We start from the raw sequence: 72,089 nt of genomic DNA on the forward strand, positions 1-72,089 counted from the left end.
AGGATGATATTTTCTAGTTCCAACCATTTGTCTAAGAATTTCATGAATTCATTGTTTTTAATGGCTGAGTAGTATTCCATTGTGTAAATATACCACATTTTCTATATCCATTCCTCCATTGAGGGACATCTGTGTTCTTTCCAGCTTCTGGCTATTATAAATAGGGCTGATATGAACATAGTGGAGCGTGTGTCCTTATTACATGCTGGGGAATCCTCTAGGTATATGCCCAGGAGAGGTATAGCAGGGTCCTCCAGAAGTGTCATGCCCAGTTTTCTGAGGAATCGTCAGACTGATTTCCACAGTGGTTGTACCATCTTGTAATCCCACCAGCAGTAGAGGGGTGTTCCTCTTTCTCCACATCCTTGCCAACACCTGCTGTCTCCTGAGTTTTTAATCTTACCCATTCTGACTGGTGTGAGGTGAAATCTCAGGGTTTATAGACCAATTTATGGTCTGTTGCTTTTTGAAAGTGCTCCAAATACAGACTTGTTGTATATTTTCATGTCTGTAGAGAAGAATGGAGATATCATTCCTAAATCCCTACATTTATCATGAAGATACTATTTTGTCCTCAGACCAGAGAGTAGTTTTAGTCCTTCCGATAAAGAAGTATTAAAACTGAGATGATCAGCTACTCCCAAATACAGACTAATTCATATATATATGTGTGTGTGTGTGTGTATATATATATATATATGTATATTATTATAAGCTAATAAAATTTGTTTTTAATTATTGAAATGCATTTCAAAAATGAGATACTAGTGAACAATAAGCATGTGAAAAGGAACTTAAAATCATAATACAACAGGGAACTGTGAACTAAACTCATAATATGCCAATGGATGGAACTAGAAAAAAAATATTTCAAATGAGGTAACCCAGATCCAGAAAGACAAACATGTTATATACTCACTTATAAGTGGATATCACTCATAGAGTATAGGAAAACCATGCTACAATGCACAGACCCAATGAAGCCAAGTAACAAGAAGGGTTCAAGGGAGCATGCTTGTATCTCACTATGAAGGGGAAACACACATCAGGGGTAGATGAAGGGAGGGAACTGGATGGGAGAGAGGTTGGGAAGGGGAAAAGGAGAGATAAAGTATGAGAATGATAGAGGGGAAAAAGAACTGGATTCAGTATGGTGGGTTATCCCTGAGACAACCTGGAAACCTAGGACAATAGATATTCTCAGCAATTTATGAGTGTGACCCTAGCTAAGATTCCTACACATAGAGTATATGGAATTGGAAATGGCAACATACTCTAACCAGGCAAAACTTCCAACAGAGTGTTGGGGTCAACCACACAACCTTCAACCCACAAACTTTCCTGCCTACAAGATATGGAAGTATAAAGATTGAACAGAGACCGGGGAAACACCCAAGCAATGACTGCCCCAACATGATACTCTTCCCTTATAAGGGAGTCCACCCTTGATGCTATTAATGATATTCTGCTATTCTTGCAGACAGGAATGTACCATAACTGTCATCTGTTGAAGACCTAGCAGATGATGGAAACAAATGCAGAGACCACAGCCCGCATTAGGCATAGCTGGGGGAATCCTGTGGAAGATGGGGAGGAAGGATTGAAGGGGCCAGAGAAGTGAAGCAGACCAGAAGAAAACATACAGAATTGATTAACTTGGGACGATAGGGGATCTCTGAGAACGAGCCACCAGCCAGAGAGGATGTGTCCAATGGACCTAGGCCCTATGCTCTTATGCAACTGGTGTGCAGCTTGGTCTTCATGTGGAAACTCTAACAATAGAAATAGAGGCTGAATCTGACTCTGTTTCCTGCCTTTTGATCCCTTTCCCAAGGTCTGCCTTGGTTAGCCTCAATAGAAGAAGATGCACTTAGTCCTACTGCAACTTGATATGCCAAGATGGGATGATATCCATGAGAGGCTACCACTTCTCAGGAAAAGAGGAGATGTGAGATGCAGGAACTGGGAGGAGAAGAAGGAGGGGAAGCTGTAATAGGGACGTAAAATAAATAAAAAATTAATAAATAAAATATAAAGTCTGAATTAAAAAAGTCTGGAGATTCTAAATGTTAGCATAGGTGAAGAAACCTCCAAACATTCTTAATGTTACTATCAAATGGTATAGCTATATATTAAAACATTTTAAGCAATCTCATAGTATGCACATATACATATAAACACACATATGCACACACACACACACACACACACACACACACACACACACACATACTTTGTTACCCATTACTGTAGCTACTCTAGAAGCAGGGAACCTAGGAGAATGGGACCAATAAATGGGATGGACTAAGGTCTCATGAAACAGCCAACTTTATTCAAAGTATCAGACAATTTGTACTCTGAGGGTTAAGAAGAGTCACATTGATAAAATGTACAGTCACTAGGGCAAGCTACATGTGGTGAACTAGCCACATGTGAGAAAAACATGTTTTTTTTCATAGATAAATATAAACAAATAACAATACCCCGTTATAATGAGTAATCTGAAGTAAACTCAGTTCTATCCACTACACCTGGGAGAAGTATGAAATCACATTCTAAGAAAAAATCATTTTAAAGAAACTGAGGTCACAAGATTCCTGTTTTGTTTTCTTATTCTTTTCACAAGCACTCAGATGCCATTCTTGAACCATGTTCTGACAGACTACCGAGGAGCCACTCAACTCAGATAAACTTGTATTCATATGTGCATATAGAATGTAGTGAGCCTAAAATTGTTCATTACATCTCAGGCTAGAAGAATAAATATGTGACAACTGAATGGAAACAAATTATGCTATGTTCATTTAATGAAGTGCAATTCAGTAGCAAAAAAAGGAATTGATAATTGAGGTATGTATCAATTTTTGTATCTAAAACTAAACAATAAATATATAATTGACTGATAGATGTAAAAGTTGAATGTTTATAATTTCATTTATATTGAGTTCTGGAAGTAAAACTGACATGATGACAAAAAAAAGAATGTCACAAGAATTGGGGTGCTTGATTATTTGGCAGAAAAAGAAAAAGGAAATCTGTGTAGATAGATAGGTCTTATATATTGATGTTGGATGTAGTTATATGACAATATATATTTGACAAAGGCATCAAGTTGTACATTCAAAATTTGTACTATTTATTACATAAATTTTTAACCTAATTCTATTAATTCTATTTAGAACACTTGGCTCATAAATTAACAAATATCAACTAAATTGAAATGGAGAGTAACAAGATCAAGGTTGTATGAAAATCATAAAAGTATGTACACTATTACCTAAATTAATTTCTTTTATCTTCATTTTAGTAAAATTATAATTTTATAATTAAATTTTACAATTAAATTTTACATAGAGTCCTGTTGACAATAGTGGATTATCACCTTAAAATTCTGATATTTGAATCATTTTTATCAACATAGAAAAATAAGATAAAATTTTCTTGAACGCATATTTTTAAAGTTATTTTTTCTTCTAAAGAAAATTAATTTTAATCCATTTTATTAATTAATGAATATTAATATAATTACTGAACACAAAACAATGAAAAGTTATTTGAATAAAGGCATAAGTTTAGTGAAAAATACTTTGTTTTCACATTAGCACACAAATATTGGGCTTCATAAAATAGACATATGTGTATCTTCTCATTCATCCCCTTTCCTCTGTGCTCTGCTCCATGTCCTCTTCCCCCATTTCTTTTCCTAGTCTCCCAATTTGTTTTCTTGCTAGATATGTTCTCTATTTCCCACTTACCTTAACATCAATTCCTTCTTTCTCATGGGACCCTTTGGTTTTCTTATGTGCAAATCCACAAAAATGTGTATAAGAATGCATGTGAATATGTACACAGGCAGACAGACAGACACAAACAGAAAACACAGACATACAATTTTGGCATATATGAGGAAACATGCAATATTTCTTTTTCTGATCCTGGCTTATTTAGATTAGCATAATGATTTCCATCTGTACCCAGAGTAAAAAGATTAGAAAAATATCTTTTTTCTTCCCTAACCAATTCTATAGCTTTAATCTCCAGTGTGGGTGGAAGATGTTCTGAATCTCAAACATTAGAGTCTATCTAGCCTGTGTTTTTTTTAATGTATATGTCCTTTAGATTTCTTTTCTTTCTTTCTTTCTTTCTTTCTTTCTTTCTTTCTTTCTTTCTTTCTTTCTTTCTTTCTTTCTTTCTTTCTTTCTTTCTTTCTTTTTTTTGGGGGGGGGGAGATGAGGGTTTATTTTGTTTATACTTCGATGGCACAAGGTCATCATTGGGAAAGTAAAAGCAGGAACTAAAGGGAGGAACTTGGAAGCAGACAACACAGAAGGATGCTACTTATTGGCTTGTTCCTAGACTTAATTTTAGCTACTGTTTTTAACAGCCCAGGCCCACGTGAGTAAGGATGTCACTGCCCACAGTGGGCTGGGCACTCCTACATCAATTAGTATTTAAGGAAATGCCCTGCTGAAATGGTCACAGCCTATCTGATGAAGGCAGTTCTTTTTTTTTTTTAATTTGGTATATTTTTTATTTACATTTCAAATGATTTCCCCTTTTCTGGCCCCCCACTCCCCGAAAGTCACATAAGCCTCCTTCCCTCCCCCTGTTTTCCCACCCATCCCAAGCATTTGTCTCTAAAATGCTTCAAGCTGGCAGTCCTCCTGCCAGTATAAGGATGATAATTGAATCTTTTCCATACCCTCTGTTCTGTTTCATTCTTATCCATGATCTCACACATTGCTAACTGATTTTCCTAAATGATGTTAAATTTCTATTCAAAAGCTTTCCATGGATTTCTATCAAGTACAGAATTCATCCAAATTTGTCAGCCTTCCATTTAAGAATCTGTGAAAGCTATCTTAATATTTCTTTTACAAACTTCACTTTTTTCTATTTTTGAAAAATATTAAATAAAAGAAAATAAACCATTGAATAAGTTTTACTTGTAATCCTCTTACACACATTCCTGTCTTCCCAATTCTAGAATTTCCAGGATAGGTTAATGTTCTCTGTCACTTTCAATGTTATTATTCATTCCAGATTTGCTTCAAATCTCACTTTTGTATTAAAACATTCTTTTGAAAACTACTTCAGGAATATTTTTTTCTCTTCCATGAGTCTTTAAAAATGCACTGCCCTGGCCTGTAAATTTATTGTTCATGAAGTTTTGACATGTTTTTCTACATAACAGGGACTATCTTTTATACACCTTTGTGCCTGAGAACACACCTTGTACATAATATATAATTATGCAGAACTTCTTGGAAACATGCTTAACTGATAATGTAGTTTTCTGCATATCCATCATTATGAGGTGTTTCTGCATCCTAAAACATTTATACATACATACATACATACATATACTTACATATATAATACATATATCATATATAGATATCTGTGTGTGTTTTTGTTGACACATCTGAAATGAATGTTTTCAAATTCTACATGCAGTTTTCAATGACTGATAATAAAAGCTTATAATAAGAAAAAGTACAGTGCAAGAAACCAAGTAAAACATGTGTTGTTGTGAGTATGTCCAGTGAAAGAAGCCATGGGGAGTTGAAGGAATATTGTCAGAGGTTTTCTTTGTGAGTTCATTTTACTTTAATTGCCTTTCTGAGCAGCATCTAAGTTTACAGTGGGAGATAAAAGCATGGAAAAAATAGAATAGTGTTATGACTATTTTTATAGCCACCCTTTATTGGTTATTCACAATAAAAACTACAGCATATTCAGGGTGTATTAATAAAAACTGGAGACTATAAAAAGCTATTAAATCAGAATGTACATTATGTTCACTGAGAACAATACAGGATTGAGGTACCATTTTTACCTCCCCAATAAAGCACAGTCTTCAAAATTGGGAAATTAAAAATCAAACATCAGGGCTAGAGAGATGGCTCAGTGGTTAAGAGCACTGACTGCTTTGCCAGAGGTCCTGAGTTCAATTCCCAGCAACCACGTGGTAGCTCACAACCATCTGTAATGGGATCCGATGCCCTCTTCTGGTGTGTCTGAAGACAGCTGCAGTGTACTCATATAAATAAAAAAAATATAATTTTTAAAAAAAATCAAACATCAGGTAAAACTCCATATCATCAATTTCATATGATGAAGGCAGACCCTGGAAATAATGCCATTCCCTTTATGCCTTTACAATGCTAATGCACATGGCACTTTCTAAAAGGTCAGAATTCATAGGAGCTGTCTGTCATATATGTTTGTGGCCAAAGGAATTCAAAGATTTGTTTTAAAGATACTAGTTACTTTCTTCCAATATGTATCATCAAGAGATTTGTTTCTCTATAAAGAGAATAATAAAGAACACATAAAAACCACAATTGTAAGGCATCTGAAAGAAATTCAACAAGTTTCCTTGAGTCAAAATAAAGCAAGGCTAGCTTCATTTGCATTTTACATCAACTTACTTGTGTGGGTTTCTCAAAGAGAGTTCAAAAATGCCCAGGTCTTTTTATTTTTTTTAATATTTTTATTTTCTATATTCTTTGTTTACATTCCAAATGATTTCCCCTTTCCCGGATCCCCCCTCCCCATATGTCCCATAAAGCTTCTTCTCTCCATCCCTTCTCCAATCACCTCCCTCCTTTTTCTCTGTCCTTATATTCCCTTCCCATGCTAGATCAATTCTTTCCAGGATCAGGACCCTCTCCATACTTCTTCATGGGAGTCATTTGTTATGCGATTTGTGCCTTAGGTATTCAGGGCTTCTGGGCTAATTAATATCCACTTATCAGAGATTGCATTCCATGTGTATTCTTTTGTGATTGGGTTACCTCATTTAGGATGATATTTTTCAGATCAAACCATTTGCCTAAAATTTTTTTTGAATTCATTGTTTCTAATTGCTGAGTAGTATTCCATTGTGTAAATATACCACATTTTCTGTATCCATTCCTCCTTTGAGGGGCATCTGAGTTCTTTCCAGCTTCTGTCTATTATAAATAAGGCTGCTATGAACATAATGGAGCATGTGTCTTTATTGCATGCCGGGGAATCCTTTGGGTATATGCCCAGGAGAGGTATAGCAGGGTCCTCCGGAATTGTCATGTCTAGTTTTCTGAGGAACCGCCAGACTGATTTCCAAAGTGGTTGTACCATCTTACAGCCCCAGCAGCAGTGGAGGAGTGTTCCTCTTTCTCCACATCCTCGCCAACACCTGCTGTCTCCTGAGTTTTTGACCTTAGCCATTCTGACTGGTGTAAGGTGAAATCTCAGGGTTGTTTTGATTTGCATTTCCCTAATGACTAATGATGTTGAGCACTTCTTAAGGTGCCACCTGAATTTCTTCAGGTGAAAATTCTTTGTTTAGATCTGTACCCCATTTTTTAATAGGGTTATTTGGTTCGCCCAGGGCTTTTTAAATTGCATTCTTTTGAAAACAAATAGACAATTATGTTCCTGTCTTTTGTCCTGGCAAACAGTTTCCAAGTAGGCAAATGATAAGTCTCAATTATTCCTCTAAGACAGCAATGATCAAACCCAGAAGTTCATTCTGAGAAACTGACAGGCAGAAATAAGAGAGTGCTTTTTTCCTCTAACCAAGTCAACAATACTGCCTTTCTGGAGACATTCCAAAGGCCTCGTGTCTGGAATCTAGCTTTCCTAACCAAGGATATGAACCTATTTTAAACTCAAAAGTGAAATCAAATTAACATCATTTGCCTTGACATATTTGTGAACCTTTGAAGCTCTTACCTGATTTAGTGAGGAAAGGGAATTTGGAAGTGTATAAAAATGTACTCAAGGCTTTCCGTGCAATGTACAGGCACTTTCAAAGTTGCCTTAGATTTACTCTTGATACGCTGTAATAGACTATAAAACGTTCCCAGGTAAAGAGTTCTGGGATGGAAATGAATTCATTTAAAATGCCATAATGCTGGTCTAGTTGACTGGAAAGCTGGGGAAAAGGCATGGAAATGGTCAGTCTTTTATGAGGAACCTTGGATTTAACCAGAGGGAAATTTAAAAGTCAACATCAAACAATTAAAAGACCTAGAGTGGCAGTGGAGACTTCCAGACTTGAGCAAAATTACCCCACAGACCATACAGACAATCCACTTGATGAGAGCATATTAAGCTAAGTGTTTATGGTTTGTGGCAAGTTTCTTGAATATATCTTTAAAAACTGTGTCATCTGTCATCCTCTCCACATTTGGGAAACTATTAGAAGAAATATATATATATATATATATATATATATATATATATATATATTCATAAACATAAATATATATGAAGATATATATCTTCACACACACACATATATACACACACATACACACACAAACATATATATATATATATATATATATATATATATATATATATATATATATATATATATATATATGAACAATTGTAAAACCAGAAGAAGGAGCTGTATTTCTAAGAAAATGGGTCACAGACTCAAAGGATCACTGTAATTTCTGTGTCATTGTCTAGAATAAAAAACAGTGTAAGAATTCAAAGATACTATATCAAGAAATACAGAAAAGGTACAAAGGTCAACCATATAGTCTTTACTGCAGACACTAATTACCATCATCTGTTTTATAATGATAGTCTTCATTGCAAACATCTTTCAAGGTAACATTAGTGATATAATAATAATTTTATTCTTTTCATTATCAAGCTAAAAGTGAGTAAACTGAGATCACAGAACAAAGAAAGTGTCATATTTAGGATTCCAATAAAAAATATGATCCTTATGCTAATATTCACAACCATTATAAAGAATGGATCTTAGAGGAAGAGGATTGCAACCCCATAGGAAGAACACTGTCTGTTGGCCGAACCACCCAGTCTTCTCAGGGACTAGACCACCAGCCAAGGAGTATATTGGGAAGAATCAGTGGCTCCAGATACATATGTAGTGGAGATGGCCTTGTCTGACACCAAGGAGAGGGGAGGCCCTTGTTCCTATAAAGGTTTGATGACCTAGTGTAGGGGAATGCTGGAATGGTAGGACATGAGAGGGTGGGCAGGTGTGGGAGCACCCTCATAGAGGTAAAGGAGAGGGGGAAAAGGGAATATGTGGGATGGGGGGGTTGTGGAGAGGTAACTGGGAAGTGGTATATCATTTGAAATGCAAATGAATGGAATGATTAAAAAAATGAATGCCTCCTTATAAAATGTTAACTCATTTTTATCTGCATCCAATCCTCAATTGGAAATTTTGCCCATATTTTTAGTAGCTGTAGAATCTAAAATGAGAACTAGAAACAAAAGTACAGCTATGACAATTACCTCAAAATTAAAAAGTGTAATTCAAAAGAGTGTGTCTCTAGCTGAAGAAAAGTCCAGTGTTTTTGTCCACAAGGATGATAGCCCTTTTAATCTGCAAAATTGAAATCTTAACATATTTCCATCTGAGAACATGCAGTGAGCCTTTTCTTTTTAAAAATTTTCAATTGTATATTCCCACACTAGTGTTTTTTGAATGAGCCATTCTTAAAGAGTGGCAGTTATCCACATAAGACTAGGCCATTTCTTTTGTGAATAGCATTTCTGATTCTGCTATTGTACAGATCACTGGTAAAACAGTCAAAGTAATGAGGAAAAAAAACAGAAACAAACAAAAACAAAGAAAAACTCATCTGTGTCTCAAACTGGAACTTCAAACTTCTAAAATATTGAAACATTCTACATATATACCAGAATGCTTAATATTTGCAAATTCAAGAAGAAATTGATAGCTTGGCTCTTTATGTGAGAGTATGCATGACTATATGTTATTAAATGTCTGCATGCCTATTTCTTCTAAGATCTTAGCCTCAGCCTGTTTGATCCTAACCATTTTCTCCAAATAAGACTTTATTGTTATAATAATAATCATGATAATTGATAATAATAATAACAACAGCAATAGCAATACTACTACCACTATTTTATAAATGAGAAAATTCTTTAACTCAGAGCCTTTTGTTTTGGTTGGGTGGTTTCTGGAAGGTTGTACATCAATCTTTTTTTTTTTCTTAATTAAACAACAGAAATAATGAGGAGCTAGGAGAGCTTTTGAATGCACCTTAATGCCATGGCAGACCTTCATAAGTTGTAGATAAAAAAAATCAAACCTGTCACAAATTTGTAAGATTTTAGGCCAAAAGCTTTCAGTTTGTTTGCTTACTTAATTCTTAGGTTTCTGCTTTGTCAAAGGTAGATCAGGAGCAAGTTTCTGTTGTGTGATCTGTGTCAGGTCAAAAAAGAAACAAAAGGACAATGGTGCCTTTATCATGCCAAAGTGCATGTTGGCCTCCAGGCTCTCTCAGCATGGCAAATCCTAGTATCCTAGTCCATCCTAGTATCCTGGCTCTTCTAACTCTGTCCTCTACCCTAATCTTCTCCAGCTTTAGGGCTTCCCTCTCTCACCTTCTAATTTCTATTATAACCCCACTGAATCAGCCATGTTTTCTCTTTATCCTCTTGGATATCCTTCAACTCATGGTCCTCCTCTTTTCTTTGTTCCTCTAGTCTCTCAGTCTATTCTGCTGGCTCTACTTAGTGTACTACCTTCTTTCCCTGCTCTGGACTCTTATGCCTCTGGCTGTACTCTCCCTCACAACTATAATACAAATTTCTCTCAACCATACCTTGGAGTGGTCATGTTGTCACTTGATATAATCTGGTAAGCATTTACTAATTGAGTTAATAAAATAAAATGACTTCTATTCAACTAGGCATAAATAGTACAGAACTAAAATTACATTTCTTTTTTTTTTCTTTTTTTTCTTTTTCTTTTTTTATTGATATATTTTTATTTACATTTCAAATGATTTCCCCTTTTCTTACTAGAAATGTTATTAACAATAATATAAAACACCATTTAGAGATTGCTTGCTAATGAGTCAATGTAATGAATTTTACATAAATTTATAAATATTATGACATACATTTATTTACTTTAAGTATGTTGATTGTTGACAAGGGTTAAGGAACTTCAGAAGGAGCAGATTTAGAATTACAAGCCAGGTTGCTGTGACTGAAAACCTTTGGATATTTTATAACAAGCAGGGAGAAATATTTAGTCAATAAATGCCCCCAAATTTTATTAATACTACAATAAAAGTATGTGCATTGGGGCATGAAAATGGTCATTTAAAAGGACTTTGTATGGTTGGAGTGATTCTAAGAAAGACAGTACTATTTCTTTGTAAGACATTCTTATTGGGATCAAATCAATAGACATTATCCAACTGAACTAAGAAACTGAAATTGATATCTCAGGAAAGGTTCATCTTTGGAGTCATCTAAGAGGCAAGCTTTCTAAAGAAAACAGCAGATACAATTTCCAGGAGCAATGTTATGATATGGATGGATGAGAGAGATGTCTGCACTGTAAAATGGTAGAAAATGCACTGTAAACTGACTATATAAATATTAAGTACCTGAAATGTGGCTACTAGAAGTAGAAATATTCAATAAGCATAAAACAGGCATAAAAGACTTAGAAGACAACAAGAATGCAAAATATTTCAGTAATAACTGATCTTGATTATATGGCAATATTATGTTCTAGGCACTAGTATAAATATATTTTGCAAATATATTTAACCATTATGCATTCCCTTTAATATGATTACTAAGAAATTTAAAACTACACACATGTAATTACAGTTTATATTTCTATTAAAAATGCTGAGTTGGTTGCTACTTCTGACCTATTAAGTAAACCAAATGTAATTTAAATTTACAACTGAAATATTAATTCAAAAGGAACATATCTAGAGGAGAAGACATCAAATGCATTCTCCCTTTTTTGTTCATTAGTTAGCAAGTCATCATCGTTCTTTAATCATCACTATATTAAAAGTAAACACAGTATTCCATTGGGTTTTAATAATTCTTATAGATTCTTAGGGCAACGTATCATCAGTAAATGTTGAGTGAATGATTATTAAAACCGGAACTTAGATACTGAGTCTGACTGAAATTGTGCCATTGGATATTGGTAGCAGGAAAATCAGAGAAGTTCAAAGCCATTCACAGATATGTGGGTTTGAATCTCCATTTATAAAATTTGAGAGAGAGAGAGAGAGAGAGAGAGAGAGAGAGAGAGAGAGAGAGAGAGAGAGAAGAGCAAGCGAGAGGTAGAAAGGTAGAAAGGAAGAAAGAGAGAGCGCCGATTTTTAAACTTTAGCTCTATGGAGAATTGCCTAAAAAGTTACATCACTTGTTTTCTCATTTACTAATATTAATATTACAAATATATTTTATAGCTAATTTGAAGATGAATTTTTTAACCCTGTCCTGGCATGCTTCTATGTTTTATTTTTTGTTAACTGTGATTGTTATGCTGATCTGTTTAAAAACTGATTGAAAAACACACAATGTTTGTATTTACTCAGTAGTTTGGAACATCCATTTTGTTTGTGGGTATTTTCTTTATATTTAGTTTTACATACCAGAAGAGAACATTGGAACACATGATTCTAAATTTATATATGGTTTTGAAATACCACAGGAATGCTAGGAATTGAACTCAGGATCTCAGTATGAACAGACAGTGCATTTTTTCCTACTGAGCAATCTCTCTCCAGTGTCAGGATCATCCATTTTGTGTACAGCAAGTCACATATGACTACCTACACCATAGCATAAAGCTATATACTTTGAAAGCCTGAGCAAAAGTAATTTATGGAAGAAAGTCTTTATTAGAACCCCTAATGACTAAGACAGCATGACAGCAGAGAGGTCAAACTGGAAGTTGAGAAACCGGATCTTAAATTGCCAAAAACAAAACTGAGAAAGTCCACTATAACAGGATACCACAAACTGAGAGATTCACCTAACTGGCATATATTTTCTCAGAGGTTTGGATGAAAGGAGTACAAGAAAAATTCCAAAATGTCAGTTTCTGATGCCACCATTTGTCCTGGCTTGCCTATGGTTGCCTTTTCAATTGTACCCTTATATGGCACCTTAGATTCTTTTCTTATTGTTATATCTGTTATGATAATAAAATTTGCAGCTTGCTGCGGGGTATATTTGGTGGTCCTAAGGATACATCTGAGAAATTACATCATGTAACAGATCTGATATAAAAGAGGTTTCTTGGGAGAAGTGTGGGGTTGGTACCCTCGGGAAGAGTTAGAGGAAGACAAGCAGAGTTATGAGGGCAGAACGAAAGGAGAGAGACAGAGACAGAGACAGAGACAGAGAGACAGACAGAGAGAGACAGAGAGAGAGACAGAGAGAGAGAGAGAGCAATGAAGAGAAGAGAGTGCAGAGAGGGTGCTGGGTGACTGGTTGTCCTTTAATGTGCAGCACATAGGCACCTGGCAGCAGTGGCAGGTAATGAAATAAGCAGTTGCTAGGTCACTGGTCTTCCAAAGACCTAGCAAGGCAGGTCTTTGGAATTGCCTTCGTACTAACAATAAAATCATATTATGACAAAAGCAACTGAAAACAGAAAGTTTATTTTATTTAATTTTATCTCATATTTCAAGGCACACTCTATTTTGGAGAGGAAGTCAAGGCAGCAGGAGCTTGGAGAGGCTGGTCATATTGTAACTACAGTCAGAAGAACAGGGAAACAAATGCATGCATGCTCTCCAGCCCCCTTTCTTATATGATGCAAGGAACAATCTTTTCCAATTTTAGGCAGGTATTCCCATCACAATCAATTCAAATAAGAGGATTCTTCACAGACATGCTCAGACTCCTATCTCCCAAATGCTTCTAAAATGTCCTTTTGATAACGGAAACTTACCATCTTACTTGAATTGCTCTCTCTCTCTCTCTCTCTCTCTCTCTCTCTCTCTCTCTCTCTCTCTGTGTGTGTGTGTGCTTTGCGTGTATGTGCATGTGTATATTTGTGCTGAGAGAGGAGGAGTTGAGTGAGAGAGGGAGAGGGAAGTAGAGGAAGAGAGGAAGAGAAGGAAAGACAGAGACAAAAACAGAAAGACAGAGGCAAAAACAGAAAGACAGAACAGAGATACAGAGACAAGGACCATCACTAATTTGCTGTGTTTCTCCATCTTCTAATCAGGATACCATTCTAACAGACTGAAAAGCTAATATCCAATATAATAATAGTGGCCTGGATAGGAGTTTCATGGCTCTTATGGCATGTCTTTTGCTAAAATAATGAAATATTGCTTCCTCAGTGACCTGTTCTTTTATTAATCTATGTAAGAAAAAAACTTTGGGTACTAAATCTATTTTTGTTGTATAATAGTTTCTTTTGTACTAAAGTGTTAAAATAAGATAAAATTTTCTTAGAGAATGAGCATTATAACAGTAGACATTTTGACATAAATAATGCATAAAAGCCTCAATAATTTAAAAAGAAATCTATACAGATGATGTTATAAGAATTATGATGACTTGACATTATGAAAAGAAGTTCAATGAAACTCCATATGGACCACTCTACAAAATTAAAGTATGTCAATATAGCACATCACTGAGATAATGAAGGAAACAAACAAATGAAATCCAAATAATATACCAAGTGTTCGACTTAATTATATTTTTAACTGGGCCTTCTGAGGATGTAATTTAAAGAACTTTTAAAAAGTGCCATACATGCATTTCTGTTGAAAATAGAACTTCTAATCATTTAAAACAAATGCAGATGTAGTCAAGATTGTTCCCACCAGCACTATCATATTTATTTGATAAGTGCTCTAATATTTAAGGCATTATATGTCATGGTTTATGGGACATTTTCTATGACCCACAAATAATGTACCATGGCACAGTCAATTCAGGGTTTTATTCATTTTAAAAATCAAATTGGATCAAAGCACATTAATTCTGATGGATTGCCAACAAGCCATCATTAAGATAGTCTAAAATACTAAATTGACCATGTCATGGCCAATTGAGTCAGTTTGCAGAGACCTGAACACAGGGAGGGCACAGCCTCTGATCTTCAGGTAATTACCTTCAAAATCACTAAAACATTATTGTTATAATACCAAATCAAATTGATGAAACATAATTGCACTTCATATTTCTGGCTCTAGTTAACTGCTCTATGAAAGCATGTAAAGCACTGTAATATCTCATAAAGAGCAGCCAGAAGTATCTAAGTGTTGAAGATCCAAACCAAAATGAGTTGCTTTCGATATCTGAGCTCAGTAAATGATCCTCAGAATTTATTTGCTTCCAAAAATAGTTTTGACTAAGAGTCTGGGAAGCTTGAAAAGAGAAATTATTCACTCAATAGATCTATTGAAAGTGCTTACTATATACAACATACTATACAATTAATAAGAGATGCCCACTTTCCATAACACAGGCAAAAGAACGATCCATGGGGAACAATGTCTAGGTAATTGTGAGAGAGGTTTTAGGTAAAAAGGTGGAGGACCTTTTACCTCAGATTTACTTTGTTCTCTGGATTGTTCTTGGATGTGATTTCACACCTCCTCTAATAATCATTTACATTCAATTTATAAGATATGTTTCTTTGTCTCAGGTGTCAGAGTATAGCTATAGAATCCAATCTAGTCAGTGTATCCTGAATCACCATATATCCTTCCACCTTGTTTTTGTGATTTCCCAGATATAATCTATAGTATGTGCCAAGCAATTGTGTTAAAATTGGTGTGTCCCTTCTGGGAAAGGACTGCTCTGTTAATGTTTGGTATGTGCTTACTAGTATTTATTTACATGTTTTTCTCATCATGTTTTTCTGAATTCAAGCAACCTTCCTTGGATAATTGCTTTCTTTGATACTTTCATGTATAAAATTGCAGTAAAACTGAAGTAAGGTTGTCTACAGCATCAGACTGTAGACATTCTTTCAGGTCTTAGATCCCAGGTCCAGTAGACAAGATCTGTATGGGATGGCTAAAGTCAAGATCTACTTATAAACTCAAGAGATCCTTCAAGATAACTGACTTTTCCTCCCTCTCTCAGCCACTATCTATTGTGAATGACTCCTCAGGGATGGGACTTTGTGACCACATCCATGCTTCTTGTTTGGATTTTGTCTTACTTGAGCTTATTTTACTCTTGTGCATGCTATAACAAATGCTATGAGTTTGTATATGCAACTTCTTCACTGTGTATAGGAAACAATTTATATTTTTCCACCAACACCAGTTCTTAAAAGTTTTTCATTTTCATTGTGCAATGATCCTTAGGCCATGGAGGTTGGCTGTGATATTGTGCTCTATTCTGGGTTGAACATTCTATGATCTTTTATTCTCTGCAATTTGAACAGTTGATGGTGTCTGCATTAATCACTATCTTTTGAAGAAACAAGCTTCTCTAATGAGGGCTGAAAGATGCACTAATGCAGTGGTTCTTAACCTTCCTAATGCTACAACTCTTTAATATGTTCCTCAGGTTGCGGTGACCGCCAACCGTAAAATTATTTTTGTTGTTAACACATAACTGTAATTTTGCTACTGTTGTAAATAATAATGTAAACATCTGTGTTACAGATGGTCTTAGATGTCCCCTGTGAAAGAATCTTTTCTGCCAAAGCGGTTGTGACCCACAGGTTGAGAACTGCTGCACTAATCTGTTAGTATAGCTGTAAGTCATTAGGAATCAGGTTTATACTATCACCATTTAGCAGACAAAATTAGATCCCTGTTGGGTAAATGAGCTATGTAGCCACAGGTTCTTGGCCTGGATAATGGTGCAAGTTTCTGGTTTCTACTTATGGAGTGGACATTAAGTTCAATCTGAAAGTGACTAGTCATCCCCTGGATATTTGTGCTACTCTTATACTAATGTACCCATTGCAAAGCTGGTCATCATTGAAGTTTCCCAAGTTCACAGTTGGGAAAAACTTTCACCTCTGGTAGCTTAATATAAATTTCCAACACTATGAAAGGTAGCCAATAAAAATGAAGCTGCTAGGTGAGTACCACTTTGGTGTCTCTTATGTTTTCTGTCACAGGTCCATCATCTCCTCAGGAATAATTTCTTAATGTCAAGTTTAGGGGAGTAAACAAAAACATTGGCAGTAACCCGCAATGTCTGGAGGCCTATGGAAACTTACTGGCTGACAACTCTGAAAGAGACAACCCATTGTTGGCACTGAATGTTTTATTTTGTTAACCTGTCATGTCCAGCAAAAGCTTTTTCTTCCAATACAGGATTTCTCATTTTAACTTTTTTTTAACTTGTACATGTATATATTTTTAAGAAATTTTTAAAGCAGTAGGTCTCTAGGAGTCTGTTCCAAAGTGTTTAGTGTTAGTTATCCCTCCTATATTCCCTCATTTGCTTTCCCATCCTCTACCCTAAGTTGACCCTTTCTGATGCATTTATCTCCCTTTAGTTCTTTATACCAATGTGTATACTTCCTGTCTCTTGAAAAAGCCATTCTTTCCATAGCACTACACTATGTAATTTGCCTAAATGGGCATTCTTAATTAAATACACATATCTGAAGATTCACAGCAAACATCCACAAGTTAGAGAAAAGATAAATACATTCATTTTCCTGTGTTGAATCTGCCTCATTTAGAATGACGATTTTCAGTTCCAGCAATTTACCTGAGAATTTCATTTTTTTGATAGCTGATTAATATTACACTGTGTAAATGAACCTTGTTTTTTATTATCCATTCTTTATTAGATGGCTGTCTAAGCTGTTTCCATTTCCTAATTATATACAGGTCTTTTATAAGTGCCTTGATTTTTTTCATTTATTTTACTTTATCTAAAGACCAGTATAATCTGAATTCTTCCCATTTCACAGTACTACTAGGTAAATAATGAAAATAAGAAATGCTTTATGATTAGTGATTCATCAGTAAATAAAATTATATGAATCTTAAATCAAAGAAGCAACTACTCTTCATATCTTGATATACATTCTCTAAGTAATTTTAAAAATAACTTTCACTTAGGGTTTTATGATTTCTTCAACTCTTTTTAGAAACTATAATCATGTGAGAATATTCTTCATCTCAATATTTTCAGAATTTTAATTCTTTTCATAATTGGGAAGCATGAACCTGATACAACTAATTTACTTAAGTATATATTGGTGAACATTCATATCATTAGACTGTGTTTACAATTTCAATAATATTGTAAGGAATAATTTTTACATAAATCAGTGTTCCACAGAATAAATTCTTGAAAGTAGAATGCTTGCTTACATGCTATAAACCCTTTCAGAAAATATCTATTCTCAAAATTGCCCTACAAATGGTATCAACTACATGGACACTACTACTCTGCTCAGCACTACTGAAAACAAAACAAACAAAAATAAAACTACATCTAAATCAATCAAGTGGGTATATAGAAAAATATATAGTACCTGATAGCTTTAATAGTTATTATGAATTATCTTTTATTGCTAGTACTTATTATTCTGCCTAATTATTCCTGATTTTTATCTTAACTATAAGAATTTTATCTATGTTAATTTGTTTCTTTTTTGTTCCTAATCTGCCATTTGCCTTTTGAAGTGATGATTCCTTTGAGATTTGAGTGGTCAAATGTCTGCAATATTTTACTTAATTTATTATGCCATTATTTCCAAGTTTTTAAAAATTATCTATCCAGTATGAATTGGCATATTCATTTTCTTCAGTTGTTTTCTCCTTGAATTTCTTTTTATACAGTAGATGGCAAAGAAGAAAGTCTCAGTATATTGGGCATAAGCTCCTTGGTTTTTGTGGAGCGCATTGCCTAGTCAAAAATTGCTATTGGTAAATAATCACTACATTGAAATTTACTTATCTGTATAGAAGTGGTATATGTTAGACACTGTGGTAGTTTGATTCCCTAGGAAAATAGGACACCAATAGGACGAGCGTCTTTGTTAAAGTAGGTATGATCTTGTTGGAGGAAGCGTCACTGGGATTGGGCTTTGTGGTTTCAGATGTTTATGTCAGGCCAATGTCTTACCATTTCTTTCTGCTGCCAGATTTAGAACTATCAGCTACTTCTCCAGCAAAATGTCTGCTTCCACCATGCTTCCCACCATGAGAAAATGGAATAAAACTTTCAACTCTATGTGAGCCCCAACATGTTCATGCTGTCTCTTCACTGTAGAGGATGTTTTTTTTAATCAAGCAACATAGCTGTTCTGACAAGAGATCACATCCAAAGACCTTCTAGATTTTGTGATCCTGTGATTCAGCTGGAATCACACACCTTTAATCCCTCTATCTGGAATTCAGATAAACACTTAGTGCGTACCTTTAATCCCTAATAATGATGACAAAGTTAGATTGTAGGAGGAGGTAGCCATGTTTGAAAGTGACATCAAATTGAGGGGCAGACAAATAACAAATTAGATAAAGATTTGACAGAATGAGTCAGAGATAGTATATGCTTAATTCACAGGAGAACAGCACAGGGAAGAAAGACTACTTAAGAGGAATGAGAGAGAGCAGTGGGGCATATGGAAGTTTTACCTAGACAGTTTTTCAGAGACAGCTTGCAGAGAAAACAAGCTAGACACAGGGAAAGACAGAATGAGTCAGAGAATGAGAAGGAGCAAGATTAGAACATATTGCCAAAGTTATGAGGCTATGCAGAGCAAATCTGGCAGAAACTGAGAAAAACTGGATTGTCAGTCATTCTGAAAGACTACATTATATGGAGGGTAGAAGCTTCCAGGCCTAAGCCTATGAATAATTATATCAGAGAAAGAAATGATCTAAGCTTAGCCCAAGCTATGTATTTACACACCTTGTGTACAGCTCTCATCTCATCCTTTTATCAGAGGAAATAAAAGGCATTTACACTTCACAGCAATGGAAACCATAACTAAGACATTAGTTGGTAGCATAGACCTGGTTATTTCTGTGATAGGCCTATCCACAATTTTATTAGGAGGAATGTGGACCTTTAGTCTTTGGGATAGGAAAGCAGTTAAATGTTATAAGTGTGACTTAATGAACCATACTAGTAGGAACATGGAAGACAATGGTACTGAGGATAATATGAAAATTGGGGACCCAGTTCAAAAGGTTTCCAAGAAGAAGAAGAATCTTAGTAATGTGGCCTAGATGCTGTTGTGATATTTTCATGAAGATTATGACTGCTTTGTACCCTTCCAGGAAAAAAAAATCTGCCTGATTTTAGATGGAAGTGTTTTGGATTAGTCGTATTTACAAATGAGATTTCAAACGCTTTCTTGTATAGACTATATCTTGTGGTTATTACTGACTATACTTATGCTTATGGAGATCTATAATGAAAAGAAATAAGCTGAGAAAGGAATGTTACAAAATGTAGAGTTTGAGAATAAAGGGGTCACCGGAAGTAGAATAAGATAAGTTATATCTTCAAAGAGATAAAGAAAACTCTGATGTTAAATGGAGCAATGAGAAGAGTTACCTAAGGGCAAGATCCTATTCAGCTAAGTTTTCATTTTGCATTAAGGAATCATAGAAAAGTGTAGTGGCAGGTGAAATGACACACACCTTTTATCCCCGATCTCTTGAAGCAAAGGCAGGTGGATGTCTGAGTTTGACACCAGCCTGATCTACAGATCCAGTTTCTGAACAGCCAAGCCAAGACAGTAAAGGGAACCACTGTAAACAGAAAGCTGGTGAAGATGTAACTGAACAAGAGGGCTACATTCTACCTCTAGAAAGCAGCAGAACTTGGCAGCTTCAGCCACATGGTTTGGGCTTTAAGGTCAAAGATAGAAGAAAGGGTTATAGAATCTCCCTTTGTGACCAAGAAAAGCTACCAAGGGCAGGCATATCCTAGAGAGATCATTGTGTGAAGCTGTGAAGACCAAGCATGGATTGCCTTAAAGACTCCAAGATGTTAAGAGATGCCAGAGTTGTCATATACTTGCAGGAATAAGCTACTAACATGGAGTGGAACGATGCTAAGAGAAAGAAGTGTGTTGTAGTCAACAAGGCTGGAAGGAGATGGAGTTCTGAAGAGTGTTTTGACATCAGACATGAAGACAGAGTTTGGAGTTTGCCCACACAGTGTTTAATTGTGATTTGTTCCAGTATTTCCTCACTATGCTCTCTTTTGGAACTCTAATGTGTATCCTGTGCCATTGTATATTGGAGGTAAATGATCTTATCTTTGATTTTGATTTTACAGTGGGTTGCAGTTAAGAGATTACATTAATCTCAGATTTTGAACTCTCTTTACACTTATTAAGTAAACCATTATAGACTGTGGGGACTTTTCCAGTTCGGCTAAATGCATTTTGCCTTATGATATGACTATAAGCTTAAGGGGTAAGGGAACAGAATGTGATGGTTTGAAAAAAAGTGTCCAACATAGGTCCATAGGGAGTGGCCTCAGTAGATGTGGCTTTGTTGGAGTAGGAGTGGTCTAGCTAGAAGTAATGTGTCATTGGGGTCAGTCTTTTTGATTTTATATATTCAAGCCAGGCCAACTCTTGATGTATCTTCCTCCTCCTGTGGAACCAGATGTAGAACTCTGAGCTATCTCTCCAGTACCATGTCTACCCTTGTGGCTACCATTTTTCCTGCCACGACACTAATACACTAAACTTATAAACTGTATGGAAGCCCCAATTAAATGTTTTCTTTTGTTTGTGGTATGACCTCATGATTCTTCCATTTTCAAAAAAACTGTTGAAAAGAATGTATGTGAGTTTCAGTCCCATAATGAGTTTAAATCTGTTTTTTGTTTTTTTTTTTTTTTTTTTTGGTCTCTGAAATACTGCAAAAAGGTTAAGTTTAATTTTGTAGAGTAATTATTTTTAAACTCTTAGAGGCAAGTATATGCATTCAGTAAAGAACTTGTATTTGGGTTATAAATATATAATTTTGGATAACTCATATTTTTATGCTGTTTTCATCCCTACATTCAATTTTAGTATATGTGCTGCCAAAGCAAGCACCATCCCTACATTCAAATTCAGTGACTAGGTATCTATAGCAGTAGATATTCTCTTTTTCTTACAGCACATATAATATATAGATTAATAAAATATATAGAATCCATATCCAGATTCAAAGAAGTGCAATCTTTTTTTATCTATGGATTTTTATTTTTCACATTTTTTATTGAATATATTCTTCACTTACTTTTCAAACGTTATACCATTTCTCAGTTCCCCCTCCCCCCGAAAACTCCCAACCCATCTTCCCACCCCCTACTTCCAAGAATATGTCCCTCCACTCAACCCACTCCCACCTACCCCTCCCTGATTTCCCCACCCTGGGGCATCTATAGAGCCTAAAGAAGTACAATCTTAGTGTCGTGAATTCTTTAGTCAGTTCTGAATCATTCAAAATAATATAGATATTTGAGTACAGTTATTTTTGTGATATGAAACATATAATGATCACATTGCTGATACTGTGTAAAGAATATGTACTTGTAAACATCTCATGGGTGTCCCAATTTTCATTTATTATACTCAACAAACCTTGAGAAAATTTGAGATCTTCTTGCTATCTAATAACATCTAAAATCTTCCATGATACTAAACTTTTAATCTGGATCCTCTGGCCCTGACTTCCAAAACTTAAGATTGCAGATATCTTGAGTTATATAGGTACAGTGAAAAATTGAAAGCAGCTTCTTGAAAAATCTATCAGTTCTAGAGTCATCCTGAAATGAATAACTATAGCTCAGCAGAGAGGTCCAATATCAACCTTTACCTCTTTAATCTTGGCATGAAATAATACACTCAAAGTGATGAACTACAAAATACACTTCTCTTCCTCTCTTTAAAAGAAATATTTTCATTAAAAACAAACATTTCTAATTTCCACATGGTTATCAAAAAGCTTATCAGTGGAGCAAAACCATGTGTCATGAGCTAATCATGTTCACCTTCACTTGACAGACGATATAAATGAATCTAGCAGTCAAATAAGGGCAGAACCTTACATAGGCATACAACAAATTGGATTATAATTTTTCAGTGTAATGTCTTTCAATTTCATTTTTTCAGGAAACAATGATCACAGTAAAACACACACACACACACACACACACACACACACACACACACACACGATGACTGATAGCCACTGCAAAATCAAAGTTCATTTTGAAGATATGTATTTTCTTCTCAATAATTTTATCTTACATTTTTTTTTCTTGATCAGGTAGATCTAAGCATTCCATTATGGCAGGATGCAATACTCTTAAGTATTTGTCTTTACTAATGGAACACACCAAATAAAACTATTTAGTGTATCAGATGAAAGTTTTACTTTGCTCTACTGGAATATCAAAAGCAAAATTAAAAAAACAGAAGTTTAAAATCATTTATTTTATTATATTAATTATAGATGGGTAATATTCCTTATAATGACAACAGGGTTGAATATAATTTATAATTCAATATGTGAATGTGTTTTTATAACCCACATGTACAACTATTTTTTGCATTTTTTATACTTTTTAATTTAATTTTCCAAAAGTCATAGCTAACTATCAATATCATTTCACGCATTTATTTGACATTATGTATTATAAACAATATCCTTAGCAACTTCTCTTCTTTGTGGGTCTGTTTCCATATTCATTGCACATTCAAGGACATGCTATACAGCTGTTTGCCTCCGACATGCAATTACCACACTCCATGAGGCTATGATGACAGAGCCAAGAAAAGCAGAGGGCTATGCACTTATTCAGTTAAATTAATGACATCACACTGTCAATCAAAGCAGTTCAGGCAAGGGCAAAGTACTGAGTTTTCTAAAGCCAACAAATAAGTATGTAGTATATTTGCTTTATGAGCAAGACCAGACAGAGCTCAAAAGTTGAATGACATTGGTAGTGGTTACTGTTATCACAAGGTACTGGTCATAGAAATAATAAACCATGACATTTCTAACATCCAGTGTTTCTGACTATCTGCTGATAAAGAGTTCTTCTTGCTATAGTTGCTAAAGATCAGAATTCATCAGATGGGTGAGCTAGAAGCAAAGCCGCTGACTTCAGTTCTCCTGATTTCTTAGAATCATATACTACCAACGCTTCCAGACTAGTGACAGACTTAGGCAGTTAATCCTACAACTTCTATTATATTGTCTTATATGTTATTTAGAATTGATTATTGAGAGAATGCTAATATGAAAGGTATGAAACTTTGTTTCATTGACCAGAATTCGATAATTGTTTAAAGAAAAGTTCTAGCGGTTTCTTAAATTTTAGACCAATATCTATTCAAAAGTGTCAAATTAATTTGCTTTTCGTTTCCAGAACCACAAAACCAAATAAGACATACTCTCTTATTCACCGTTTAGCACTTATACAGAAACAAAAATATACATTCCTGTCATCGCAGAAATTTAATGGCTCACAGAAAGAATGTTTATTGTGGTGGTTAAAATCACTTTAAAATGAATTCCAGGACTTTTCATTAGTAATTTCGGCTAAGCCATTTAAAATTTCTGAACATAAGTTTCAACATCTTTAAAAAAGTTATGATATCATTCACTTCATATATAACTGATAGGAATTAAATGATTAATACAGTATCTTATCTAATTTGTACTAAACATTTAAAAGATGGTAGTTAGTCATGGTGACAGGGATGTTATAGTAATAACTGAGTTGTCTAACAGACTCTGATACTGCTTTCAGTAAAACAGAAATCAATCTTCCTTCTCTTTCAGTTTGGTAAGGCTTAACCATTTGGCATTCTTGACTAGAATGCAGAGGCAACAAGGCTCTGTGACTTCTGAAGCTATAAAAAGCAAATGCAGATTCTTTTGATTTTCTCATGTTGCTGACTCTTTTTGCTCTCTTCTCTCTACAGTTGCCAGAAATCTGAATAAGATTTCAGATGACCCTATCCTTCAATCTGTTTGAGGCTGACACTTAGTTGTTCAAAGTGGAACTGTTCTTACCAAGCCCCATCTAATCTATGTTCATGGGCAAAATAAAGGTTTCAGATGCAGTTTCAAACCATTACATTTCAGCGATTTTTAATATATAGCCGTAGATAGATAAGCAGAATATTATCTAAACAATATGGAGTTAAGTAACCAAATTCTGAGTGAAATAGTTGTTCATGGGCAAAATAAAGGTTTCAGACGCAGTTTCAAACCATTACATTTCAGCGATTTTTAATATATAGCCATAGATAGATAAGCAGAATATTATCTAAACAATATGGAGTTAAGTAACCAAATTCTGAGTGAAATAGTTGTTTTTGCTTGCTGCATCCTAAGGTAATTATCATTATTACCACCACAAAAATATTCTAGAAATGCATAGTTTACAGTTTGTCAAACGTGATCTCAATTGACATCCATAATATCACTAAAAATAAATATGTTCACTAGCCATCTTATAGAGTCAAATGTTCATTGGTTAGCTATTTTATAAAAAAAAAAAACTAACAAAAACAACACAAAATAGCAAATTTGTGCTGTAAGTAGTTATCTTTATTCTTTTTATTTCAGATTCCTGGATACTTTTCTTCTTTCCCCAAGACAAACTGGCATTTTTTTTGTGGTCATTTCTGTTACTCCTAAAAGAATTATTGATACTTCCGAGAATATGAGATATATAAATGGTACTTTCTAATCAAGTAGCTAATAAATAAGAAGAGAAGTAGTTGGAAATATGTGATAATATATAAAAGCAACACAGTGAAAAATGGACACAGCAGCATAAACATCAACAGCAAATTTTGCCCATGAAGAATCACTCAAAACCCAGCAATAATAGCACAGATACATGGTTGCAAGATCTGTCAGGCAAGGGCAGAGTTGCTTGAAGCAGAATAAGGATCGAAGGGTAAAATGTTAGAATGGCCTTTCAGTATTTCCATTCCTGGGCATTAAGAAGCCTTATGGCACCAACTATTCTGAATGACACAATGGAAAACTGATTTTTCCAGCATTTTTGTTTTGTTTTGTTTTGTTTTGTTTTGTTTGTCAAGGTGGGGTTTCTCTGTGTAGCCTTGGATGTCCTGGAACGTCTCTCTGTAGATGATGTTGGCCTCTAATTCACATTTGTTAGCCTCTGCCTTCTTTGTGCTGGGACTGAAGGTGTGTTCCACCACCACATGACTGAAAAACTAAATTTTAACATGGCAGGTATTAAAAAAAATAATTTGAACTGTGAGGAAAACACAGATGGCAAACACCAGATGATGTTTTTCACTCTACTAAATACACACGTGATGGTATAATATTTTTGAAATATGCATCATTGCTTGTCTTCCTTATCAACCCTTCCTCTTCTCAGGTTTCAGACATTTGGAAAGTTTGACCCAAAGAAATATCAAGTTTTAAAAGCATAGGGACCAAAAAGTTATGAGACTGTGTTGCCATGATAAACCTACTTTTGGTCCTTGGCAAAGGTGTTATTAGAACCTAAGCAGTCTGGTTTTAAAGACAATCTGTACAGTCTCTGTCTTATACTGCATCATGTAAAGTACTTAGCCATGTACTTAACACCACTTAAGGAGCATATAAAATTGATTCCTCAATTTTCCTTTCATCATGTTAATTATTTCATATAATGCCAGACATATTTTGAATAGTTTTTAAAATGTAAATAAAAATATATTGAATAAAAAATATTAAAAAAGTATGAGTATAGATTATGTGCATGCCATTTTCTCTGTACTTTGTTATACATGTCAACACATTTACCTGGTATTTGAAAGTACAATGTTATAATGATAAATGAATGTTAACATATTAATTATGGCTCTCATTAGTTAGATCATTTTCTTTGTACAATTATCAATTTCTTTGTCGTTAAATAGTTTCTATTTCTATTGTTATAATACATAAATGTGTGGTTGATAAGTGAGGAACTAAATTAAGTCAAAGTACATCAATCCTAGAAATATAAGACCATATTCTCTTTGGGAAATGGTACATTTTGCCCATTGAAAGTTCAATGATTTTGTGCTGTCAGCACAGTACAAAGAGTTATTCTCATTTTGTCTTTTCTCTCCATATGTTATCTTGGATAGAAATGTTTATAAGGCAGAGATTTACAGAGTTCATAGTCAGCTGAATTTTAGCTTATATGTCACCCAGACTCATTTTTATCACTCTAATGTCTATGTAGTTGATAGCTGTAGTCAGCTAACAATTGAAAAGTAATAGTTCTGGGAGATGAATGACCACTCCTAGACAAGTTATATCTATCTAGGAAGAATTATCCTTGTAAAGTAGTTAAAACATTAGACACAAAGCAAGGAGTTTTGTTAATTAGGAAGCTAATGAATCAACCAGCTGGCATCACAGTACATTGGCTATATACACTCACACATGCACTCACGAGCAGGAGCTCAGGAAAGAAGATTCTCAAAGCTTCCACGTACATAGGACTCTCTCATACCTCTCTGCTTGTTATAGGCTACCTGAGGTAAAGAGGGACGGTTGGTTCCTTATATACTGAAGCCTGCCATCTGCATTTGATTCTATCCCATCACAGTCATCATGAACAGAATAGGCAGTACTGTACTATTCTTGTCCTTTCGGTTTGAGAACAAAGCTTTTTTGGCTGCAGGAGCAAAGCAAGACAAGCATAGGAGACTTTTGATTTTTTTTTTTCTCTAATCTCTTGTCTCGAATGAAACATTTTAGTTTTGTTGCTAAGGAATAAGTAATAGAAGTCACTCTGAAAAGAACTTATAAAAGCTCCTTCTCTAGTTATCCAGCAATCCTATTTGTCAATACCCCACCCCCATCCCCGAGTCCTCTGCTTGTTTTTAGTGATTGCAATAGTTTCCCTCTTCCCATAGAATGTGGGCAAGACACAGCTCTGCTTCATGTCCACCTGATCAGTATAAAGTTCAATCCTCTCTCTGTACAAGGACAGATTATAGCTCAGCTAGCAAATGGTTGCCTAATCTTTGCCAAATGTGGTAATAGTCACAGCAAAGAGAAAGCTTCTTGCAGCATTGTGGAGGGGATGGAGAAGGTTTAGTTTACGAACAGGAGCAAAATCAAACTGAACAGCACTTTAAAATACAAGCAAATGATTTACATGCTTTTTGCACATCTTACTAATAGATTATATACTTAATTTTTCTCTGGATTCCTTAACAAGAATTATATGTTAATGCCCAAAGCTTCATTCCCACCCCCACCTCTGCCACCTAGTCTTCTCTTGATGCAAATCACAAAGGCTGCAGCATATGGATAGTTTCCTCTCATCTGTATTTTTAAATCCTCTTTATACTCATGCCACAGTCACTATAGAAAAAAAATCCATGTTTTTTTTTTTAATAAAACAAACTTGGTGCTACATTTTCCTTTTAGTTATAACCAAGAGTTAGTCTTTGACATCCCCAAACATTATCTATATCATTTGGGAGATTACATTCTATTAATTAGATTTTTTTTTCATTTTACATTTCTGTCCTACTAGATCAGCTCAAGTTATTAGGGATGGGAGATTTAAGCAATGCAGGCAGTAGTGACATCATGGTTACCATAGAAATAGCAAGAATAATGCTAGCTTTCTATCAAACATGTTACAATACAAATGTTCAAACCATCCATCCATGGGTAAAGGCTCAGAAGCTCCTTGTCATTCTATAACGTATATTATTCCAAACATTTTCAGAATTTAAAATGGAGAAGGGGGAAAAGATGGATTATTTATTTTCAATTTGTCAGCTTACACAATTAGTCACAAACACTTCAAAAGCCTAAATGAAAAAAAAAGGATAAACAAAGCACATACTTGAAACTTAATGATAAACAAAACCCCCATTTTATAGCACTCATGGCCCAAATTAAGCAGCACCTCATAAAGCAAGCATACAGCAAATGACAGGTGGCATCAGGATAAAACTTCACTTCCTTTTGCACGCTAGAGCTGGGTTTATATCATTTTAACCAATGTCTGAAAAGCAGGGAAAACATTTAGAATATTTTCCTTTTGAAAGCAACTAAAGCTTACCCCAGATTATTTTCACCTGCTACATGAGTGTTTACCACAAGCCATCTGTTATAACACTGAGTACTGAGGTGTTTTCTCTCAGTTAAGTTTTCAAGATAGTAAAGAAATTGGATAAAAAAAAAAGAAAAAACAAACAACAACAAAAACCCCACTTATTCAATCAGACTGTGGTCTGCTCATAGGTTGGTACTGACCTTGATTTTGCTATATACAAACTCTTTAGTCTGTTTCACAAACCATAGTGTAGAATCAAGTTACAATTTTAAAATTCTAATTTATATTCTGCTCCCTCCTTCCCTCCTTCCCTCTGTCTTTCTCTCTCTCTCTGTTTGTCTGTCTGTCTCTCTCTGTGTATATGTGTCTGTCTGTTGTTCTGTCTGTCTCTCTCTCTTCCTTCCTTCCTCTGCCTGTATACCAACTCTTCTCCCACTTAATGAAACATGTGGCTAGGTTTGAGAGTGATGTTGAAACAAGTTTTAAAGTTGCCAAAAATCTCCTACTCTCATCCATAAATTAATGATTCTTTTAGTAATCAATAACTAGACATGATTTCCCACTGAATTCCAACAGTACAGATCAATCTTCAGTTGCCACTATCTCCACGGCTTAGTGTTCCAAAGATTTATGACAGTGGCAAAAGTGCTTTATTTAAATACAACATGAACCTAATTGAGTATAATCCTGTGCAAATTGCAAAGGTATGTAATGCTATAATTAATGTAATTAGAGGAGAAAATTGATTGCCTTTACAAATGCAATCAGAGATGTTTATATCATTACATTTTCCACAGTAATAGGCTTATTGTTGTTTATCAAATATGTGCCCATTTTAACAAGAAATTTACTCCAATATAACAATAAAACAAAACAACAGTAAATGGAAAGATTTTTGAATGGTTATAAAAAGCTTCAGGTAATGATAAACTCATGTCATAGCAACATCCAGGCATTAATTTAAGACAGTTTTCCGATTAATTCTCATCACCACTGCTTGATCTTCAAGTGGTGATCATCATTGATCACGGAGGCAATATAAAATGAATTGTTATTTCCATAGACTATTTATTTTGTGCATATTGACAGAACAATATTGCTGCTGATCCTCTGGATAAGGAAGGCTAGAAAACAAATGGCTTTACCATTCTAATTGCCACTTTATTTTGTCAAAGACAGTCTAGCTGCTATACAAGTATAACCATAATCAAATACCTCAGACACTTTCTATCAAATAGCATATCTAGGTGATAAGAGAATTTTACTCACGTTTTATTTTGCCATCATTCAAACCAAATTAAATGCTTTTAAATTCAGGCAAAACCATGGGTTATTTTAAAAGTTGTCTTTCTTTAAAAGCCAGTGACTATGAATATAAACTCAAATGGAATGTGAGAAAATACTGCTCATAGATAGATGGACACGAACACTGGGTCTGTAGCTGCAGCAAATATGATTGGTTTCAGGACATGGATGTTGCAAATGAATGAATCATCAAACAGACTATTCAATTTTCTCCTTGAAATGAAAATAACTGAAGATAAAAAATAGATTGAAGTATTCTATGAGTAATGGCACTCAGGAGGCTGAAACAGGTGGCCCTCAGTGGATCAGAAGACAAACTTTTCTATATAGTGAGTTCCAGGAGAACCAGAGCTACATACTGAGGCTGTGTCTTGAAATAACAGGAAGGAAAGAAGCTGCAATGGAATAACATAGGATGCTAAAGAAGCCTTTAAAATCTGATGGAACTGGGAGTTTGGAATGGGAAGTTCAAGATAACTTTGACTATTTTATGTGTGTGTGTGTGTGTGTGTGTGTGTGTGTGTGTGTGTGTGTGATGAAAGAGGAAGAAGACTTTATTTCCCCTTTAGTGGGTTCATATATTTGGGAAATTTCCAATTTTCTAAAGTACTATTACATCCCATTTTTTTCTAGATCTTTACTATTAGTTTTCAAGAGGAAGGTTTCTAGAAAGATTATTTGAAATAGACTTACATACATAGATGTATAACTCTAATATAAACTATGGAATTTAAAGCAATCATTAGGTTCCCCAAAAGAAAATGTGAAACTCAGTTTAGAGTCTTAACACTAGTAAGTGTGAAGATCTCTGAAATTAAGCAAAAAACCATCATTTGTTATGATACTATTTTATAAGATGTAAGATGACTTTTTAAATCTATCTCTAAATCAAAGAAATATTTTTGCAATTTGACCTGGAATATATGTGTAGTAAAAGGACACCATCGCTCACAAATTGATTTTTTTCACATGTAATCCATGGTAAACGTTTCTTTTTTGTCTACATAAATGATTTCCCCTTTCCTGGTTTCCCCCTCCCCATAAGTCCCATAAGCCCTCTTCCCTTTGCCCATTCCCCCATCAACCCCCTCCCACTTCTCTGTCCCAGCAATCCCCTACATTGCTGCATCAAGCCTTTCCAGGACTAGGGACCTCTCCTTCCTTCTCCTTGGGAACAATTTGATATGCAAATTGTGTCTTGCGTATTCAGAGCTTCTGGGCTAATATCCACTTATCAGTGACTGCATTCCACTCCAAGTTTGTTCTTTTGTGAATGGGTTACCTCACTTAGGATGATATTTACTATAAATTTTAAACTACATAAACTAGATAGCTTTCTTATTAACGACCCATGATCTACTAAATTAAATTTAGAATTCACAGTAGCTCTCAACTTATAGTTTGCAAAAGACTGCTCTCGAAGCAGGCATGTTCTGTATACCTTTAATCCTAGCACTCAGGAGGCTGAAATAGGTGACCCTCTGTGCATCAGAAGACAGACTTTTCTATATACTGAGTTCCAGGAGAACCAGAGCTACATACCGATTCTGTGTCTTGAAAGAACAATAGAAAAGAAAGAGAAAGAGAGAAAGAAGGTGGTAGTGTTGAATACCTTTAATCCTAGCAGTCTGGAGGAAGAGGCAGATGGATCTCTCTAAATTTGAGGTCAACCAGGTCTACAGAGTAAGATCCAGGACACCCAGGGTTACACAGAGAAAGGCAGTTTTGGAAACAAACAAAACAGAGAGAGAGAGAGAGAGAGAGAGAGAGAGAGAGAGAGAGAGAGAGAGAGAGAGAATGAGAAAGTGAGAAAGAGTGAGAAAGAAATAGGACTACTCATAAATCATAATGACTATTTAGTTTCTTAAAACAGGAAATGTCACTTCCACCAAGTAGTAATGTCCATGTTTTCTTTGGTTATTGTTTTCCTCAAAAAAGACTACAGTACTATAGAAAAAGACAAAATTTCATGTGTGCCTGTACAAGCATATTGAACATCCATGTGTTAATCTGAAATAGTTGAGATGCATTTTCTATGCCACTACTTTAATATCCAAAGTAGCTTTATTCCAAGGCTAGGAAAAATATAGTTTTTTCCATATTTCATGCTTCTGCTGAAGTAATGTTGCACGACATGTAAGTAAGGCAATTTTGTTTGGTACCTCAACAGTATTCACTCACATATTTTACATATTGTATGATTCTTCCATTTCTTCCATTTATTTTTTCCCGATTTAATAAAAATATGTATTGTCTTATCATTTCTCCTTTGTAAATAGTAATGGACTCAACACTAGCTATTTAGCTTATAATTTTATACCTGAGCAGTGTTAAATGCTGGCAGATGGAAAACTTGATATTATCTAAAAACATACAATACAGGTGGCTCTCAGCCAGCTTACCTAAACTTGCACAAAGGCAATTTAGCAATTGCAAAAATTGGAATGACTCTGTGGTTACCCTTGCTGGCAAGAAGTGGAATGGATTGCACTGTAGTATGATGCAGCCAAGGATATCACAGTATAGGAATGAGACCAGATTTGGTGCCATGATTCTAAATCACTGATGTCTACATCCAATTGGCAAACAGATAAGGAGAAAGTCCATTAAGTGTAAGAGAAGCAATGTCATTCACACTGTACACCGAGCAGGCTATCATCATAAGCAATGCTTTTCCTCTATACAGAACAGATGTGTTTCAAAAATGTGGCTGTAAAACTAATTTATGTAAAACAAATCTCCATTTTCTGTTTGTTTCCCTAATAAAATTTGAGATGAGTCCCCAGAAAGAGATAGTCCACTAAACTAAACTAAAATGTTTGGTGACTATCTAAGCTGGTTTAATATTTAAAGCCAAAAAATGTCTTACCAGAGCAGTACAATTTGGTAAAAGGCAAAAGATTTGTATGATCCGAAAAGAAACTGGAGTAACAGAGCACTATAATTTGGAAAAGCTGAAAAAAACAAACAAGCAACAACAAAAAATACCACCCCCCATTTCAAGCAACTTATTTCATTGTCTTCCAATGATCATATTGGGAGAGGAAGACAGTAGGATTGCAAGAGGTATTGAGGTAAAGAACTTAATTTAGAATTATTTCAGGAATTAAAAGGAAAATTCTTCATTTGACTTATCATTTACTAAACATCTAAAACGCATATTGGTTTAGAGTTTTCTGGATTCTTTTCTCATAATATTTATAGTTGGTACAAACATCAGTTTATGTATCTGAATGATTGTGAGCTAGTTATTCAATATTTATGTGCCTAGATTTCTTCATCTGCTTTATGAAAAAAATATTGCCTATTAGCCACAATGAAATTTTAGTGGAAATATAAATAAACCTAAACAATGGGAATATTGCATAAAATAAATGTCATGTAAATATTTCCCCCTTTTTTTTACTCATCATATTGGCATTGCCTTTACCACCCCCCATGTCAGTCCAAATGGAAGGATATTGTGGCTTTTAAAGGAACTAAGATAAATGGATATTAACCCAGAAGCTTGGAGTACCCAAGATACAATTCACAAAGCAAATGAAGCTCAAGAAGAAGGAAGAACAAAGTATGGATACTCCGGTCCTTCTTAGAAGGGGGTATAAAATACACACAAGAGGAGATACAGTGACAAAATTTGGAGCAGAGACTGAGGGAAAGACCATCCAGAGACTGCCACTCCCCACCCTAGGAATCCATCCCATATAGATTTACAAATCCCAGACACTATTGTGGATGCCAACAAGGGCTTGCTGATAGGAGCCTCATATAGCTGTCACCTGGGAGGCTCTGCCAGCGCATGACAAATACTGAGGGGGGACTCTCTCAGCCAACCATTCAACTGAGCACAAGGTCCCCAGTGGAGGAACTGGAGAAAGGACCCAAGGAGCTGAAGAGGTTTACAGAACCATAAGAGGAACAACAGTATAAGCCAGAGCTCCCAGGGTCTAAACCATGAATCAAGGAGTACACATGGAGTTAGCCATGACTCCGATGCATATGCAGCAGAGGATGGCCTTGTTGGACATCAAAGGGAGAAGAGGCCCTTGGCCCTAAGAAGGCTGGATGCCCCAGTATAGAGGAATGCAAGGACAGGGAAGCAGGAGTGGGTGGATTGGTGAGCAGCAGGAAATAGGAATGGGTTAGGGAATTTTCGGTTTGAGGGAAACCAGGAAAGGGGACAACATTTGAATTGTAAATAAAGAATTTACCTAATTAAAAAAAAGAAGAAAAAAAGAAAAGAAATAGTTTAGTGATAAATAAATAAATAACTAGATTTTTTTTAAATGTGAAAAAAAAGATGCTAAGAATATTTGCATAGTAATAGAGCTTGCAAGAGCTTGAGGCCCAACTAGGTCATTTTAATTTGACTAAAATTTTTCATTTATGGAAATAAAGTATACATACAGAAATGTAAAAAATCTGTATACAATGATATTTTTCACAACTCAGTCAAGAAATATGGTATTATCTATTGCTCCAAGCCCCTCTGCATATTCTGTCTGACCTCTTTTTATTATAAATGTAAGCCCTCATATTTTAGTCCATGTTGCTCTCCAATAACAGCATGCTAAGTAAAATGTCCACAACAAATGGGATTTATTTGCGTCAAAAATCTAGAGGATGGAACATCCCAAATGTTTGTTGCATCACCTCATAGTAAAAGACCAAAGGATAAGTGTGTGACAGAGGGCAGGTGTGGATTGAACTTGCTTTAATCAACAAACTCATCCTTTGGGTGCTATTCTATTTCATGACTGAAGGGTATTTGTATACTTTAGTTCACAGCATTAGTCACAGTTTGGAAAAAGAGAAACTAACTCAAATGTCTCTTGTCAGAAAATTGAAAATTTTCCGTGATATAATCATTTAATGGAATTTATTTATTTATTTATTTATTTATTTATTTATTTATTTATTTATAGTTTTGACATTCTTATGTAGTCTTGCGCTATAAACCCAGATGTCAAAATCAGACTGTTTTCAAACTTGTGGTGACCTTCCTAGTTTTATATCCCACATGCTTGCATTTTAGAAATGAGCCAGCACAATTGGCTGCAATATCATTCTTAAATGTACAATGAAATATAGTTCTGTAACAAAAGAAATGAAGCCAGGTGTGTTGGCCTATGCCTCTAAGCCCAGCATTAGAGGGGCTGAAATTTATGGATGATTGTGAGTTTGAAGCCTGCCTCGTCTGCATGACAAATTGTTGTAGGCCAGCCTGTACTATGCAAAGACAGATTTTGCTTCAAAACACAAACAATCCTAAAAGTAAAAAGTGAGGTAAAAGTGAGAAAACTAGTATAGCAACTACAACACGGTGGAACTCCAGCAACATTATAGACTGGTGTATTTTGAATTAGCCAGGAAAATACTATGTAAACCAGGCTGGTCTCAAACTGAGTGGAATCTACCTAGTTCCTTTCTTGAATGCTACAATTAGGAGATTTAAATGAAGCTTTTTTTTTTTTTGAAATATCCCGATATTTCAAAGATTCATTGCTCTTCTTCCTTTTTGGAACATATTTTGAAGCAAGAAAATAATGACAAGCACATAATGAAATTAATAAAAACAAGCATATGCTTCATAAAATATTTAATGCTAGTTTTCATAACATTCTGCTGACAGAAATCTTTTTGGGAATGAGAAATTGAAACAATAAACTTTGCAATGGCATGGAAAAGGACTTTTTTTCTAATGAAATGAATAATATACATGCCTTTCTGCTTGATTTTTTTTGCCTTTGGTTTTCAAAGTTATGTGTTACATTTATTTCTAATGGGGAAAAGGAAGGTAGTAAGAGAGCCCCACCCTGATCATCAGATGTAGAGCCTCTATGACAGATGAAATTGGCATCATCTAAAGTCTTCAGCTTTCTCTTACAAGAATCTGGGCTCTGAACCTAATTTGTACATTGTGCACAGTTGACAGGGGTCCTAGAAATTCATATTTGCCTGTCCACATATCAACTTTACAGGAATAATCTCACATTACTAGTAACAAGTGTTCTGTCTGCCTCCTACCTTAGTCTCAAAAGATAAATTTGAATACTTTCCTTGTCTAAAGATGATCACTTCTGAAGAAAATGAAATCAAACACACAGCTACTGCATGCAGGAGACAATTTGCTAAAGAACGTAGCACACAGACCCTTTAAATCTCAATTCTGCCACTAGCAATCTTTCTGGCTGTGAGCAAGGCACACGCCTGTATGTGCTTCAGTATTCTCATCTCCAGGATAGGAATGATGATGGCTCCCCTGTCATAAAGTTCCAGTGAGAATCAAATGAGTTGTGATGGATTAACGACCAGACCAGGTAAAATATTTACACTGGATATAGATGACTAACTGTTTTGTATAAATGTCATTACTGTAATGTTTAAAAGGAAGGTCATCAAAGAGAAAAATGTCCAGTAATGACTGACATTGGACAGTCAGATGGAATGGAACCCATATAAAACAGAGTAAAAGTTAAAATCATTTAAAATTATCATCTCTTTCCAGATGAGAAACAGGATGACCAATTGCAGTGTTGTATGGGTAGTTGTTACCTTTTTCTTTTAAAGCAGGTTAAAAATATTCCCTTGTAAGTTGTATTTAATAAAATATTTTCCATTACTAGATAGCCCTAAACTATTTCATATGATGAAACCAAAGAATTGAACTAAACATTACCTTACCTTGGACAAATTCACATGGCCACCAATTTATCTTGCAGCAGCACATGGGTTGAACCTTGAGGCCTTATCACCAAGAAAACATCAATTCAAAATATAAATTCTGCCTCTGACCAAGCAAGAAATAAGGTAGAGCAGTGGCTCTTCTGCTTTCTTTCTTTTCTACTATGCAGTTTTAGAAGATAAATTTCTTAATCAGAATGCAAGCTTGCATGTGGCTCGTTCTTCTGCCTATAGATTTCATTCAAACTAACACTCTTTAAAGCAGCTTTAACAACACAGACAAGTATTTAAACACTGCTTTTAATGAAATCAAATGCATTCTATGGAAAGAACAATGGCAAATTTCTGTTATTGGATATATTTAAGGCAAAACAAAACTAAAACAGAAGCCCAGCTCTGACTCCATTCAAAATACTTTCCCTGATAGACAAAACCTACCACAAGAAAGTAATGGAAAATCTGAAGACAAAACAAACAAACAAACAAACAAACAAACAAACAAAAACAAAACAAAACAAACAAACAAAAAAAACATCTGTTGGTATTATCTGCAGGCTACTCAATTTTTTCAACAAGAAAAGATTTTTCAAGTCTTCAGAAAATTAAAATTCATTTACTTCAATTTTCTTTCTATACATGCAAGTTAAGTGGCCCAAGAAAATAAAGGTCCTAAGGCCAATTAGAGCACAAATAGGAAATAAGGTATCACCACTGATGACCAAACTAGCAATATGTTCTTGAACTGTTTGTCAACACTTTCAACTTGTTCACTGGGATTATGCCTTATGAACGATACACTATTATACCATCTCCCAGAAATTCCCTTCATAGTCTTTGTGGTTGGATTTGCTTTCAGGGAATAGCACAATAAATACTACATGCATGTTGGATTAAGGAGAAATAGATTTACTGGCAAGTCTCAAAACTTGATGTTCAAAAAGCAAGGTATGAGAGGATTGGTTTCATTCTAAGTCTTGCAAAATGTTTCCTTTACACTTTGTTCTCAATAGGTCTACTCGGTATATTCTCTGTTCCCCATTTGACTTTTCGTATTATAATACCACTCAGATTGGATTCTGATGTACCTCTGTTGGCCACATTTTAACTTGATTACTCCTTTTAAAATTCTGTTTCCAAACCCAGCCCCATAGATGCAAGTTAAGTTATTGTGAGGGCAAACAAGTCATACTGTGACACTGGTTTACATAAGCTTACTAAGCCATAAGATACTATCAGAATTTTGTTATTCTTCCACTTCAGTAAGTGCTTAACCAGTTCTTCCAGCCAGGCAGGCTCCAAACATCACCTTTCCTTCAGTCTTTTCCTTTTGTTAAAGGACTGACCTTTTCCCACCCCCTTGCCTTTCAGTTTCCTCATTTGTAATAAGAACAAATTATTACTTAAAGTACAGGCTCTTCTGTTTTTCATATAATCTCACACTTTCTTTTTACAAAGATTAAGTAAGATTAATATAAACGCACTTACGGAATAAATAAAAACAGTTTGGGAAACTAAGATTTAGGGATATCAAGTCACATTTCCCAAGTTACAAGTATAGGCTCTGTGGTAAAATTGAGATCTGTCTCCAAAATCTGTACTTCTATGCCATATACCCAACTACCACCACTTTGTAACTTTTTTCATGTGTGTGTGTGTGCGCACCTGAATGTGAGTGTACATGTGTGGTATATTTGTACCTGTGTGTGTATAAATGCTTGTGCCTATGGAGGCAATGTCTATCATTGAACCTAAAAGTAGTCTGATTACTCACAAGCATTCAAAATCCTCACATGGTTACCACGGACCCTACATGCTAGAAGGGGGTTCCTAGCGCATCTACACATGTCCAGCCTTTCAAACAGTTTCTCACAATTAAAATCCAGTTACTTAAGGTTAAAGATGAGTTATTCCCTCAAGGACACTTGTTCAACTATGTTCATAGCAGCTTTATCCAGAATAGTCAAAAACTAGAAACAACCTTGATGTCCCTCAACCAAAGAATGGATACAGAAAATGTGAGTAAGTCATTTATACACTGGAATACTATTCAGGTATTACAAACAAGGCCATTATGAATTTTGCAGGCAAATGGTTGGAACTAGAAAATATTATCCTGAGTGAGATAAGCCAGACCCAAAAGAACATGCATGGTATGTACTGACTTTTAAGTGGATATTAGCCATATCCACAGGATGCCTGTGCTACTATCCACAAACCCAAAGACAAATAACAAAGAGGAGCCCAAAGGAGGATGCTTGTATCTTCTACAGTAGCAGAAAATAAGTATTGAGGTAGATAGAAGGAGGGAACTTGGAGGAGGAAGAAGATATGGAAGGAGCAGAGTGGCAGAGAAAGGGATCAGGTATAGGGAAATTGGGAAAAAGAATGGAAATTGGTGGTAAGTGGGTGAGATATCTTTAGGATCTTCCAGAGACCTGGGATGGCTTGAGAATGAAGAGTCTCCAGGGTATCCGTGGGGGTGTCTGTATCTGAGAATCCTAGCAGTGAGGGATATGGATCCTGAAGTGGCCAGGTCCTGTAGCCAGGCAGGACTCCCAGTGGAGGGATAAGGACAGCAAGCCACCCACAAAAGCTTATACCTAAAATGTGGGCTGTCTTTATGACAAACAGAGCAGAGATGGAGAGATGGGGGGAAATGACCAATCAATGACCGGTCCAAACAGAGTCATACCATGGGCAAAAACAATCCTGACACTATTAATAATTCTCTGTTATGCTTGCAGACAGGAGCCTAGCATAACTGTCGTCTGAGAGGATCCACTGAGCAACCAATGGAAACAGATGCACAGACCCACAACCGAACCTTAGATGGAACTCAGGGGGTTTCTTGGAAGAGTTGAGGGAAGGATTAAGGGACCAGAAAAGGAAAGGGACACCATAGGAAGATCAAAGGAGTCAACAAACCTGGACTCTTGGGGGCCCCCAGAGACAGAACCACTAACTAGGGAACAAGCCTGGGCTGGACCTAGCCCTCCCCCCACATATGTGTGGCAGATATGCAGGGTCATGCAGGGTCCCCAATTACTGGAGCAGGAGATGTCCCTGATCTGTTGCCTGCCTATTGATCTCATTCCCTAACTGGGAGCCTTGACTGGACTCAGTCAGTGAGGATGTGCCTAGTCCAGTAGTGATTTGATGTCCTGGAGGTGGGAGGGTGGAGGTGGGAGTGGTGGTTGTGTTATCCAGGGGGAGGCTCCCCCATCTCTGAGGAGAAAGGGACGGAGGTTTGAGGGTAGGATCTGTGTGAGGGGAGAACTGGGAGAAGGGGGAGTATTGATATCCCTATGTAAAATTAATAATGAAAAAATAAAAGATGATCTTAACTGCTGATCTAACTCATCAGCTCCTCTAGTTTGTTGCTTTTTGCCTACTGATGCCTTAGGCTAGTAGGGAATTTAAATAGGTAGCCAGAGACTACATAGACTGCATAGTCTTTGGGAAAGAACATATGTTTCATCTGTAGAGTTTTCTTGTTTTTGTTGTTGTTTGTTTGTGCCCTTCAATTTCCTGCTACTTTGAATTTAGTCAATAGACTAACAATTTAAATACTACTAGAGAACTGGGATTGGGCCAAATAGAAACAAAGGGTACTGATATCTATATACCCAATGTCAGTCAGAGAGGTTCTAAAAGCAAGATAGATATGTGGAAATAGCATCATAGGCTAGACACACAGTCCATTGTCAGGAAAGAAGCAACTCAGAAATGAATAGTGAATTCAGATTACTTTACAAAAATGCTGCTTTGATATTTTCACGACCAATGCATATACAACTCATTTTATCATTTTAAAAGAAATGAGAGAAATGATGTGAGTGGCATTTCCATGGTAATGTAGCTCCTTGTGTCATGTCAATGGGAGGTATATATTTGTTGTCTCCAGTAAGCATTACTTAGTGAATCATTCACAAGAGTGGAAATAGATAATAAGCAGCCGCCACAATGGAAACATTCCAACCATCATGGAAACCTCAAAACAAAACAGATGAATGTAAACAGCTGGCTAGGTTCCAACAAAGTGCCTAGCAAACAAAAGCAGCCAATTTTAGAAATAGCATTAAGGCCCCTATAATTTCAGAGAATATTCCTAGAAATACAGCAAGGCATGAAAATTCTGACTCATCCCCACCTCCCTTCTTCCATTAATTTCTGCCACACTTTCTCTGCTATCTATTCTCACAGAGATAAGAGCAAATATAAATCAACATTAAACTGGAGTTTAAAAAAGTTGGGTATGAAGAGATGGCTCAGTGGTTAAGAGTACTGTCTGAAATTCTTAGCACTCACATTACAGCTTACAAACTGTAACTCCAGTTCCAGAGGATCTGGCATCCTTATACAGACATGCAGGTATAACACTAATGCACATCAAAGTAAGTTTTAAAAAAATTAGTTTTAAGAATCAAGAGAAAGACCAAAAACCCAGCACATTTGCTATTGTTTGTGAACAAAAGATTAAAATATATGCTTAAATATATATCAGTCTTCATTTTCTGTGTCCTTTCTTGTTGTAATAAAACTGAAAAAACCCCAAAAAACTGTATAAAGCACTGATGCAATTATGAAACATTTTCCCCAGTGCTGTAAATTATAAAGAATGCCCATGTAATGCAGAATAGAAGCAAAGACCAAACTTATATAATAATGATGTCAATAACTATTGTTTTTCACTATGTGTAAGTCTCTGTTCTATGTTCATTCCATGTATTTGTTTATTTTGTTCATGTTTAACAGATGAAGAATGGAGGCACTGTAAGACTCCCAAAAACCAAGGGCGCCACAGCGCTCCATGCCTAGGAAGGCGACACCCAAATCACTCCCGAGAAATGGTCTCAGTGCAATAGCAAGAGGATTTTTAATTCCAGGATTCTAGGTTCCACAGCCATACACTGTGCAGGGGTAGAGGACTGTGGACCCCGAGTGCTGAATTGCGACAGCTTTTATAAGTTTACAACAAAGCCTGCGAATCACAAACCAATCATTCCTTAGCATAGAGAGCCCGTGAAATGTGAGCCAATCGATTTGTACAACTCCATAGTTTTTAGGCCAATCAGTTTAAATTATTGGAGCTTGCACTCAGTGGACCAGTTAGTTTCATATTTTCTTGGAGTCTATAGCTGCATGAACTCCTGGATAGGGTTAATGGTGTAAGCAGTTTACAGAAGCAAGATAAGCTTACCTCATTTCAGGTTATCTTTTGGGGTCAGGATCACCTATTCCAGGCCTTTTTGCCTAGCTCTGAACAAAGGGCGGACTCTGGAATATGACCTTCTACCTAGTTTCTAACAAAGAGCACAAAGAGCAGACTCTGGAATATGAAGTGTTTGGGGCCCCTTAGAAGGCTGGACTTAGGCTGTATTTTCTATTCTTTCAGCACCAATCAATCAAATTACTATCCCAAGGGCACAGAAAGTAATTGTACCCATATAAGCATTCTGAGTTATATACTTATTTGGTAGTTCAAGTAAGCAGTTAGATGCATTATCTAATTAATTCTTGTTAAAAACAGTTTACGACTGGCATTATTGTTTCTATATTTAAGTTGAGGAAATGGACATTCAGGTATTAAGAGAACTTAGACAGGCTGACTACAAGACAGGCTTCAAAAAGTCATCAAAAGAGACCCTGAGGGACACTTCTTGCTGGTCAAAGGAAAAATACAAAAAGAAGAACTGTCAATCCCGAACATCTATGTCCCAAATGCAAGGGCACCCTCTTTCACAAAAGAAACTTTATTAAAACTAAAAGCACACATTGCACCTAACACAATAATTGTGGGTGACTTCAACACTGCATTTTCCTCAATGGACCAATCAGGAAAACAGAAACTAAACAGGGACACAATGAAACTAATTGAAGCTTTGGACCAATTAGATTTAACAGATATATATAGAACATTCTATCCTAAAACAAAAGAATATACCTTTTTCTCAGCACCTCATGGTACCTTCTCCAAAATCGACCATATAATTGGTCACAAGACAGAACTCAACAAATATAAGAAGACAGAACTAATCCCATGCCTCCTATCTGATCACTATGGAGTAAAACTGGTCTTCAATAGCAACAGAAACAACAGAAAACCCACATACACGTGGAAACTGAACAATATTCTACTCAATGATACCTTGGTCAAGGAAGAAATAAAGAAAGAAATTAAAGACTTTTTAGAACACAATGAAAATGAAAACACAACATACCCAAATCTATGGGACACAATGAAAGCAGTGCTAAGAGGAAAACTCATAGCCCTGAGTGCCTCCAAAAAGAAAATGGAGAGAGCATACATTACCAGCTTAATGACACACCTGAAAGCCCTAGAACAAAAAGAAGCTATTTCGCCCAGGAGGAGTAGAAGGCAGGAAATCATCAAACTCAGGGCCGAAATCAATCAAGTAGAAACAAAGAGAACCATACAAAAAAATCAACAAAACCAGGAGCTGGTTCTTTGAGAAAATCAACAAGATAGATAAACCCTTAGCGAGACTGACCAAAGGGCACAGAGAAAGTATCCAAATTAACAAAATTAGAAATGAAATGGGAGATATAACAACGGAAACTGAGGAAATCCAAAAAATCATCAGATCCTACTACAAGAGCCTATACTCAACACAACTGGAGAATCTGGAGGAAATGGACAATTTCCTTGACAGATACCAAATACCAAAATTAAATCAGGACCAACTAGACCATCTAAACAGTCCCATAATGCCTAAAGAAATAGAAGGAGTCATAGAAAGTCTTCCAACCAAAAAAAGCACAGGACCAGATGGCTTCAGTGCAGAATTCTACCAGACCTTCAAAGAAGAGTTAACACCAATACTCTTCAAACTATTCCACAAAATAGAAACAGAAGGAACACTACCCAATTCCTTCTACGAAGCCACAATTACACTGATACCAAAGCCACAAAAAGATCCAACAAAGAAAGAGAACTTCAGACCAATATCCCTTATGAACATCGATGCAAAAATACTCAATAAAATTCTTGCCAACCGAATCCAAGAACACATCAAAACGATCATCCACCATGATCAAGTAGGCTTTATCACCGGAATGCCGGGTTGGTTCAATATACGGAAATCCATCAATACAATCCACTACATAAACAAACTCAAAGAACAAAACCACATGGTCATTTCATTGGATACTGAAAAAGCATTTGACAAAATTCAGCATCCTTTCATGCTTAAAGTCTTGGAGAGAACAGGAATTCAAGGCCCATACCTAAACATAGTAAAAGCAATATACAGCAAACCGGTAGCCAGCATCAAACTAAATGGAGAGAAACTTGAAGCAATCCCACTGAAATCAGGGACCAGGCAAGCCTGCCCCCTTTCTCCTTATCTTTTCAATATTGTACATGAGGTACTAGCTCGAGCAATTCGACAACATAAGGAGGTCAAAGGGATACAAATTGGAAAGGAAGAAGTCAAACTATCATTATTTGCAGACGACATGATCGTCTACCTAAGTGACCCGAAGAACTCCACTAGAGAGCTCCTACAGCGGATAAACAACTTCAGAAAAGTAGCAGGTTATAAAATCAACTCAAGCAAATCAGTGGCCTTCCTATACTCAAAGGATAAGCAGGCTGAGAAAGAAATTAGGGAAATGACCCCCTTCACAATAGCCACAAACAGTATAAAGTATCTTGGGGTGACTCTTACCAAACATGTGAAAGATCTGTATGACAAGAACTTCAAGATTCTGAAGAAGGAAATGGAAGAAGACCTCAAAAAATGGGAAAACCTCCCATGCTCATGGATCGGTAGAATCAATATAGTTAAAATGGCCATTTTGCCTAAAGCACTATACAGATTCAATGCAATACCCATCAAAATCCCAACTCAATTCTTCACAGAGTTAGAAAGAGCAATTATCAAATTCATCTGGAACAACAAAAAACCCAGGATAGCTAAAACAATTCTCAGCAACAAAAGAAAATCTGGGGGAATCAGTATCCCTGACCTCAAGCAATACTACAGGGCAATAGTGTTAAAAACTGCATGATATTGGTACAGTGACAGGCAGGAGGATCAATGGAACAGGATTGAAGATCCAGAAATGAACCCACACACCTATGGCCACTTGATCCTCGACAAAGAGACTGAAAACATCCAATGGAAAAAAGATAGCCTTTTCAACAAATGGTGCTGGTTCAACTGGAGGTCAGCATGCAGAAGAATGCGAATTGATCCATCCTTGTCTCCTTGTACTAAGCTCAAATCCAAATGGATCAAGGACCTCCACATAAAGCCAGACACTCTGAAGCTAATAGAAAAGAAACTGGGGAAGACCCTTGAGGACATCGGTACAGGGAGAAAGTTTCTGAACAGAACACCAATAGTGTATGCTCTAAGAGCAAGAATTGACAAATGGCACCTCATAAAATTACAAAGTTTCTGTAAGGCAAAGGACACTATCAAGAGGACAAATCGGCAACCAACAAATTGGGAAAAGATCTTCACCAATCCTACATCAGATAGAGGGCTAATATCCAATATATATAAAGAACTCAAGAAGTTAGACTCCAGAAAACCAAACAACCCTATTAAAAATGGGGTACAGAGTTAAAACAAAGAATTCTCACCTGAAGAACTTCGGATGGCGGAGAAGCATCTTAAAACATGCTCAACTTCATTAGTCATTAGGGAAATGCAAATCAAAACGACCCTAAGATTTCATCTTACACCAGTCAGAATGGCTAAGATTAAAAATTCAGGAGACAGCAGGTGTTGGAGAGGGTGTGGAGAAAGAGGAACACTCCTCCACTGCTGGTGGGGTTGCAAATTGGTACAACCACTCTGGAAAGCAGTCTGGGGGTTCCTCCGAAAACTGGGCACCTCACTTCCAGAAGATCCTGCTATACCACTCCTGGGCATATACCCAGAAGACTCCCCACCATGTAATAAGGATACATGTTCTACTATGTTCATAGCAGCCCTATTTATAATTGCCAGATGCTGGAAAGAACCCAGGCATCCCTCAACAGAAGAGTGGATGCAAAAAATGTGGTATATCTACACAATGGAGTACTATTCAGCCTTTAGAAACAATGAATTCATGAAATTCTTAGGCAAATGGATGGAGCTAGAGAATATCATACTAAGTGAGGTAACCCAGACTCAAAAGGTGAATCATGGTATGCACTCACTAATAATTGGATATTAACCTAGAAAACTGGAATACCCAAAACATAATCCACACATCAAATGTGGTACAAGAAGAAAGGAGGAGTGGCCCCTGGTTCTGGAAAGACTCAGTGAAACAGTATTCAGCAAAACCAGAACGGGGAAGTGGGAAGGGGTGGGTGGGAGGACAGGGGAAGAGAAGGGGGCTTATGGAACTTTTGGGCAGTGGGGGGGTTAGAAAAGGGAAATCATTTGAAATGTAAATAAACTATATCGAATAAAAAAAAAAAAAAGACAGGCTTCAAGCTGACAGTTCAGGAGACTTGGCCTAAATTTCTGCTTCCAAGAACTGGGCAAGTCTGGACAAGTCAATTACAGTAAAAACCTCAGGCCACAGGCAGCCAATCAGATGCTGACCCACCAAATAAAACTGCCCCCATAGATATCTAGCCTGAGACAAGAACAGTGAGTCAGCATCAGTTTCATGTTTCTCAACTACAGTTACTACCCCACTCACACTCCTGGAGCAAAGGTTTTGGAATGTCCCCAGAGCCCTAGCTAATCCCAAAGGCACTCATATCCTTAGAAACCTAGCCAAGCAGTCAAGATAAAGGTCTTCCCTGGAATTCCTCTAATCTGCTTTAAATTGGGCCTGCTTGTTTACCTGGGCATCTCCATCATGGTAAATGGTAGACCTCACATGCTGGACTTATGCAGAAGTCTTTCCTTTTGTTTACTATTTGAATCTGGGGTATCAATCTTTGGTGAATCATAGACCCTTACATTTGGGTGCTCCTCAAGGATTCTCAGGAGAATTCTGTACTCAAATAGTGTAGTGTTTTTTTCATCTGTAAATCCAGGTGCCCACCCAGTTGTCTTTTGTCTTGTCTGTCTCTTTTTCTACTTTAATCCTGAGACTGAGAGATGCAAAGAAGATGTGTATTTTGTCATCCAGTCAGGGACTATAGAAGAACCTCTCAACTCCCTATCAGAAGCAGGAGAGCTTGCTAGTTCTCATCTGATTTCTGAATTGGCTGTAGGTCCTTAGGCTTCCTGTGCACAGGGAGGAAGAACATCTGAGACACTCTTTTCGTTTTCCTCCTTTTTTTTTAAAACCAGGAATGTCAACCTGTGTCTGTCTGTGTGTATTCACTCTGGGCTTTTTGTCCTCTTGTACACATTTTTATTTGATTCCTAATATGGGAAAGGCACAGAGTACCACACTGGGCATTGTCCTGAAACATATTAAGGACTTTCGCAGAAACACAGAACTAACCACCTTTTACAGAAGTGAATGGCCCACCTATAAAGTAGGGTAACCCAAAGAAGGGACTTTTCATCTCCTCACAACTTACAAGGTGAAGGTTGTAGTCTGAGACCAGGGACCATTTGGAGCAAGTGCCATATATCACCACTTGGCAATACCTAGTCAAGAAGTCCCCTGTTTGTATGAGACCTTTCATCATTGGCCACACCACTCCCTACCCTCCTTCCTCTAAAAGACAGTCAGCCTCAGAACACTGCCTAGCTTCCCACTTCTGCTCCTGAGGAACATCTCTGTCCTCCTCCTTATGTTCCTCTTCCTGCTGCCATTGCCCCTGTCTAGCCAGTGCAGGCAGAGGGAGAAACATCCCATAGCCCCCTGACTCTCCTGACTCCACTTGTAGTCCACCTCACATTCAGGCCTGTACTTCCCAGAGGGCCAACTCTACTATGCCCTTACCCTTCTGGACTATAGGACCTCCAAGTGCTAGGGTAGACAGTTCATGACATATGCATCATTTGTCAGTAAGGATCTTTACAATTGGAAGTTGCAACCCCCACCCCCACCCCCATTTTCAGAAAGATTATCATCTCTCACAGATCTTCTAAATTCAATCATGCTGACTCATCAGCCTACCCAACACAACTGTACTCTTCATGACAGAAAAGACAGAGGATCAGGGGAGCTGCCCAAAAGTTAGTTCTGAGAGTGAATGGGCTTCTCACCCAAGTCCAGGCTGATATCAATGTAGCCTTTCCTGTGACTCAACCAATCTGGAATTTTAACAATGCTGAAGGTAGGGAGAAGCCCCAAGTCCACTACAAAATTCTGACAGGGGAGCTCTAAGAGGCTTCCAAACAGCTTGCAAATTTATCTAGTGTGAGTGAAGTGATGTAGGGAATGAAAGAGAGACCCAGGGAATATCTAGAAAGGCTTTCTGAAGTTTATAGGACCTTTGAGCCAGAAGCCAGAGAGCACTAGTAAGCTTCAAACATGGCTTTTGTTAACCAAGCTGCCCCTGACATCTGTCAGAAGCTGCAATGCCTGGACTGCTTTTTGAGTAATCAACTGAGCAAGTTAGTAGCCATAGACAAAAAAGTTTTCAACAATTGAAAGATATCCAAGGATTGACAGGCCAGAGGATTAGTGAAATTCTACTTGCCATCATGAGATATATGTCCCAACGAGAAAGAGAAAAAAACCTAGCTGTTGGAAGGGGCAATGGTAAGGTAGCCCCCACTGAAAGAAAATTCTGTGCCCCATTAAAGAGGGAAAAATATGCCTCTTCTAAGGGGAAATGACACTGGAAGCATGAGTGCCCTAAGAAAAATCAAGGAGAGGGACCAAAGGTTCCAAATGACAAGAAGAACTAGATGACTGCAGGTGCCAGGATGCAAACTCACTCCATGAGTCCTGGGAAACCCTAAAGGTGAAGGGAAATCTAACAGATTCTCTAGCGGGCACAAAGGCATAACATTCTATTTAAAAACAACTGCTGGAGCCATTGTCAGTTTGAAAATCATGAGTGTCAGAGGCAATGGTTACCAAGCCCTATTATCCATGGACTACCTGAAGAAAGGTGGACTTAGAATTAGGATGGGAAACTCACTCATTTATAGTTACCCCAGGATATCCATACTCTGCTGGGCAGAGATCTCCTCACCAGAGTGGGAACCCAAATTAATTTTGGTCAAGAGGGAGTAGAAGTGTTGGATAAGAATGTACCTACCCGGGCTGCAGCGGCGGCAGTGCAGCAGTGGCTGGTCCAGCTGAAGGGCCATCAGCAGTGGAACCAAGGCGACACAGGGTCCAGTTAGGCCCTGTGCCCATGACCACTGACCTTCGCTGACCAGCCAGGCGACAAGCAGCTGCGGTTTTGCGGCGCCTTTCGCTGAACGGAAGCCACTTCAGAACTCGGCCTCCCGCCAGTCAGGAAAGGCTCACCTCCATCTTGGTTTCGGGCTCCAGAGAGATCAGACAGACTGAGGTACACAAACATAATCTGAGGCCAACACCGCGGAGGCCTGAGCTCGACGGGCGTTGGCCTGCACCCAGGCCCTGGGCTGTTCGGGGGGCCATCGGGGTGCCAACCCAGCCAGGTTTTTTTGCCCTGGCCAGCACGCACGCCACCATTTTGCCTACAGGACCCAGAGTGCTCAGGAGGGCAGAGACGGCTAACAAGCATAGCCTGAGGCTAACAAAGCAGGGGTCAAGGCCCCAAAAGGCCCAGGACTGACCCCAAGAACTGGGCGGCTTGGTGGGCCATCGGTGTGTCAACCCGCCCAGGAGGTTGTTAGCACAGCAGACTCTCCCAGCACTTTCTAGGAGTGTGAGCACACACGCCCGCCATCCTGGACACCTGGCGGACCCAGTTAACAGTCATAGCCCTGGGGGAACTTTGCTCGGACCTTGGCCTCCCAGGCTTTTGTCTGGACTCAGGGCCTGGGAGGCCAGGCTAACCTTGTGTGCGCCAGCCCGGCTGGGGGATCAGCTGCCCAGCGGAGTGATCAGAACACAGGGGAGGTCCCAGCAGCATACACCTTCTGCACTCCCTGCGGGTGCACACTGGCTCCATCTGGTCCACAGACACAATCTGGGGCAAGGCCTCAGGCAGGAGCCCTCAGCTCAACTCTCTCCGCTTCCGGATCCAGATCAGCCTGGGCAGCGGCACCACATCTCCAGGTCCTGCAAGAGTCTAGAGGGGCTTCCGGGCGGCCAGCTGGGAGAAGTCGGTGTCCTCTGGTGAATCCAGCGGGCACCAGCGGGAGCCTTCGGGTGCCTGCTTCAGGATCTGAACAGCCTGGGCAGCAGCACGCTGTTTACAGGCAGTGCAGGAGATAAGCTGTGCACCAGAGGCCAACTGGGAAGGGGCAGCTTGCACTGGTGAGTCCAGCACTGACAAGACAAACTAACACCAGTGAGAACTAGATGGCAAAAGGCAAACGCAGGAACGTCACTAACAGAAATCAAGGCAATATGGCAACATCTGAACCCAATTCTCCTCTACCAACATGTCCTGGATACCCCATCACACTAGTAAAACAAGATTTGGATCTAAAATCACTGGTCATGATGCTGTTACAGGAACACATGAAGGACATACTTAAAGAAATTCAGGAGAAAATGGATCAAAAGTTAGAAGCCCTTGCAAGGGAAACACAAAAATCATTGAAAGAAATCCAGGAGAATACAAAAGCCAACAATGAGGAAACGCAAAAAATACTTAAAGAAATACAGGAGAACTTTGGTCAACAGGCTGAGGTCATGAAAGAGGAAACACAAAAATCTCTTAAAGAATTACAGGAAAGCACAAATAAGCAAGTGAAGGAGGTAAGCAAAACCATCCAGGATCTAAAATCAGAAGTAGAAACAACTAAGAAAATTCAAAGGGAGACAACTTTGCAGATAGAAAGCCTTGGGAAGAAATCAGGGGACAGAGATGCAAATATCAACAACAGAATACAAGAGATAGAAGAAAGAATCTCAGATGCTGAGGATTCCATAGAAACCATGGACTCAACAGTTAAAGAAAATGCAAAATGCAAAAAGCTTGTAAATATCCAGGAAATCCAGGACACAATGAGAAGACCAAACCTAAGGATTATAGGCATAGATGAGAGTGAAGATTTACAACTTAAAGGGCCAGCAAATATCTTCAATAAAATTATGGAAGAAAACTTCCCTAACCTAAAGAGAGAAATGCCCATGAATACACAAGAAGCCTACAGAACTCCAAAAAGACTAGACCAGAACAGAAATACTTCCCGTCACATAATAATCAAAACACCAAAAGTTCTAAACAAAGAAAGAATATTAAAGGCAGTAAGAGAAAAAGGCCAAGTAACATATAAAGGAAGACCTATCAGAATCACAGCAGACTTCTCACCAGAGACTATGAAGGCTAGAAGGTCCTGGGCAGATCTCATGCAGACTCTAAGAGAACACAAATGCCAACCAAAACTACTATATCCAGCAAAACTCTCAATCACCGTAGATGGAGAAACTAAGATATTTCATGACAAAACCAAGTTTACCCAATATCTATCCACAAACCCAGCCCTACAAAGGATAATAGGAGGAAAACACCAATACAAGGAGGGAAACTTCACCCTGGAAAAAGCAAGATAGTAACCTTTCATCAAACCCAAAAGAAGTTAAGCAATCAAATTTAAAAAATAACGTCAAAAATGATAGGAAATAACAATCACTATTCCTTAATATCTCTTAAAATCAATGGACTTAATGCCCCAATAAAAAGACACAGACTAAATGACTGGATACGTAAACAGGACCCTACATTTTGCTGCTTACAGGAAACACACCTCAGGGTGAAAGACACACACTACCTTAGAGTAAAAGGCTGGAAGACAATTTTACAAGCAAACGGTCTCAGGAAACAAGCTGGAGTAGCCCTTTTAATATCAGATAAAATTGACTTTCAACCCAAAGTCATCAAAAGAGACTCTGAGGGACCCTTCTTGCTGGTCAAAGGAAAAATACAACAAGAAGAACTCTCAATCCTGAACATCTATGCTCCAAATGCAAGGGCACCCTCTTTCGTAAAAGAAACTTTATTAAAACTCAAAGCACACATTGCACCTAACACAATAATTGTCGGTGACTTCAACACTGCACTTTCCTCAATGGACCAATCAGGAAAACAGAAACTAAACAGGGACACAATGAAACTAATTGAAGCTTTGGACCAATTAGAGTTAACAGATATATATATAGAACATTCTATCCTAAAACAAAAGAATATACCTTTTTCTCAACACCTCATGGCACCTTCTCCAAATCGACCATATAATTGGTAACAAGACAGACCTCAACAAATATAAGAAGATCGAACTAATCCCATGCCTCCTATCAGATCATTATGGAGTAAAAGTGGTCTTCAATAGCAACAAAAACAACAGAAAACCCACATACACGTGGAAACTGAACAATATTCTACTCAATGATACCTTTGTCAAGGAAGAAATAAAGAAAGAAATTAAGGACTTTTTAGAACACAATGAAAATGAAAACACAACATACCCAAATCTATGGAACACAATGAAAGCAGTGCTAAGAGGAAAACTCATAGCCCTGAGTGCTTCCAAAAAGAAAATGGAGAGAGCATACATTACCAGCTTAATGACACACCTGAAAGCCCTGCAACAAAAAGAAGCTATTTCACCCAGGAGGAGTAGAAGGCGGGAAATCATCAAACTCAGGGCCGAAATCAATCAAGTAGAAACAAAGAGAACCATACAAAAAATCAACAAATCCAGGAGCTGGTTCTTTGAGAAAATCAACAAGATAGATAAACCCTTAGCCAGACTGACCAGAGGGCACAGAGAAAGTATCCAAATTAACAAACTTAGAAATGAAAAGGGAGATATAACAACGGAAACTGAGGAAATCCAAAAAATCATCAGATCCTACTACAAGAGCCTGTACTCAACACAACTGGAGAATCTGGAGGAAATGGACAATTTCCTTGACAGATACCAAATACCAAAATTAAATCAGGACCAACTAGATTATCTAAACAGTCCCATGATGCCTAAAGAAATAGAAGGAATCGTAGAAAGTCTTCCAACCAAAAAAAGCACAGGACCAGATGGTTTCAGTGCAGAATTCTATCAGAACTTCAAAGAAGAGTTAACACCAATACTCTTCAAATTATTCTACAAAATAGAAACAGAAGGAACACTACCCAATTCCTTCTACGAAGCCACAATTACGCTGATACCAAAGCCACACAAAGATCCAACAATGAAAGAGAACTTCAGACCAATTTCCCTTATGAACATCGATGCAAAAATACTCAATAAAATTCTTGCCAAACGAATCCAAGAAGACATCAAAACGATCATCCACCATGATCAAGTAGGCTTTATCCCGGGAATGCAGGGTTGGTTCAATTTTCATAAATCCATCAATGCAATCCACTACATAAACAAACTCAAAGAACAAAACCACATGGTCATTTCATTGGATGCTGAAAAAGCATTAGACAAAATTCAGCATCCTTTCATGCTTAAAGTCTTGGAGAGAACAGGAATTCAAGGCCCATACCTAAACATAGTAAAAGCAATATACAGCAAATCGGTAGCTAGCATCAAACTAAATGGAGAGAAACTTGAAGCAATCCCACTGAAATCAGGGACCAGACAAGGCTGCCCCCTTTCTCCTTATCTTTTCAATATTTTACTTGAGGTACTAGCTCGAGCAAGTCGACAACATAAGGAGGTCAAAGGGATACAAATTGGAAAGGAAGAAGTCAAACTATCATTATTTGCAGACGACATGATCGTCTACCTAAGTGACCCAAAAAACTCCACTAGAGTGCTCCTACAGCTGATAAACAACTTCAGCAAAGTGGCAGGTTATAAAATCAACTCAAGCAAATCAGTGGCCTTCCTATACTCAAAGGATAAGCAGGCTGAGAAAGAAATTAGGGAAATGACCCCCTTCACAGTAGCCACAAACAGTATAATGTATCTTGGGGTGATTCTTACCAAACATGTGAAAGATCTGTATGACAAGAACTTCTAGTCTCTGTAGAAGGAAATGGAAGAAGACCTCAAAAAATGGGAAAACGTCTCATGCTCATGGATCGGTAGAATCAATACAGTTAAAATGGCCATTTTGCCAAAAGCAATATACAGATTCAATGCAATACCCATCAAAATCCCAACTCAATTCTTCACAGAGTTAGAAAGAGCAATTATCAAATTCATCTGGAACAACAAAAAACCCAGGATAGCTAAAACTATCCTCAGCAACAAAAGAAAATCTCGGGGAATCAGTATCCCTGACCTCAAGCAATACTACAGAGCAATAGTGTTTAAAACAGCATGGTATTGGTACAGTGACAGGCAGGAGGATCAATGGAACAGGATTGAAGATCCAGAAATGAACCCACACACCTATGGCCACTTGATCCTCGACAAAGAAGCTGAAAACATCCAATGGAAAAAAGATAGCCTTTTCAACAAATGGTGCTGGTTCAACTGGAGGTCAGCATGCAGAAGAATGCAAATTGATCCATCCTTGTCTCCTTGTACTAAGCTCAAATCCAAATAGATCAAGGACCTCCACATAAAGCCAGATACTCTGAAGCTAATAGAAAAGAAACTGGGGAAGACCCTTGAGGACATCGGTACAGGGAGAAAGTTTCTGAACAGAACACCAATAGCGTATGCTCTAAGAGCAAGAATTGACAAATGGGACCTCATAAAATTACAAAGTTTCTGTAAGGCAAAGGACACCATCAAGAGGACAAATCGGCAACCAACAAATTGGGAAAAGATCTTCACCAATCCTACATCAGATAGAGGGATAATATCCAATATATATAAAGAACTCAAGAAGTTAGACTCCAGAAAACCAAACAACCCTATTAAAAAATGGGGTACAGAGTTAAACAAAGAATTCTCACCTGAAGAACTTCGGATGGCGGAGAAGCATCTTAAAAAATGCTCAACTTCATTGGTCATTAGGGAAATGCAAATCAAAACAACCCTGAGATTTCATCTTACACCAGTCAGAATGGCTAAGTTTAAAAATTCAGGAGACAGCAGGTGTTGGAGAGGGTGTGGAGAAAGAGGAACACTCCTCCACTGCTGGTGGGGTTGCAAATTGGTACAACCACTCTGGAAAGCAGTCTGGGGGTTCCTCCGAAAACTGGGCACCTCACTTCCAGAAGATCCTGCTATACCACTCCTGGGCATATACCCAGAGGATTACCCAGCATGTAATAAGGATACATGCTCTACTATGTTCATAGCAGCCCTATTTATAATTGCCAGTTGCTGGAAAGAACCCAGGTATCCCTCAACAGAAGAGTGGATGCAAAAAAATGTGGTATATCTACACAATGGAGTACTATTCAGCCATTAGAAACAATGAATTCATGAAATTCCTAGGCAAATGGATGGAGCTAGAGAACATCATACTAAGTGAGGTAACCCCCACCAAAAGGTGAATCATGGTATGCACTCACTAATAAGTGGATATTAACCTAGAAAACTGGAATACCCAAAACATTATCCACACATCAAATGAGGTACAAGAAGAAAGGAGGAGTGGCCCCTGGTTCTGGAAAGACTCAGTGAAGCATTTTTCGGCAAAACCAGAACGGGGAAATGGGAAGGGGTGGGTGGGAGGACAGGGGAAGAGAAGGGGTTTTATGGGACTTTCGGGGAGTGGGGGGCCTAGGAAAGGGGAAATCATTTGAAATGTAAATAAATTATACCGAACAAAAAAAAAAAAAAAAGAATGTACCTACCCATGTTCTAACCTTGGTCTAGAAGAAGTATATAGATTGTTCTGTCAACCAAGCCCATCTCCAGGCCTGTTACTCCAGAGATTCTGGAAGAAGTCCTTGAGGCAAAATATCCAACGGAAGTCACCTGTCATCAGGCCACAGTTCTAGACCAATTAAAGCCTTGGGACACCCCAGTGTGAATCTGGCAATATCCAATGTACAGAGAAGCCAGAACATGGATCAACCATATATTAAATGGCTCTGGGAATCAGGAATTTTGATTCCATTCCAATCAGTATGAAACATACCCCTCCTTTTTTTGTGAAGTAGCCACATTCCAGTGACTATCTGCTTTTACAGGATTTAAAGGAGGTAAATGTGCAAGTGGAAGATATCCATCTCATAGTTCCAAACCTTTATAGCCCCCTGAGCAGCCTCACTTCAGAGCACACTAAGAACACTGTGTTCCAGAAGTCTGCCTTCTTCAGCCTGCTTCTGCCACCAAAAACCAGCCATTATTTGCCTTTGAATGGCAAAATTTGGAAAGGGCTTCAACAAACAAGTAACTTGGACATGCCTATCTATCTGAAATATTGAAAAACTCACCTACCATCTTTGACAAAGAACCCCACTAGGATTTGGGTGAGTACCAATGGGTGTACTCCCACGTAACCATGTTAATGTATATAGATGACATTCTGATGGAAGCTTGACAAGGAGACATGTCAGATAACATGAGACTTGCTACAGAAGGTGAGTCAACTTGGCTACAGAGTGTCTACTAATGCTGCCCAGCTTGGTCTACTTGAGGTCACCTACCTGAGGTACATACTCAAGGGTGACCAACACATGTTGTTGGATGCCCAGAAGCAAACCATTCTTAGCATCCCAGTTCTATCAACCTGAAGTCAAATAGAAGAATTTCTGGAATCTGCTGGATGTTGTAGACTCTGGGTTCCAGGGTTCACTGAGACAGCTAAACCACTATCTGAGGCCCCTTGGGGCCAAGAAGATAAAATGGAATGGACCCCTAAGATGGACATAGCTTTTAAGACTTTAAGAAAAGACTTATTGGAGGAGCTGGCCCTGACCCTCCCAGATATTCACAAACCTTTATACCTGTGTTGTGGATGAGAGAAATGATATATCAAAGGGAGTGTTCACCCAAACTATGGGACTATGGGGAAAAAACCTGTGGCTTATTTATTTAAGAAGCTGGATCCAGTGGGCCAAGAATGGCTAGCCTCCCTCTGCATCATAGCTGCCACTGTCCTACTAGTCAACGACAATGAGAAAACAACTATGGAGCAGGAGGTTATTATCACTACCCGTTATTCCCCATGCTATTGAGGGGACACGCAAGAATCCACCAAGCCTATGGTTGTGCAATGACAGACTATTGCACTTTCAGGCTCTACTTTTGAATTCCTCTTGCATAAGATATAACCCATCATGTGCTATAAACCAAGCCACCCTGCTACCTGACCAACCCATTCTTATACATGTAGCATGATTGTTCTATATTTCTGGGACATGTCTAGAACATCAGACTAGACTTGACTGATAAACCCTGGCCAGATGTGGAATGTACCTACTTCATGGACTGGAGCAGCTTCATCCAGAATGGATCCAGGCCACACCATCCTCCTTAAGAAGTTTGCTATGCAACGTCCTTGGCATAGGGCTGGCAGGAGCTGCTGGTGTAGGGACCCCAGCCCTAATACTACAAGATAAAAGTTATAAGGCCCTATGAATGGCTATAGATGCAGACATACAGGAGATCGAAATGTCCATCAGAACCCTGTAGGATTCCTAGACTTGTTCCTCCAGCAGGGAAGACTCTGTGCAGCCTTAGGTGAGAAATGTTTCTATGTTGACCACTCAGAGGTGGTCAAAGAATCCACAGCTTACTCAGAAAGAGACTACATAAAAGAATAGAAAGCAAAGAGTCCCAAGGTTGGTTTAAACCCCTCTGTAACTGGTCTTCTTGGCTGACCACCCTTGTCTCAACCCTGACCAGTCCTCTTAGAAGAATGATATTGGCTTTACCTTCTGATCTCTGCATAATCAATATTTTAGATAGGTTTCTTAAGGAATAGATTTCCACCATTCAGTTGATGTTTCTCAAACAGCAATACTGACTCACAGAAACATGTCAAGTATTTGAGATGGCCCATCACCAAAGGAGGAATGAGAGGACTGAGACAGACTGACTCCAACACAGGTTTCAAATTGGCAGTTCAGGAGACTGGATCACCATCAGATGGTGCCCTGCCACCCAGCCTAAGGGAAGAGCATTAAGTTGGTAACAGTTTTTAGGCTTCTCCAGCAAAAGTTGTCCCCATCCCCCAACAAATGTTCTGGTATTTTCTCAGAGCCCTAGCTAATTCCAAAGACACTAAGACACCTAAAGACCTAGCCAACTTATCAAGATAAAGGTTACCCCACCCACCTTGGAATTCCCCTAATCTGCTTTAAATTGGGCCTGTTGCTACCTCATTTGAGAGTCTCCATCTTGGTAAATTGTAGACCACCACATGTTAGATTTCTGCATAATAAAATCCTATTTGCTTTTGCATACTATTTGAGTCTGGGATATCATTCTTTGACAAATCATGGACCCTTATAGTATAAATGTGATAATTAGGTATAAAATTCATTTCACCTATATACTACATGCTGGTAGCCAATAGAGATGATTAGCAATACAACAATGTATTTTTATATTGTTCTTCATCTATAGTATGAGTCATATACTAATGAAACAATATGCATTAGTTATCAGAGATGACTATGAATTATATATTATATAATATATATATATATATGATAGCACATAGCTAGGGTTGAATCATGTGCATAATAGCACACAGGTAAGGTTAATTTTATTAACAGAGGAAACATGAATTCAGAGTGGTGTGTTTTACATATTTTGGCTGTGATTTCAAACACACACATACACACACAAGCAAACATGCTGCTTAAAATTCAGTTTTTGCTTATGGCTGCTCTTAGGATCTCATCATTGTACCTACTGTCACAGAGTAAAGAATCATTAAGCAAAGCAAATGTGGCTGGTACACACTAATGAGGAACTGGAAAGACTTAGGATGAAGATTCATAAAGGTCTGACACTGAAAGATGAGAGTGGTAGTTCCCACAAACTTACCTCAGAGTTCAGCTTCTGTAATATCTATTCTATATCAATGATTTATATGGATGGAAGTGATGAGAAGTCACCCACTCCCTTTATTCATCATTCTTGTATATATATTTTAAATACCTATTATGTATGAAGCATTCTTTGGAGTTCTGTAGGTAGAAAGAAGTCACATACTTTCTCCTTTAAGGTACAGTGGGAAAATTATAGATCAAGTAGATAAATAGGTACTTGATACATAGATGATAGATGAATACAATAGGAAATAATAGAATTGAATAGCACAGAATAGAATAGAATAGAATGGAATAGAAAGACAAAGGAACAGTGGTATGAAAATTGACACTGTCATGGTGAGCATGTTTGTTATAGGGGAAGTGGATGTCAAAGAATCATAGTGTGAAATAAATAAATAAAGGTGAAGATTTTATTTATCACCATGAAGAAAGTCAAGTGGCCAACCTCAAGAAAGTCTTATTCATAGTAATAAGAAATAATTAAAAGAATATTTTGCCCATAAAAGTAAGAAATTAGTAACTGAGATGATCACAGCAGTAAATTAGAACTAAGTTTCATGAGCATTTTTTGTAAGATGAGTTAGATGAGTCAGGGAATGCACATAGAAAAATTAGTAGGTTGTGATAACTATTAAGAATAGGAACAGGCCATGGCTGAGTACTATGATAAATACAAAGTATCTTTGAAGATACTATGAAATGCAAGTAAGATGCAGATGAATGAAGAGTAAAAATCAGCATAGACTGGTGAAAACAGAAACCTGTAAAGATAATGAAACTAAAGATTTGTTTCTCAATGACTTCAAAACTGGATGAAAAGATGAGATTATTGACATCTAAGTGAGTGTCTCTTTGTATGAGCTTTACCTTCGACATGAAGAATTTAAAATACTAGCAAAAATATACCAGATCAAGGTGCTTACCAGGCATCAATAAAGGCAATAACTAATGTGTTCTTTGTTTCAATATGAGAACCATAGTTACCCATGTTATTTGAGTCTATTTACATGCCAAGCTTTGTATGCAACACTGACAAAACAAAGGTAAGTTTGGCACAAAATACTGCTCTTAGAAACTTAGAGACAGGTAGTAGCTTAGCTCGCCTGCAAGATAACCATCAGTAATTCACTCCTGTTTCTCCTCCTCCCCTTCTTCCTTCTTTTCTTCCTCTTCCTCCTCCTCCTTCTTCCTTCCTATCTCTCACTCTCTCTGTCTCTTTCTTTCTCTCTGTCTCCCTCTGTCTCTCTTTATGTCTCTGTCTCTGTCTCTGTCTCTGTCTCTCTCTCTCTCTCTCTCTCTCTGTGTGTGTGTGTGTGTGTGAGTGTGTGTGTGTGTTTGTGTGTGTTTGTGTGTGTAAGTGTACCATAACTTCATTAAGAAATAGAATCTGGTCAGACATTTTGAAGAATGAAATCAAGCATAGTGCCTCCTTCTGTTAGTTTAGTGAAGTGATTTTTAGGAGTTCTAAAATTTATTAATAAAAATATCTTTCAGCCTATGTGGGTCTATGAGTATCCTTTACTATCTGTAAATTTATTTAAGAAATCTGATTACTTTCATTCTATGAGCCGCTTAAGTCTCATGGGAAAATTCATGGAAAACAAAACCCTGCTTAAAAACAGAGAAAGCCAAGTATGGTTTGGCACACGTTGAATTCTTGCATGTGGGAGATAGAGGCAGGCAGATCTCTGTGAGTTTGAATCTAGTCCTATGTGTATAGTGAGTTTTAAGCCAATCAGGACTACATAGTGAGACCTGTCCCACTAACAAACAAACAAAATCCAAGACAAAGGAAAACAAAGAGAAAGAAACAGCCAAGGAGTCAAGATCTTAATTCATTTGTATTTAAAAAAGCTGCACTGCTTGTGAACCCTGTAATATTGGTCATGAAAACTTATTAAAGAATTCCAGAGTTGAGCTACCAAGCTGAGACGTTTTGCTTTCATTACAATGAAAACCTGAGGTAAATAAATTTGTATGCTATTTGCGTTAACAATTTGGGAGGTTTCAATTCATGATCAATTGGTTGAGCTGCTTTTGGTTCCCTGTGTCTAACCAGCATATCATAGTGAGGCATGCACAGTGGAACAGAGCTCATAAGGTTGAGCAAAGAAAAGAAAAAGCAAGATAACAGAACCTCACAATTATTTTCAAGACATACCCTCAGTAACCTTATGTGATCACCTAGTAGGCTCAAACTCTTTTAAACAGTTCCCATACCATCAACCTTAGGACTAGACCTTCAGCAAATGGCCCCTTTGAGAGACATTCTAGATCTACACTAAATCAACTGTGAAGCTCTTGGCCAAGTTACTAGCCCACAAATTCATAAAATATAAACCTCACTAGTACTTGTAGTAATGACTGCATTACCAACATTTTAAGCCACCATACCATATACCAGTTTAAACAATTTCTTAAGGAAGATTTAATAAATGGAACAGAATATAACAACAAGGTAGGTGTCACAATGTATTTAGAAAGGCAGGCATGTGAAAATTCATAATGCTGTATGATGAATTTGATATCGTTGTCAAGGACAGAATCCATTAAATAGTTATCACAAATGAGACCTTTTTAAAGGTTGAAGGAATAAAGCATTCTAGAAATATGTTGAGTAAATAATAAAAGGATATACTTCACTGGCTTAATATTTTTACTTAAAAGATTTTCACTTAATTTTGTTTTTGTAATAAATGCAAGCAGTATTCCAAGAGAAATTACAGACTCTCATGAGCAGTTCAAGAGTAGAGTTGATTATGGCAATTTGAGTGTGTGAATGCCATTTCTGAGTTACATTTCCAGTCAGTAACAATATACATGGATGATATATACAATTTGTGGCAAATTGAAGAAAAACAAGTTCTAAATAGCTTCAATTACATATATATAGATCATGGAAGTGGTTGTTATTGTTTTTAAATTGTACATATGATAGGTCAGTTTTGTATAGAACATGATATGATTAGGAAAATAACTGCCTAGCAAACAATATACAAAGTATGGTAAATAAGTAGCAAATCAATTCCTTTATACATAAAGGAACAGAAACAGCTTCTATGTCCACTGTATGTTGACATTTGAGACTAATGGTACAATAAATCAAGTATCACTTTATTACCTTTCACAAGCACATTTGTGGTTTATCAGCAAAGGAACAATGAAGTATAATATTTATGAATATTTAAAATGCCAATCTTTACCCTAAAGCTTACCATCAATGATTTGCTTTACTAAAACAGCACAATTTTCCAGGCTTCTTTTAATAAATAGTAAAGACATAGGTGTTTTATAAAGCTATCAACAACTCCCCACCCCACTTTAGCTAATTCCTGTGCTAATACTTTAACATTTTTGTGCATAAAACAACTGCACAATTGAATTCTTTGTATCATTTCTTTAACTTTTTATGTTTATTTATTTTATATTTATATGTGAGTATTATACATATGTGGCACTCTGTGTGTGTGTGTGTGTGTGTGTGTGTGTCTGTCTCTGTGTGTGTATGTGTGTGTTTTGTACAGTTGCCTGTGTGTGTACAAATCTTTGTAATGCTATAGAACCTCCAAAGTCAACTTCTAATCTGCCCATTTTTATATCAATAATTCATATTCATATGCTATTTGTGTCTATTCATTTAAGAAACGTTCATTTGGGAATGATGTTCTAAGTCATATTATGAAAGTATAAGTACTATAATCATAAAATAACACACTATTTTAAGCACAACAAGCATTATTAATGGCATACTTCAAAATCATAAAACAAAAGGTTTTGAATCCTCCCTTTTTATAGTATTGATCAGTTTCAAATAGGGACATTGTGCTCTATAAATAACTTAGGCTTTTTGTTCCACAGAGTTAAAAACAAAGGAACAAACAAAAACTAATTTCAACTAAGATTTCTTACCCATGGATTGAGTAGTTCAACTTAAGCTGGATTAGTAAAACAAAACAAAGTAAATGGTGTCCAATGGACAGGAGACTCTGAGTAAAAGTGCTTATAATAAGAATGGAAAGCAAAAATGAATCATATATTTTCCTTCAATAGTCCAGTAAATAAGTTATCTTTAAAGTCACATTTTCAGAACATGTTCATTATATTTAGTAAATACAAGTGAGAAAAGAAAAGAGAAATCAATGCATTTTCTATGTCTACCAAAAAAGTAGACCAAGCTTGTAGAGGACAATGTGGATCAGGAAAGAATTTATAGCAAAGTAGATTTCCTGGACCTCATACTCCCTTCCTTCAATGGAATCACCATGAAGGTTCTTTCTAGTTACAGTGAACCAACTCACAAATTCTACAAATGGGTTTAGGCATTACTGCATGAGTAACTCTAAATCCTCCCACCTGTTTATGCTTAATTATGTTCCATGGACTTACTTGAGGACTAAGAATTCTGGATTTTCATAATTCAAATGTAATGAGTTAATAAGCAGAGCTACAGGTGCCCAGTTTTACTTTTTCAGATTTTTTTCACACCAATCAAAAATTTGCTTATTGTGTGAAAGCAAATATCTCAGAAATTTTTCTAAAATTAGCAGACTATTCAAATGTAAACACGAGCAGATCAGAGCAAGCAACAGTCTTATGCTTTAACTCCCCTCCTCCATTACATATGGATTGCTTTCCATTTTACAACAGCTCTGATTACTAGATCCAATTTGACTTCATATAGTAGTCAAACGCCCTTATTATCTGGTAGAAATTATTCTGTGTATAACATCACAGATGTATATCCAGAGCTGGTGTTTGCAATTTTTGAAGGAAAAACACAAAGGCAACAATACTGTTTTCATTAAATGAAATGGAACACATAGAAGACATTTTGAATGTTAACTGATTGGCTTTTGTAATTAGTGATCATACCCAGCAATAAAAAGTACCCTCACAAATAGCCATATCTAGATTACATAAATTCTCTCCAGCTGGTAAAATACACTGGAGATAATTGGTGTCTCTCTTCTGTAATGAATAAATCCTCTCCTGACCATTTCAGTCTGTTTTCAAAATTTTCCCACACCCCCTGCCTTTTGCCAGTTTTGTTTGTTTATTTATTTATTTATTTATTTATTTATTTATTTATTTATTTAATCTTTTTATTTATCTGTATGCGCTCAAATGTCATAGATCAGTTCAGGTATTTTTGGTGGTTTTGCTTTCTTTCTGTCAAACCTGTCCCAAGAAAAACAGTCAGTTTTATTTTCTTTCCCATAAACAGTGGGGAAATCCAAAGCAGCATAGACCTCTTCCTTTAGTCCTGCTCCCTTAGCTCTTTTTTGCCATTAGGAGATAAGTACATACTTTCAGGCTGTGTTGGACAGATCACTCGACACCTTGGAGCTTCCATAAGAGATAATCCACACATCAAATGAGGTACAAGGAGAAAGGAGGACTGGCCCCTGGTTCTGGAGAGACTCAGTGAAACAGTATTCGGCAAAACCAGAACAGGGAAGTGGGAAGGGGTGGGTGGGAGGACAGGGAAAGAGAAGGGGACTTAAGGGACTTTCGGGGAGTGTGGGGCTAGAAAAGGGGAAATCATTTGAAATGTAAATAAATTATATCGAATAAAAAAAAACAAAGAAAAAAAAAGAGAGAACTTCTAAATTGGAGACACAACATCAATCAAAAAAGGAGGTGTTCCCTTTCCTGTCCATCCCAAGGGATGCAGATGACATTATCCAACCAATAGCAGGTTGACACGAGGAATGCATAGCATATTCAGTTAATAAGAGTTTTGCTTGGCAAGGTAGTCTTCAGAATTATGTTGCAAACAACCAGGGTGTACTCTCTGTTGTCTTACTTAGGTTCACTGAAGCAGTGTTAGTACTATAAATGTAAGATTGGAAACAAATGGCATGATCTAATGAAAATATTATATGGAAATTCAGCAATTCCTGCCTGTGCGTGCTTTTTGTTTTTATCTGGGTATAACCTACTTTTCTTCCAAGTAAGTAATGGGTTTGATGATTCTACAAGGAGGATCAAGCATGTTTCTCTAGGGCCTGCTTTATGAGAGGTCAGAAAAGATTAATTTTTGTGCTTTTGGGACTTCATTTGAATAAGACTAGGCTCTAATTCTGAAGTCCTGACTTGGGAATAGAAAATGAGATGGGAGGTCAGAAAAGGGCACAAAGAAATTTTGCTTCTTGGGCTGCTTCTGTGGACATCACTTGTGGATAACCTGTTCTCCAGGCCTCAAGAGGAAAAAAAAGAACTAGAAAAAAATAACATGATAAGGCTTAGTATACTGGCTTATTGTAATGACTAGTGACAAAATCTCTTTGCCTGGCAAATATTTAGCCAGGTTTCTGAACCATTCCTAGGTCCATCATTGTTCTTCTTTATGAAATTAAAATTTAGTTAAAAAAATCTCTACTGATTCAGGAACACATGATTCTTGGTTTCTGGATATCTGATTGGGTTTTTCATCCTCCATCATCTTCCTGGGATGTCTTCAGCAAGAATCGTGCTATGCCAATTTAGCTGGGATTTTTCTAATGATCTTTCTTCAATAATGTTCATCTACTGACCTCAATTCCACCTTGCACTTTGACTACAGAATCCCACTTGTTCATGTTTCATTCAGAACTTAGCCTTGTCTCTTTTCTAAACTTGAAGGGCTCTCTATTCCCATTTTAGTTTCCTAGATATTTACCATGATGAGACCATCCTAGAGAGGAAAGGGTTTCTTTCACCTTACAGCTAGTAGTCAACCATGAACAGAAGTCATAGCAAGGACCTGTAGGTAAGAACTGAAGAAGAGATTATGGAGGAGTATTCTTTACCAGCTTGTGTTCATCACTTGCTCAGCCTGATTTCTTCTACAACCCAGGACAACTTGCTAAGAAGTGACACCACACACAGTGCCTGGATGCTCCCACATTAATCACTGATTGAGAAAATGCCCCACAGGTATATGGGTAGGCCAGTGTGACAAAGGCACCAGAATTGAAATTTCTTCTTTTCAGGTGAATCTAGCTCATGCCAACTTTACAGAAAGCATTATAATATCTATTTAAGTGGTCCTGAATAATTTCTTCTATAACATGCTTTTAGCATGTACCAATGCATATTGTTTTATTTCATTAAATTCAGTTTAAATATTATTTTATGTATATGATGTTTTGCCTTCTTTTTTTATATTTTTATTTTCTATATTCTTTGTTTGTTTTGCCTTCTTGTATTTCTATGGACTATACATGCTGCTGCTTGGGGGGGAATGGTGAGCCTACATGTGGATTCTGGAAATTGAACCTGGGATCCTTGAAACAACAACAAGTGCTCTTAACCACTGAGACAATTCTCTATTCTGCATATTGTTCTCTTTACCAAACTTTCTGCTGTAGAATATGAACTAAAAACTTATCCATTCTTAATAGTGAATATGCAGTGTTTTTCAAATTTTATATTTACCTCTAAAAAATAAATTTTTATGAAAAATTATTCATTTTATTCTTATATATTTACCCCTATCAGGGTTGTATTTACATCAAATACTAATTATATTTCTTAATAAAGCTACATGTACGATTGTGCATTTGCCAAGATATTAAATGTTATCAACAATTGTTAAAATATCCATGTAGACATGTTATATCTTAACATATATTTTTAAAGTAGGTTTCATCTTCCCAGCCTACCCAATGAAAACTTCAATAAATCTTTGTTTTCTCTTTCATTTTCATTTGAAATGTAACACAATTTTCTAGACAAATGCCTTCAAGCACAACTATCTGAAAGAGAAAATCTACTCAATGTAGATAAATGGAAAGGACTTGCTTCCTATATAAAAATGAGAGAAGCAATGTTTGTTCTCTTATCCCTTCCAATTCTTTTTGAGACTAGTAATACATATGTATGACAGATGGCTTGCACAGTAGCAGCTTTAAATATTTGTATTCTCAAACTCATTTTACAGTTTTTACAACTTTCACACACACACACACCATTTTAATACCATGGAACTCCTCTGGGAGGAGCATCACCTTAACTCTGCATAGATGCAGCTGAAATAATATAAGACCAATATTTGCATATGGATTCTAATCAATGTTGCTAGAGAAATACATATGGTACACCATTTTATCATGAATTTCTTCTTGTTCCTGATGAATTATTTAGTGTTTCTTGATGACTATTAAAAAGTTAAATGACAAAAACCCAAATTGTATAGGTAGTTTAATAGTTTTTTCCATTAAGATGAAATATTTGAATGATGACCACTGAACCAAGATTTTTAAATAAAAATTTATTGTTATAGCTAAATGGATTTGTCAAATGATTCTTAAGATCTTAAGCATAAGATGGAAAATGATGAATCCCTTATGAATTATTTCATATATTCTTTTTTGTTTTAACCCACTCACTTTCATCATTTCCCCAATTCTACTATACCTGCTAGTTAATGTGCCTTTGAGTTTGGATTCTTTGCTTAGCAATTCTAGCTATCACACAAGATGGATTAAATCAATACTTGTATAGAGACAATGCATTCACTTATATTTACATTTATTTTCTTCCTTTCTTTCTCTTGGAACTCTAATTTGTTAACATATTGCCAACCTTTCAAATGATTCTACAATTCTCTCTGCTTCACAATGAATCAACAGAATTTTAGCCATTTTTTCTTCTACATATTTGAAATCCTTTATTAATGACAAGGATGCAGGACAAAGAGAAAAACCAATATGTAGCATTTTGAAGAGGAAAGACAGAGGCAATATTACATGCCTATTGATAACAAATTAGTACAGATAGACTAGCATTTTAACAAATGATTCTATGTAAGAAATGTGACTGAACTTTTAGAGGTGATACCATCATTTCCCAAATAAATTCTTATTGTGGTAATTTATTTTCCTGACAATACAATTGGCTTCTGTGGCTTCCAATTGATATATCTTTGTAAAGTTATTTCCATCGACATTTACTTTTCAAATTAAAATATAAATGTCTTTGCATGTTTGCTGAGTTTAACTTGTGCTCTTAATAAAAAACAAGTTAGCCTCAATTTCAGGACATTTACTATATATCTAAAACTTAAAAATTACTTTGACAGTTAATGAAAAAATAGCACAATTGCTTCTTTAATTGAATTTGGTATTTCTATTATAATAATTGAGCATAATTAAAAACCTTTTATAGGGAAGAAGATAAATATGCATTATTAACTCTCATTCAACTATTAAGGGCAAATGGACATAAATAGTGATTTTATATTGCTTTAATAACTTTTTACACATCAAATTTAAAATCCAAATTACTCTATAACTTTAAAATTGATTAAAGTATTTTAATCAATGTCTTTCAAAAGAATTATTAGGGTATCATAGGAACAGTCCTGAAATTTTCCTTAGAAAGCATATTTTACTCCTCAGTCTATTTAACTATTGGGTATAATGACATAAAAATGGGTCAATGATGATCTAACAGGGATAAATATCTTTTAGAATATGAATATTGATATAATGACATATTAAATGACAGTTTTAAAGACCCAACAATATACTCACTGGTAGAGCGTAAGATAGGTTATCCTTCCTATCTGAAACCATGTCATGTAACATTTTGGTGAGGGAGCATTCAGCCTCAAATGTTCTTTCATCATCTAGGTATACTTTTCTAAGTAAACAGTAATGAGGATACTCATGAGAACAAGAGATAGATTCTTGTGCCTTAACCCATGTGGTTCCTCTCATGTCTTGTTAACAATGTATAGAGCATGTGTCTTGTCCTGACTTTTCCCATTTCCATGTTATCAAAGGGAAGAACACAGCAGGAATAATGAAATGGCTCCAGGACATCTCCAATGACTAGCTGGCTACTGATCCGTATAATCCATAATATTTTTCTAAAATTAAAAAAAGAGCCACAAGCTCTTCTTCATTTTTGTCCCTCTAGTTCTTTCAAAGAGGAACAATTGTGGGTCAGAGTTTTGACTGTATGATGGCAATCCCATCCCTCACTTGATGCCCTGGAAAAGGAGGTCCTGCAATAGGCACAAAGTGGGATCTAGCTCAAGAGGAGGCCCCAAGGCCTGACACTATTACTGAGGCTATGGAGCATTCACAAAAAGGGACCAAGCATGACTGCCCTCTGAAAGACCCAACAAGGAGCTGAAAGAGTTAGATGCAGATTTTTTTACCCAACCAATGGACAGAAAGAGCTGACTCCTGTGGTTGAAAGGCTCGAAGAAGCTGAAGAGGAGGGAGACCCTGTAGGAGGACCAGCAGTCTCAATTAACCTGGACCCATGAGGTCTCTCAAACACTGGACCACAAAACAGGCAGCATACATTAGCTGATATGAAGCCCAACACACGTACAGTAGAGGACTGCCTGGTGCGGGTTCAGTCAGAGAAGCTGCTCCTAACCCTCAACAGACTGGAGTGCACAGGAAGCTTAGAGGTCTGGTGGGGTGGGAAATGGGGGTTGGGTGACATTCTCATGGAAACAGGGGGGTGAGGAGGGGGTATGGGATGGGGAACAGTCAGAGAGTGGACCGGGAGGGGAATAAAAGTAAAACTGTACAGATTGAGTCGGTTGTAATTATGAATTTAGGAATAAAGAAACACAGTGAAGAAAAAAGAAGCATGCGTTTTAAAGAGAGCAAGGGGTGGCACATGACTAAAGGGACAGGAGAAATGATCTAATTATTTTATAATTTCAAAACATTAAAATACTATTAGAATCATTTTTATTTGAGTGTTTGATATCCTCAGATCTTCTCTCTCTCTCTCTTCTCTCTCTCTCTCTCTCTCTCTCTCTCTCTCTCTCTCTCTCTCTGTCTCTCTGATCTATGTATCTATCTATAGAACCCCAACAATTACGAGGCAAATTATGGCCTCAAATTGTAATTCTCTGCCTCATCCTTTTGAGGAGCAGTGATTATATGGATATATGTCCACATCAAGTGAAAAATGTCAAAAGGGCTTAATTTTGCATATTTTTGTCCTGTAATAAACTGCAGATTCCAGGAACTTTGTTTAACACATTCATTGAACATTATTTTGTTATTCTTTTATTAAAGATTAAATTTATGTTTTAATTTCATCTCTCTCTCTCTCTCTCTCTCTCTCTCTCTCTCTTAATATGTGCGTGTGTGTGTGTGTGTGTGTGTGTGTGTGTGTGTGTCAAGTCTGAGTAGAAGGCGGAAGAGAATGTTGTATATTCTGAAAATGGTAGTACAGGTGGCTATTGGAACAAAGAAGCAATCTCAGGTCCTCTAGAAGAATAGCAAGTGCTCTTAATTGTTGATTCAATCTTGTGACAGTATAGTGATCTAAGGTATGTAAATTACAATTACCAGGAAAGTATTTTTTTCAGCATGTGGCATCTGATTTACACTATTTTCTAGACATAGGTATTTTTCCTCTTGCTTTCCTATACATACAGCTCAGGACAACCTGCCCAGAAGTGGAACAGAGCCCTAGTAGCCTGAAGCCTCTAACATCAATCATCGATCAGGAAAATGATCCTACAGACTTGCCTATAGGCCAAGCTGATGGAAGCATTTTTTCCAATTGTGATTTTCTTTTCCCAAGTAGCCTGAGTTTATATTGAGTTGACAAAAACATAACCAGCACAGTATCTATGAACACATTTAGAAGAATAACTAGAGACTGTTGTTGTGGAACATACTTGGACTTTTCATTAACTGAAATAGTACTTCTTACAAACAATTCTAGCTCAGTTGTGGGGAAAGAAAGGGACAGAGGGAAAGAGGGAGCGATGGAGAGAGGGAGGGAGGGAGGGAGGTACTGAGGAGAGAGAGAGAGAGAGAGAGAGAGAGAGAGAGAGAGAGAGAGAGAGAGTGAGAGAGTAAAACCACTTGTGCATATATTCTGGGCCAGGGCCAGCAGAGGACATAGGAATGCACTAGCCTAAAACTAGGCTATAGATCAATAAGCTTGAGAAATTCTCCTGGCTGTCCATGTCACAGATCTGAGATTATAGGCAAGCACATATCTATAAACAGGTATTCTCTTATTCATTTATATTCTCCTTCCCCACAACACTCTGTTCTTTATATAAGTGCTGGGACCAGAAGTTAAGTTGTCATGCTAGGGCAGTAAGTGCCCTTACCCAGTGAACCAATATCTCCAGCCTTATTAACTTGTCTTTTATTCCCCTGTCTTTTTACTGTTGCATTAATTAGAAACACATGATGTAACTAAATAGAGTTTTTTGGGTCTATTTTACAAGTAAAAACACCCATATCAGGAAGGAATGTTTTATCTAAGGATAGAAAGGCATCTGCTGCGGAGAGTGAACTAGCCACATGATGCTATTAGTTTACACAGCTCTCCTTTTCTTTGTCAACCTGAAACATCTGTACAAATCTGAATGCATTACAAATAAATATAATGTTTATAAATTGTTTATCTGTTCATAAAATAATGACTTTCCTTCACCTTAATAGTTGCACCTAAAGATGACTATCTGGTGCTACTATTCAACACTTTAAGCATTATATATTAATTAACTAAGAGTTATATTTCTGTATAATTTTTATGTACTGTATTTTATTACATCATTAGACTTTATTTTTACATTCATAATTGCTGATAAGTGCTAAAATTTTTAATGTGAAAGGAGAATTTAGTCATTAAACATGGATAAAATCTTGGAGGCAGAATGTTAAGCAATTATTTCACTTACAGTTTTTAGATAGAAACAAGGATGCAATTAAAATATACATTACTTTCTGTAACTTGGAAATGGATCCTGTGTTAAAGAATAGCTACTTAGGGTGTTAGTAACATACTGGGAGTCATGCTTGTGAGTAGTAATTTACTAGAAAAGAACAGAATCTCTAAATTTCATTTTTTATAGATCTTGAAGAAAACTCTTTAAAAAGATTAATGTAATGGGAGTTCCATTAAAAAAGGTTAGTTAAAATAAAAATTAGGCTAGTTAAAATATTAATATTTTCTAAGGGAAAATGTGTAAATCTTTTTGTATATCAACAATATTCATACTCACTCATGTTTTGAAGCATTATTTCTAGAAGAATCTGTTTTGTTTTCTAGTCAAACATAAAGTAATAATTGATTATTAGTAAAATTTCTTCCAGAACCATGGCATTTAAAGAGGCCTGAAGCTTTGTATACTGATGGTCTGATGATTAACTTTTATTATCAACTTAAATGGATTGAGAATTGCTGAGAAGAATAGTAAGGCATACTTCTAGGTGTGTTTATTAGAGCATCTTCAGAGTTGAGTAACTTATTCACTGATGGAGCCCAAATTTGAATAAAGTATTGAGACATAGTGGACCTAAAAAGTGGCATATGGTTGTGCTAAGTAAGTCACAGATTTATCCTTATAGACTTTATCTTTCTCTGTTTTGTCCTTTAAATGGTTGCATCTTTTAGTGCAAATATTGAGGAGAAAGAAAGTCATTATTTTATAGGTAGATAAGCAATTTTTAAACACACTTAT

The sequence above is a fragment of the Apodemus sylvaticus genome, chromosome X (assembly GCF_947179515.1).
Source record: "Apodemus sylvaticus chromosome X, mApoSyl1.1, whole genome shotgun sequence".
Lineage (NCBI taxonomy): Eukaryota > Metazoa > Chordata > Mammalia > Rodentia > Muridae > Apodemus > Apodemus sylvaticus.